The sequence below is a fragment of the Thermobia domestica genome, chromosome 11 (genome assembly GCF_964235325.1).
Source record: "Thermobia domestica chromosome 11, izTheDome1.hap1.1, whole genome shotgun sequence".
Taxonomy (NCBI): Eukaryota; Metazoa; Arthropoda; class Insecta; order Zygentoma; family Lepismatidae; genus Thermobia; species Thermobia domestica.
The window spans coordinates 232,072,489-232,144,577 of NC_137464.1; the positions used below are offsets into that span (position 1 = coordinate 232,072,489).

The 72,089-nt window shown below is 36.6% G+C and overlaps 3 protein-coding genes across 6 annotated transcripts in view; 2 read left to right on the forward strand and 1 right to left on the reverse strand.

Moving 5' to 3' along the window:
• Positions 1-441, forward strand: part of LOC145665490 (zinc finger MYM-type protein 1-like) — a 2,118-nt gene extending 1,677 nt beyond the window's left edge. The window contains exon 1 of the mRNA XM_081732798.1: positions 1-441. This exon is cut by the window's left edge and continues 1,677 nt beyond it. Coding sequence (XP_081588924.1) covers positions 1-441 — 441 coding nt within the window.
• Positions 442-709: 268 nt separating this feature from the next.
• Positions 710-2,644, forward strand: LOC145665491 (zinc finger protein 862-like). Its single transcript, XM_081732799.1, has one exon. It carries the CDS (start codon positions 710-712, stop codon positions 2,642-2,644), a length of 1,935 nt encoding a protein of 644 aa, XP_081588925.1.
• Positions 2,645-9,878: 7,234 nt separating this feature from the next.
• LOC145664813 (uncharacterized) lies at positions 9,879-59,137 on the reverse strand. Of its 4 annotated transcripts, none has more exons than XM_081731799.1 (4): positions 58,597-59,137; positions 53,521-53,730; positions 38,741-39,272; positions 9,879-28,203 (listed from the first exon to the last, which is right to left on the reverse strand). In XM_081731799.1, the coding sequence occupies exons 3-4, from the start codon at positions 39,208-39,210 to the stop codon at positions 27,258-27,260; spliced, it is 1,416 nt and encodes a 471-aa protein (XP_081587925.1). In that variant the 5' UTR covers positions 39,211-39,272; positions 53,521-53,730; positions 58,597-59,137; the 3' UTR covers positions 9,879-27,257. The 4 variants fall into 4 exon arrangements, with proteins under 4 accessions (XP_081587925.1, XP_081587926.1, XP_081587928.1 ...); XM_081731800.1 differs by having other exon boundaries at positions 59,029-59,133; XM_081731802.1 differs by lacking the exon at positions 58,597-59,137 and adding an exon at positions 56,433-57,743.
• Between the last annotated feature and the right edge of the window lie 12,952 nt (positions 59,138-72,089).

Genomic DNA, 72,089 nt, shown 5'->3' on the forward strand with positions numbered 1-72,089 from the left:
TATAAAGTTAACTTTCCTCTTAACAAACTGCAACAGTTAATGAAGACATATCCATTCTTCGACGAACAACAACTGAGAAACGAACTTGCTATTCTTTACAGTGACTCTGAAAAGTACCTGTCACCACACGCGTTATTAAAATATCTTCACGAGAATGAGCTACAAAGCATTTATGTGCAATTGACGAAGTTGTTACATTTGACTTTAAGTATTGCTGCTACAACGGCGTCAAGCGAAAGAAGCATGAGCGCTCTTAAACGCGTAAAAACATTTTTAAGGAATTCTATGTCTAATGAAAGACTTTCAGCTTTGAGTTTGATGGCCATTGAAAAATCTTTGCTTAAAGATGCTGCAAGTGATCCCTGTTTCAAACAAAAAGTTATTGATGTGTTCGCTGAGAAGAAGGATCGTCGCATCGAACTATCATACGAGAAAATGTAGGAATTACCAAGGTATGTTGCACGATATATATATATTATTTCTCGGTTTTCCATAGAATATTATGTACTAAGTAAGAATATGTTTCTTTACACTGAGCAGCTAATAATTGGTTTTTGTATATGTCGTAAAAATGCAAATAATAATAATAATAGCATAGGTTATTTTTAACAATTGATATTTTTCTGGTGTACATTTATAACTTATCAGCTACTGATAGGAATGCTAGTATCTGTTTGCGTCTATCTAGAGTGTTGAAAAAAATATTGAGATGTCTACCCACTTTGAAAACTTACGCTACGCTACTGGATATTATCAAAATGATTTAAATGTAGCACAGAAAACTAAAGGCGTATTCATTACAGTTCCGTTCACAAATTTCAGGAAAGCAACTGGTACTACAGGGAAACTCCACAAGCATGATTCCTCTGAATATCACAAAAGTGCAATGGTGAAAGAAAATCTTCGAATTTTACATGAAAATAAACCTATTCATTCAATTTTACAGCAACAAAGCAGCACTGAAATCGAAGAAAACAAACAGGCTGTAAAAATTCTCTTGCGTAGTTTATATTTTCTTGTGAAAGAAGAAGTGGCTCATACGAGTAAATATGAACATATTGTAAGAAATTTGATGGCTCCGTGTATTCAAAGTTTAAACGACTGGCTTCAGATAAAGAGTGAGCGTGCAACATACTACAGCAAAGACACAGCTTGTGAGATGTTGGAGTGCATGGGAGAAGTGTTAGATGAGGAATTTGCTGCTGAACTTAAAGGTAAACCTTTTGCGTTAATGGCTGACGAATCGACTAACACAGCGAATAAATCAGAGCTTTCTGTCTGTGTGAGATATGTTACTGACAGCTGCGTAGTGAGGGAGAGATTTCTATGCATAACTACGCTTCAGGACACTACCGCCGAAACTATTACAAATTGTATTGAAAATGAAATAACCAAACGAAATTTGTCATTTGATAATCTTGTGGCATGTGGATTCGATGGGGGTTCTAATTTCTCTGGTAGTGTTTCTGGGGTGCAGAAGAGAATTTCAGAAAAGGCAAAGAGAAATGTCCCGTACATACATTGTAGAGCGCATGTTTTGGCCCTTTCAGTGACAAGTGCAAAAAATTTGTTTCCATGTGTAAAAAGATTTTTTTACGTTGTGAGGGACATTTGCAAGATATTCCGCCAATCTCCGAAAAGAGAAGCTGCTCTTCACGATGTTCAAAAAATGTTACAGGACCCTACTTTGAAAATTCCAGAACCCATGGATGTACGTTGGCTCAGTCATCACAAAACCATTCAAACCATTAAAAAATGTTACGGATCAATAATGATGACGTTAGAGCACTTATATAAAGAAGGTGGAGATTTTTGTTCCTTGGCAGGTGGAATATTAATTGAAATGGAAAGCTCGACCTTTCTTCTAACATTGTGCTTGTTGGTAGAGATACTGGGATCCGTTTCAAATCTAAGTAAGTACCTGCAAAAGGAAGACTGTCAGTTAGCGAATTTACCCCAGCTGATTTCAAGTACTGAGGCTCACCTGAAGTCAATTTCTGAAGATGCAAATAAAGCAGCAAGACAAGAGTCTAGTACCATTTTTACTACTTACGACGAAATGAAAGTTAAACTTTCAGGAATCCGAAAAATCAAGTCAGATCCATCTGAAGAAAAGAAATGTTTGGGAATGCTTGCTAAATTCGCTGATGCTGTAGCCACTGAAATGGGCAGAAGGTTTAATAAGCAAGCTGTTGATTTGATTTCAGCGTGTTCATTTTTTCAATCATTTGATTCTATTCAACATATCAAAGAATCAGATGTGAAAAGTCTCTGTAGCATTCTGTCCGGCATAGATGAAGATCACTTATACGCAGATCTTCAATCTTTCAAATTTCTGGCACCAAATGTGAATGACAAGATATCGCCATTAAAATACATTTTAACATCTTCTTTTGGATACGATGAACTTAAAAAGGCCAGTGTAAAAATTCTAACAGTGCCAATATCAACAGCCACCGTTGAAAGATCTTTCAGTGCCATGAACAGAATAATGACACCGTTGAGGAATCGATTAGGGGAAACTTCCTTGGACCATTGCATGAGAATTTCCATTGAAGGAGAAGAAGTTCCTAGTGAAGAATTTCTCTGCAAAGTTATAGAACGTTATGCAACCAAAAAGCAAAGAAGAATGCGTTTACGTTAAGTGGAAAGTACTTTTAAAATAACTAATACCAATTGCCTTTTAATTTATTTATTTATTTATTTATTTTATTTTATTTTATTTTTTATTTTATTTTATTTTATTTTATTTATTTATTTATTTATTTTTTTTTACGTGAGAATGAAGTTATTTTGTGATGTGAGTGTGGATGCGTGTATTCGGGAGGAAGAATTGTTTTACAGTTTGACTTACGTGCTTCACGGTTCAGCTTTTTGTATTACATAATTATGTGGATATTATGAAGTATTAGTGATTGAACTGCAAACAATGGTGTCCATCTCAGCTTTGTCGGCAGGTTAGCTTTGAGGAACATAACAGGTAGGACTACAAATTCTTAATTTAAAAAAAAATCGCATGTTGTTATAATCATTAGTATCATAAATGTGCTATAAAGTAGATTTACGAGTACCAATCTAATTCTTCAATCAAGTACTGAGTATTCTATAGGTGTCTGTTATTTTCTTCATAGGAAAATTCTATCTTTAAATCGTCCATACGCGCCACCACTTCCCTATGATTATATTTTCAATTGAGAGTACTTTGCATTGTGAAATCATTGAACTTTTGATTTCCAACGTTACCCCCCCAGACCCTGAAAATACCCCCTCGGAGATTTTTTTCTGAAAGAAACACTGATCGAAGATAAAAGTCCATTGTGATTAAATCTTTTACATATAAATATGTATTTTATCACAAGGTATTTGGATCAAAAGATCTAATATATTTCAGGCAAAAAATTTCTTGTATGCATTATATTTGGAGAACTACAAAGTGTAGCCAAACCCAAACTATCACTTAACTCAGTATGATGTGCTTATTCCGTAAAAAATACGAAAACTCTATTTAGGGAACGTTCAAAAATTTGGTGGCCCCTTATTCAAAAACTAATTCTTGGCCAAGAACACAATCTTTTGATCCATTTTCCATTTATTTTATTTTTATTATTATTATTATTTTTTGATCATTCCTAAAATTCTTTTTATTTATATTCAGTTCAAAAAAATTCATGAGTTCTGCCGTTTTATCTTTATTTAGTTTTCAGTATTGATGAGTTGGTGGAACTCAATACTAGCTCTGCATCTAGTTCCGTGTTCTGCAGCTTAAATTTTACTCAACTACCGATGAAGACTATATTGTCCGCTGAAACAGTTTGGTCAATTGAACAACGCGACACTATACGTTTCTTAACGTACAATGTGCTAGACAGCTCTGTTCGTTTTCCATATACAAGGTGTTACACACGGGTGGACAGATACACAGATAGAAACAGGTCTAATATTGAAAACGACCCAGTAAATCGATGGTGCAGGCTCTAAATCTCAAGAGCGTTTATCGGTATTTCTTACCGTTATTGAGATACGAGCATTGCATACATGTTTGACCGAAACACAGAAAGACAAAGAATAAGTCATGATATTAAAGACTGCCTGATAAATTGCAAGTACTGATTCTGAACTTTAGTTTCTTTTTCGATACCTCCTTTTGTTTGCAGATACAGAGAGAGATAAACAGGTCACTGCACCAAAAATCGCCGTATAAACTGAGAGAGCAAGCCTAATGAAGACGGATGGATAAATCAAATATAAAACTGTCCCATTAAGGTTTCAAATGGATAAGAGTCTGTCAAGATAAAGAGTATTTAAAAAGTATTTACTGATATCAAACTCATATATCTTCACTTTGGAACTTCATTTAATTACTTTTTCATCACTATTAACTATCGAAAGTACTGAATGATCAAAAATGTATTAACTATAATTATGTGCAGTTAATTTTTTTTTTCATTACTAAATCTACTGAAAGTATTACATTATCAATTAGTATTATCCGTAATCATATGCAATTCCGTTATAGTCACTGAAGCAGCATACTTCATCACATACTAATACAATTACATACATTCACTTGCCTAAATCTCTAATTTATACTTTCAAAACAAAAAATGAAAATGAAATGAAATCTTTAAGTTTAACGTCCCACGGTTATGCCGGTTAGGCTAAAGGAGACAGTGATGATGAGAGATGAGTGAAATGGTGGAATGAAGAAAGTGGGAGGAAACGGGAGAACCCAGATAAAACCCGCGAGCACGACGTTTGTCCACCACAAAGTTCGCACGGCACGAGCTGGGATCGAACCAGGGACCCCAAGCACCGGAGGTAAACGCTCTACTACTGAGCCACCGCGCCCCCTACTTTCAAAACGTTTTCAATAATTATACACTTCATGCCGCCTCCCCTTTAAGGTTAAAATGTCTCCGGCAGTGCTCAATACAGAAGCAGAGCTCTTGTATCGAAGTGCTTGTAGACATAGGACTTAATTCAAGCAGCGAAAGTTGGGGAAAATACGCTAAATTATATTTATTCACTTAAAATAACGGAAAAAACACCACGTGTGTTGTTCAAAATTCTTTTTTTTTTTTTAAATCCATGGAATGCATTCCTTCTGAACACTGCTTCTTAAATGAAACCGTGTTTCACATGTAAACATATACCGCCTTATCAGGCACGTAGCCAAGGGGTGGGTCCGGGGGGTCCGGATCCCCCCCCCCTTTGGATCCAGAAATGAAAAATATTAAGGAAGGATAAAACAAAAAGAAACGAGAAAAAGTTGAATCAGTGTCAAAAATATAAAGTACACCAAGCGTTGGGTTACTCTTTCTTATGAGGAGCTTTGTGTGGCGGAAACGGGGGAGGAGGGTCAAGTTAAAAATGGATATTATTCTGACGAAGCATTCCGAATTCCGTCTAGCTCCATGCTAATCCTATGGACAACAAATGACGATCGATAAACCGGTTCGATTAGATAGACTCTCAGGTAGAACTTAAGAAATGCTCAGAATCACCAATAATATGAGCCATTTTGAATTTCGCGGCACCTCTAATCTATTTTATAGGATGTCTTTACCCCCGAAAGAGATCTCGTTGCTATCCTTGACGGCATTAAACGAAGATAAGAAAAAGAAGAAGAAAGAAGACAAGTAAAACCGAATTCAAATGACCTCGGAAGACTATCTTTTTCAATACTTTTTTTATATTCTTTTACTCAAGATTTCTTCATAGTTTTTTTTATTAAAATAATTACTTACATATCCTCATTTTATTGACGTAACAAACCAAAGTGGGTATGCTGTCAGTAAAATAGTTTAGATTGATTGATCTCCTGGTGTTTCATGTCACCCCCCCCCCCCCCATTACAAAATCCTGGCTAAACCAACGAATATATGTTGCTACTAAAATAGCTTAGAATGATCGAGCCCCTGGTATGACAACCACAGTATTCGTCACGGACCCCCCCTATTGCGAAATCCTGGCTACGTGCCTGGCCTTATGCAGAGTCGTTTTGACACATGATTAGTGTCATACTAAAAGCCTGACTACTGCAGGAAACATATGTTAGTCAAACTCTTTAGTATGGCACTAATCATGCGTCAAAACGACTCTGCATTAGGACCATAACGTTCTGCAGTTCGTTGCTTTTGCTAAACACGGTTTGGAACCATTCGCACTATGAAGAGTTTTAAAAGACACTTTTGAAAAGAATTTTTGTTACTTTTTCATAAAGAGATGACTTTTCCCTTCCTTGTTCTACACTTGCTGATAAAATTGTTCCGTAACTCGTCCCATCTACTTAAAAGAGCATTTTTTTTTCTCGTTTCACCCTTTTAAAAAACCAATGCGTTCTCTAAGAATGACAAAACTCATTCCATTTTACCGAACGTTCATCTACATATCTTTTTCAGGGCTATATGCACATAATATGTATATATGATTTATACAAAAGGATATGTGTAGATTCTCGATATTAAGTATTCAATCTTGCCGCATTCAAATTGAACTGGTTATTCAGTAGTAAATGTGCATAATGCATCAAGTGATGCGGGCGACTTTTTTTTTTTTTTTTTTTTTTAAAGAGAGAGAGAGAGAAAATTACAATAAGGCGAAAAAGAAATAATGGTTTCTTTAACTTTTAGTGGGCTAGCATTTAATCTCAAAACTCGATCATCTACAAGTAGATTCCAGTGTTAGAAACTGAAAACTTTTCAAGGAAATGGAAACGTGACATTTTGAGATGTCTGTCCACGCCACTGAATGTATAACTTTTAAAGATTATGCAACGATGAATGTCTCAACTGCTAACTTTTACCTCTTCTGGTACCCTTAATCATGTAATAATGTTAATAATACAAATAATACACACCAAGAGTGTCGTCGAATATTCAATGTGTTATCGATTGGACATTTCGAAATCCAATCACCGAAATGTAATGGTCATCCCAAATTGAATTCTACCAACTGGCAGATCAAGTTAAACGAACGTCTATGTGCCTTTTAAACAGAAAGGAGGAAAACTCCTACTACGATACTCGTCTACGCCCGATCAATGAACATATGTAGAGTTTTGAGTACTACCTAATGATGAGTCATCGTCCTCTCTCCAGATACAACAAGCAGTTGAGAAAATTCAAGAGAATTTCTTTGTGTGAGGGTAGAGTTTTTCTACATTATCCGAATATATCGATTTGGGAGTAATCCCACAGAGGAGAAATGGACTTTTTTTTCTACGGATTCCTCTAGGGGGGTTCTGATATATATATACCTTGTACAAAAATAAACATTCTTGATTTAAAAAAAAAAAAAAAATGGGGAAGATGATTAGGGGATACCGTTCAGCTAATGATCGAAAGTTCTATTTCGTCTAGTCAACACATTAGGAAGCTTAAAGAAAAAAGCGAATCCCAAATTCTCGACATGGAAAGGCCTTGAAGGTAACGCGCTCAATTAGAATCAATCAACCAGTAATAAATAAATAGAAACAAACAAACAAACAAAAAAAAGGGGGGGGGAATACAAGTTGCTTACGTTTCGACTGCATTCACGCATATATTATAGATTTGTAGGATTACCTGAAAATAAGCTCTTACAACCGAAGTGACTTTTCTAATCTTTAAGATTTACAAGTATCAACTAACACTAGAGTAGCAATAAGTAAAATTTAAGAAAAAAAAATGCTGGATATTCGGAATATTCGACTACTCATGTTGTTTCTAAGACTGTATATTTAGGATTCGGAATCAGATTTCTGGGCTCTCGGCATCTATGTCCATGTTAGCCCATCACGTATGAGGAATGACGTCTCTACCACACGTCCATCCAAGGAAAGGGAAGGAAGGAAGCGGCCTGGGATATATGTTAGGGACCATCTCGGTATTCGCCTGCTGCGACGGAGGAAAACCTCACTCAGGATTGCTGGCCTGAAAAAGCTTTTACGCTTTTTCGACCGTGTTCCCACCGGGAATCGAACCCGGGAATGCTCGCACCAAAGATAAAAGCGTTAGCGACTACGCTACACGGGGACTGTATACTTAATGGTGAGTTTCTTCCATAGAAAAATACACATATTGTCTTACCACAATTTTAAAAAAAATGCGAAATTATGTTTATGCTGTAACTAAATGCAAAAGAAACGCGATTTTTTTCGTCCACTTTCATTTATAGAACAAACGAACTTCTTACTTCGTTCCATCTGTGACAAATTTTAGTGTAGACCAGCGTTTCCCAACCGGTGTGCCGCGGCACACTGGTGTGCCGTGAATGGGTCGCTGGAGTGCCGCGAGGAATCGAAACAAAATTAATAATTTTATAGCAATCATATCGTAAAACGCAGGGAAAAATTACTATGAACCTCTACTATGAATCTACAATTTTAAGTTTCATACCGTGTTACTGTTCTATACTTTTCTAATGTTGAAAAAAGTATTTGCTGTCATTGTTATGGCCATTATTGCTTCTTTATTGTTGCAGACTATTTCGCAACTTGAAAATTTAAAATGTCATTTAATCCTTTCGATAAATTACCTATATTTATGTTTTAAAACTAAAATAGATTTGTTTGTTCGTTCGTTATTTAGTGATCTTCCTTTTTAGTAAAAGGTTATATACAGTTTTTAATAAGAAAAGGTATTTTTAAAACCTTGAGTCCAATATTTCATTACAATTGTTTTCTATTTTTAAATTAGAACGAAAAATATGCATAATGATTTACCGCGGGGAAAAACCAGTGTTCGAGCTTTCTTCTCTGTGAGAAGATCAATAATCACTGAAAAAATGCCACTGTGTTTTATATTTACAAATAATATTTATAAGTGTGCCGCGAGAATCCAAGTAACACCCGTAGTGTGCCGCAAGCTGAAAAAGGTTGGGAAACGATGGTGTAGACCAATATTTTCAATCTTATATATGTATATGAAGGGTAAGGAGGAAAAAGAAGGTATGTCAAAACTGTATTTTCGAGAAAACTACGTTTTAATATTTATAACCGCGTATCACACGAATAGGTTAGTAAAATCTTTTGCCCCTTTCCTGGGACATTTCTACATCTACGCATGCAAGGCATTCAAATAGAACCAATAGTCATTAGCAGATAGGGCAAAGCACCCGTTAAAGCACACACATGGACATTCCTTGTTTTTTCCCCTTACCCTTCAAATTCATTATTACAAATAGTATATGTTTCACCATTAGGAAAAGACAAAGCAATAGATTCAATCTCCTGGTTAACAGTGTATTTTGCTACATTCATACAGTACATAATAAATATTTTTTGCTACATACTTTTAATACGTAATAAATATAACGTTCTTTCAGGAAAATTAAAAGAAAAAAGTGTCAATTATTATTGGGAACGAACGACATACGTTTTAGTACAATAAAAATTCGTTTTTTTTTTTTTTTTCTCGAAAACTAGGCATAAGAATTTACCTTTAAGGATACAATTTTGTTAAGTTCGATGTGATCCAGTGAGTGATATGTCTTACATTTGTACAACAGATAAAAAAAATTAAAGTGTTAATGATAATTTTAAGCTATATCTCGTTAACCGTGTTGTGTACTGTCACCTTACTGTTGTCAGAATGAAGAGTTTAACCCTCGTACTAACAACAGGGGCTGCCATTGTGCACACCACCGTATGTTTTTTATAATTACTCTTCTAATTGTTTCTTTAAAATTGAAAAAAAAAAAAAGTTATTGCTCAATACGTTTATTTAAAGCGTATACCTTACGTTGGTATTTTAAGTTGGTGGGCACAAAATACCCCCCTCCCCCATTGGTACGAGATGTGACTGACATTTACAAGTGTCACTACTAGATGTCACTATAATACATAGCTGTTAGTCCGTGTTTTATTTTATATATATATACACAGTGGCGGATCCAAGGGGAGGACTATAGGGGCTATAGCCCCCCTTTACGCTCAGGTATACACTGGATAAAATGGGCTTCAATCCTGTTTTACATTGGATAAAACGGCAAAATATGGTTTAGCCCATCCCTTGATCCGCCCCTATATATATATATATATATATATGATTAAAGGTGGATACAAAATGATCCCAATTGACAGTCTGTGTTGACAGAAAATACCTAGGTAGTGTGGGGGTTAATGAGGGTATAACAGCATGGTTCTCGTACAGCCTCAATTCTTAAATCTAAAAATTACGTGTCTGTTCTCCATTTTCTCGAAGATTACGCAAATCATTTTGTTCAGCTTGATGTAAACTATCGGTTAATATATGTCTCATCTCTTCGCCGCTAAATGATTACAATATTGTATTCAATATCTCATATTCAGCAATTTTTTTAAGGCATTTAGTAACATCCTTCACAATGCTCTATCTACATCTTTAAGTTTCAGTTTACAAAAGTTTGGATGTACCAATTTTTGTAACAAGGTCAGCAGTTACACGTTAAGTTGAACTTGGCCTTTGTGCTTTTGTATCAGTTACAAATTATTTTTTTGTTGTATCTCATTTTGTTTATATGGAGGGTAATTATGAGACGCATGTTAGATTAATGTTTTCATTTCACTTATTCCACATAAGCTACTAAATCATCAATAAACCATGGAGAAATATGTGAAAAAGACAGTCCCATATACTGAGGAGAAATTAGGTGAAACATTGGAAGCTATAAGAAATAGAATGTCCTACAAACAGGCAGCTCGGACATATGGAATTAAAAAGGACGTCCTTCATCGACGTATCCATGGAAAAGGAACAAACAAAGCAGTCAGAAAACGAGTGTAGCACTCTGCTGAGAACAACAGCTGGGACATTGCCTTACTAGAAAGTGTAAATAGGGCTTCGGATTAAGTTTCAAGGAAGTTAAAAATCTTGTTCAAGAAACAAAGCGCATTCCGAATCCATTTAAGCATGGTGTTCCTGGTAAAGATTGGTTCAAGAGTTTTTGTAGCCGCTATAATTTGTCAGTCAAGAAAGCTGTGCCACTTGATATGAGTTGTCACATTGCTCTCAGCGACTCATTTATTATCTACAGTCTTTATGACCTGTGTAAAAACGAAATTGAAACTCCAAGACAGACCTCAATGTGCATAATAACTTGGATGAAACATGTTTATTCTTAGATCCCGCAGAAACTAAAGTTGTTTCAGTTCGAGGACAGAAAGCTCACAGAACAAATCAAGGTTCTAGCAGGGAGAACATTACTGTACTCGCATGTGTTAATGCTGCAGGAAAGGCATTGCCTCCGCTTATAGTGTTTCAGGCTAAACACTTGTGGAAATCCTGGAAAGGAATGAGGCACTATCTGGAACTTCCTATGCATCAAGCTCTAAAGGATGGATGACAGCTGCAATCTTCAATGACTGGATCTCTTTACTTGTGAAGCAAGTCAAGGAAGGATCAATTCTCTTGATCTTTGATGGACCCCATACTGATATCGCAACCATTGATCTAGCTAGGGCAAATGACATCACAATTCTCAAGCTCCCACTTCATACAAGAAGCTTTCTTCAGCCTTTGGACAAAACCTGCTTCCGTCCTTTGAAAATCAAGTGGGATGAAGAACTGGTTACGTGGGAACGCTCAACTCTTAATAAATTAGAAAAAGGTGATCTGTCAAATCTCTTCGGCAAGGTGTGGCACACTGCACTTTCTAAAGGAAACATATCAGGATTTGCATCTTCAGGTATTTTTCCATGTGATAGAGACAAATATCCAATGAAAAATTTGATAAAGAAAAACTTCTTCAGAATCCTCCACATCTGGACCAGATAAAGAAAAGACTTTTTCCCAGCGACCAGAACAACCAAAGATCCTTCACTCTTCGACATCAAGACTTCAATTCCCAGAAACTGAAGAGTGTATAACACCATCTGGCTCTGAGCAAGTAGAAGCTTTGGATTTATGTCTGCCTCACCAAAAGAGATCACCTGCAAACGTAGGCCTACTCCCCTCACAAAGAGTCCATCATTTGAAGACTTATTACTCCACAAGTTGGCAACACATAGTGAACAAAAGAAGACAGTAATGCGTAAAATCAACATGGATGCAAGTGTGATAACGTCAAAACAATATTCTTCTAAGATAAGAGAAAATGAAGAAGAACAGCAATTGAGGAAAGGCAAGGTGCAAGAAAGTAGTTTCGTCAAGTCGAGCACACACAGCTACCTGCAAGTAAAAGCAAACCGCCTAAACGACCTAAGGAAATAAAAGTCAAGTTCTTCAGAATATTCAGAGGACGTAGATGATCCAAGTAGCTCTATTCCACAATCAAGTTCTTCAAATCAATCCATTAGCGATCCAGAAGATGAACAAATTGAATATAAAGAGAATTATGTTGCTGAACTAGGAACATTTATTCTTGCCAGATTCAGAGAAGGAGCCAGAAAAACAACATACCGTTACGTGTGTATCATATAGACAGATTTTAATGATGACGCGAGGGAGATGTGCAAATGATGGCCTGTACCTGTGTGGATAACAATAGGCATTATTTTGTGTCAAGGAAAATGATCTCAGTTGTATAACTTTTGAAGACATTATAACAGTGCTTCCTCAGCCAATGATTTCAAATGATGAAAGACTTCCTGTTGGTTATCGCTTTTATAAGCCTGTTGATGTACTTGAAAAAATAACTGGTATCTGTCTCTGTACCCTAGCATGTTAAGTTTCAAAACAGCTGTGTTCTGTAGTTTAGGTAGTCCTATAATCGTGTTTCTTAACTTTCAAAGTTGGTGATCTACATTATTTTGTTGGAAATAGCCTAGACTCCATATCAATATACTAGAACAAAGAAATAAAAGTATCCTACGTTGTTTTGTAGTGAACAGCCTAGAACTTGGTCTAAATTTGTTTCATAAACCTGTAGCCTGTTTTGCAACCTTAAACTATCTAATATACTAGCCTATAGGCTTATTCTAGTCAACTCACAAAAATGTTAGAGTAACATCAATAGCTATTTCCACTTTCTTTCTTAATTATTTTCTTGGAACTCAAACAAATATTTGTATATCTTTACGTAATAAACATCAAATAACGAAGCTTCTGTCTCACAAGTGGACTCCTTTATACCATAATATCACCTACAGAAAGCTGGGGACAACATGTGTCTCATAAATACCCTTTTGAAGGGAAATTATGAGACAGCACAAACTTGACATTTACTCAACTTATTGAAATTACAGGAAATTTCTTGACAGCAAATTGATACTCTACTGGCATTATAAACTACTGCCTAGATTAACTGCTTTCAAAATTAATGTAAGCTGAGTAACGTGGAAAAGTTATGAAACCTGTCTCGTAATTATCCTCACTGATCCTATCCCTAATATTTAGATCTTTGTGGCGATTGCTTTCAATTCAATCTGATATTGTTAGTAAATGGAAGTTTAATATTGTCAATATGGAACAGTTTTTAGTAAAAATAGAAAAGCAAAATTCGTCAGATGAAGACGCTGAGCACAGAAGTGATGAAGGTAAGCACACTACTACTGAAGTCCAAACTCTCTTACATGCTTCCCCTACAAATTAATTTATCAATCAGGAAATGAATCCTCATGCAGGGTTCCTACTGATCTAGACAAATCTATTTCCCTAACTTCTCCCTGAACTTCCCTGACCTTTGACAGTAAATTCCCTGACTTTCACGACAGGTGTCGGATGACGTTGACATATAAATGAGGAATAAATAACGGTGAATATTTATATATGAAAACATTTATTCTATAGAGACAAATGATGATCAATTGCTCATATGTACATTCTACTTACCACCCAAAATCTGAGCAACGTTCCATACTTTGATCATTAATGGTTAAGCTGAAAAATGGTGTACAATTAACCTGGTACATAAAAATGGTGTTAGGAAACAAAAAACATAAAATTTCTCTGATTTCTAGTCTTTTTCCCTGAGTTTCCCTGATTTCCTTGGCTAGTAGGAACTCTGTCATGACGATTTTTCTGCATTCCCTGATTATCTAACTGAAGCACAATGGGAGGCCAAATTTAAAGAGCATACGTGACTGACATACAACAATGGTAGATTTGGTTGTTCTCTCCATATATTACAGGTGCAACTCGAACTTTGATGCATTCAAATCTAAAAGAGTTAGAATTTCAAATGAATAGTGTACGTCAATGGTAAAAGCATTTGGGAGCACAGGATGTTCAAAAGTGTCAGGCTATCCAAAAATAATAATAATAATAATAATAATAATAATAATAATAATAATAATAATAATAATAATAATAATAATAAAATAAAAAAAAACTTTAATCACAAAACATCTACAGCACAAATGTAATGTCTTAAAATTGTTCAAGAGTCCAGCAAAAATCGAATATTGCATGCCACTACACAAGAGTCTGTATATGAAGAAACCACGTGTAGGGTTTTTAGAACAGTATGTAATTTGATCAAACTACGTAGACCTTTTACAGACTTGCCTTCATAGATAGATACTCAAATGCGTTTGGGTTCGATCCCTTGTATATGTAATTTTAGCATATTTAGGTGCTGTAAATGATTAGAGATTTTTTCAATGCAACTTTCATTCAAGAAAGTGTAAGAGTTAGTAATTCATCAAATTCCTTTTTCCTTGAGTGTAAGGAAATTTAGTCAGAGCCATGGAGTAAAGGCTGACAACCTATCCTTAATATAACCCTATTATATATATATATATATATATATATATATATATATACACTTAGGCCGTGTCCAAAAGCGCATAGTGCACACTTCAAGGATGCACACTCGAAGTCTACAAATGGAGTGCACACTAAATAGTGTACACTTCGTCAAATTAGCTTTTGATCCACACTTGTTTACAGCGCCTCATCGTGGTGGAATGTTGAACATTGATAACAAAAGAAGGGGGAATTTCGAGTTCTAGAAAAAATTAACATGCTTTTTTTCTTAGATGAATGACTTTTTTAGATGAATAAATATATCGTACAGATTGACAATATGGGGTAACCATAAAATGACTTAAGAGTTTCATGTATGCCAAGAGCTTCAGCTTTGTCGTATCTGCAAATATTTATCAGCATAAAAACCACTAAACTATTGGCAATGTTCTGTTTTATTAGGCATGCTTGCGCGAGGGAATATTTATTAATCCCCCAGAAGAAAAGTAGCACTGGTGATTAGGGCGCTGATGACACGGTTGCGAAGTAGCTTAGAAATTTTATTGCAGGTGAAAGTAGGCAATTTGCAAGAGCGTTAGGACACCGAAGGTACCGAGGAGAGCGCTATTTACAATAATGTGTTTCAAAACTACTTTGGAAGAGAGTTCATATTGAGTATAATTCCTTTATGTACGGTAGATACATAACAATGACATTATAATTGTCGTCGTTCTACTGTATTGCTTGTTACAGGCATACTGATTAGACTATTTTTACCATATTGTGCTAATGTTGAAGTTCCTTATATGTTACTCTTTCTTTGTTAATATATAGATTTTACCCGTAAATCTTCAAAATAGTGCCTCCATATTTGTAATCTACACAAGGAAAGAAGTGGTGGATTTGAACATGAGGACCAAAATTTACAGGAAAAAGCTATTATGTCACTATGAAATACCAATTTATAAGGTGGATAACCCTAATTAAAATAATATGTTAAAAAATATAAGATTACTATCTTATAAGTCCGCTTAAATGAGTTCTGTACATTGTATACACTTCAACATTTGCGTGCATTTCACTATGCTTTCGGCGCCTTACATCTTTCTTGAAATATACCCGCTGTCTCTCCTATATGCTTCCCACTACGAAAATGGTTACTCAGTAACGAAACAAATCTCCTCGTCCAAATATAATCATAAAAAGCTACTGTCAATTTAATAAGAATTTTATGATAATTAAGAGACGGTTTTATGAAAAAATACAGTATGCAATGTAGTGGTTCTCATTGTTCAACTATACGGAAGGAATTATTTGTTCATAATCAATTCATAATGGGTACCGTAATGGGATTATATAAATTAAAAGGAAAGCAAGTCTTTACTTTGGCCATTTCATTCAATGAATCGTTCAATGAACCGATTCGTAACCAAGACTGAAAAGAACATCCCCTGCGAGCCTCTAACCTGCCTTCACTCGCTGACGCTCGCACGGCAATAATATGTGAATTAAGTATTAAACTTTGGTATAGAAAGGAACCTAGTTACTAACTTTCCATATCTATATCTATATATCTATATATATATGAGCTAACAGGCAAGTTCCCAAAACCGGAACCGAAAGATCAAATCGCTGAATCGAAGAATAAAAAAAAAATGAAATGGCCAAAGTAAAGACTTACCAAGAGGAATTTGTGAAATCTTTGATAAATGTGGAGAAAGAAATTTTTGATCTGTATTTCACTTTTTGGCAGCTGTCAAAAATGCAAAATGTATGGTAATTGGTATATTACAGTTTCTTAAGTGCAAGGACTTATGGTAGCTTTGAAAGGAATTTGTTTAGAATCAAAACTAGAAAATTAGGCCTATCTACCTACAAATTAATATTTGCAGCTGCAGCTCTAGCTGTAGGTATAGAGAAATGAATAATCTAGGTATTCATTATTCTATGATAGAGCTTAACATTTTAATTCATACGCCCTTAAAATGTCATTTACGTGCAAATAGCCGCTAGTACCGATAGTATAATCATTTCAATTAAGCTACATAAACCATGTAATATTTAAACATAAATGAATTTATAGCATTATTAAAGAAACTATTTGGTTGCTTTCCCTATACTTTTTAAAATTCCATTGCATACTCAAAGAACACAGGTAAATACGTTTGTTATTTGCGTAACATTTTTATATTCCACTTGTAAAATCACTAATTTGTATTTTTATCAAGTAAACTGTTATTAGATCAGCCCATAAAAATATTCACCTGAACAAAAATATTAAAACTATGTCTTTTAAAATTTTATTAAGTCACTTTGACATTATTGTTGTTCCTACGACGAAGAACTCCCATCTTAAGTACGCAAGTGTGCTAACGTAGTGTACATCCTCGCACACTACGTACTATGGACTCGCAGACTTGTGAACTTGGACCTTTTGACGCACACTAGGTGACGTCAGTTCCGGAAATAAGCGTACTTCGAATGCACACTTGTATCTTTTGGACACGGCCTTAGATAGATTCCTTTCGTGGACTTAACTTGGAGTCCCAGAGACAGGGTTAGGCCAGACAGTGACCTGTGAGTCAAGGTACAGTCTTTAAAAGGCAAGGATTACGGTCCAGGAGTAATTGACTACTGTAACCCGTATTTCCACAGGTCCCTACAAAATTAGAGAGAAATTTGATGATTAATGAATTAGGATACTTAGTGGGTAGATTGAATTCTTCCTTTCTCCATTGCTTATTGGGGAAAGGTAAGTAGGAAACTTGAGTGCATATAGGGGCGGAGAGGCGTCCTGAGTTAAAGTCATTACCCTACCTATTAATTAGAGTATTTATTTTTCTAAATAAACTATCAACCTCCAAATTTGTTATCTCGATCTTTCATTTAATATTCTTTGATATGATCCAAAAAAATCCTAGACGTAACGAATAGGTACTTATGAGAGGACGTATATAGGAAGATATATAAATATTTATAGAGCTGATAGTTATTATCACGAATTATACGAAAATAATATTCATACTTGGAAGAAAAATAAGATAAAGAGCGAAAAATAATAGAAATAATAATAATAATAAAAAATTTTCTTTCAAAAGTGGGGAATTCTCGTCCGGTATAGAAATTAAATGAAACCGAGAAACAGACGTAGGAGGAAAATGGAGAACGTAATTGAATTAGACTTGTTAAAATCCGCTTTAGGGATAGGTTCGGATTTTATCTTGGAATAGACCAAATCGTAGAGGAAATACGTAAGCTTAGAGAGGGGAATCAAGAAAATAATGAGCACGGAAATTGTAAATGTAGTAGTTTAGAGGAAATTAAACTACCGTTACCGAAGTTCTCAGGTCAAGTATCTGAGAATCCATTCGATTTCCTCGATGAATTGATTGATTTTGCCAAGAGTAAAAATATGACAATGAATGAAATGTTAGAGAGAGTTATTCCAAATGCTTTAGTTTCAGACGCCCGTAAATGGTTTAATTTCAAGTTGAAATTTACGGATTTTACTGCATTCAGGCATAGTAGTCTACTGCAGGAATATTTTAGCTTTAATTATGAAAGCGAAATAGAAGCTCAATTGGCGACACGAATTCAGAGACCAGATGTATCGTTCTCAAGATTTATTAGAGAAATGGCATTGCTTTTCTCTCGTATGAAAAACCCAATCGAGGAAGTAGATCAGATAGCTAAGATTGTAAGCAAAGCACACCCTAAGTATAAACAATTTCTTCATGAAAGGAAATTTGCTAACTTAAGGGAGTTGGAAGAATACGCCTTGAAAATTCAAGCGTATTCATTAGATGATTATAATTATGCCAAGCAACATAGCTCAGGGAAGGAAGAAACTATCCAAATGGCTGCAGTGAGTAGTAGAGAGATAGGCACTGAGTCAGTCCCCCCGATTAGGCCGCAAGCATTAAATCCAGTATATTTTAGTAGGCAAACAAATAAAAAGAGAGAAAGTAAAGTTGTTGGAAAAATAAAACATCCCACAGACGAAGTAATTTAAGCTCAAATTTCTTTGTGCTGTTATTTTATTTATTTATTTTTTTTTTCTTTCTTAGAGAAGTTTAGCTAGTTTAGGGAACAAGCCTGGCCAAGATCTCAGTTTCTCGACTCGTCGTTTACAGTAAACATGTTGTTTGTTGACTCAAACGCTCAAAAAGAGTCGGGCGGTTTTAAGAAACAACACGTAGTGTGTACGTTGCTGCTCGTCCTAAAGCAGATGCAAGTTTTGAACTCGAATTATTATGTTACGTAGACGCTCCACGAAACAATAAGCGTCGTTTGCGTTTTTCGGATTTAAATAGCAGTAATAGTAAGAAAGTTTGAGTAGCTGACCCAGGTTTGACTCTGAAGGACATTAGATCCCTTCAATTCCAAGAATCGGTGCAGAAGTATAATAGGGTAAAAGCAAACAATTCAGGACATTGAAGGGGAAAAACCATAATGCTTCCACCATAACATGCTTTACATCAATAGAAAGAGAATGAAGTGTAGTTACATGGTTTGCAGAATTTGTTATGAAATTGTTGTTTATTTTAAAGTAATCAGCTTCTTTGTAACAGAAAGTGTATTAATGTGCTGTTGTGAAATGAAAGGGAAGTGCATAGTTTAGTTATTGTTCCACTGAGCATCTTTGCAATACTTTCACCATTCTTCATAGAAATGTCGTCTATGGAACGTTACCTTCCAGGCCAAAACAGATATTTTCAGCTCTATGTGTTTAGGCATCGCTACTAGCAGTGAAATCGAGAAGACCCGTGGTGTTATGTTACGTACGTCACGGAAAAGGTGGTTAAGTTTATCCTGTACAATGAAAAGCGTGTGGACTACTTTCATTCGTTAAATTATTCAAATAGATCATACCTTCTAACAGTAGGAATTTACCGCAAACGTTTGTGGCATCTGGTTAGCCAATAAAGTACGTGACCAATGAACTGAATGCGTGACGTACGTAACATAACGGTATTTGTTACGTACGTCACGGCAAATAATGTCTAGTCATGCCTGATACTAGCCATCTTTAGCAGTGGAAACAATATATATTAATTGTTCCTGAATCGAGTAGTATTGTTAGTACAAATGGCAGCACTGCATCAACTGCTGCGTGTTCATTAGAGACAGGATTGTCTTAGAGTTGATTTCAGTTATGGTGTGTGTTGAAAGTGCACCATTGTCATTTCTTTTCTACAAATTCCATACATAAATATGGAACCAGTTAGCCCCAGAAGTCCACAACGGAAAACGCTAGAGAAGTTAAGTGCAGAAGAAAAAGCAGCAAATCGTGAGAAAGAAAAGCATAGAATGCAGCAGTACCGAAAGACAATGTCAGCATCGAAGGCAAAAAGTGCGTCGACAGACAAAAATACGGATGCAGAAGTCCACAGCGAAAGGAACCGAGAACAATCTGTCCTATCTGGATCTAGTATGGGCTATCAGAATGCTGCATCGTTAACATAGCCCTAGAAGAAAACTCAGAGTGGTTAAAAAATAGTGGAGCAGTTTGGCATGGCACAAAGGAAAACACAACAATATAAAAGTATCGTACTAAGAAGCAACACAAAAGCAACCGTAATTAATTTCTACAAGAGTGACAATATATTCCGAATGCTCCCTGGGAAAAGGATACCGTTTTCATGTACAGCAATGAAGGGATAAAGGAAAGATGCAAAAGAGACTCATGATGTTTTACATCAGCGAGACACATAAGCTCTTCATTACCAAATTTGCAAAAATATACCTATGAGTTAAACTAGTTTCCTAAACCTTCGCCCCAAAGAATGCATTACTGTATCTAAGTAGGATCACTTGTCTTGCTTGTCCATACTGTGAGAACATTCAAAAAATGATTGGCGCCAAAGTGAAATAAAACCAGCTACCAATGACAAAGAACGTGCTTCTTGAGGGAAGTGTATGCGATACAGAGAGTGAGATATGTATGAAGAATAAGTGCATGACATGTACGAACGTAAAACATACATCCAAGGTCTGTTGTGTGAACCGGAAGATCGTGAGGAATTGGTTGAAGTTTATCAGTGGAAGAAAGGCACCCTAGAAATTGTTCATTTTGACTTTCAATATGTGACAGAAATGGAGAAACAGTTACTAGTGTATCGGTTTCACATATACAACATAAGAAGACAAAACCAGGAGCTGAGCACCTTCAAAGAAATGAAAATATAGATGAAGTGGTTTTGAAGACAGACTTCGCAGAAAATTACGCAATTAAGCAGCACTACAAAGTTATGGCCGCCCACTGGTCAAATGCAGCCGATCCTACTGTCACTATTTACATCACAGTAGCATACTTCAGCAATGGAGAGCGAAGTTAGGGAGTAATATCTGACACGAAAAACCATGGTACTTTCCAAGTAGCCGTTTTCAACAATTTAAGATTTTGCTGGAATTGCCCATTAAAAAATACACCTGTGGACAGACAGAGAGCGAGCCAACATTTTAAGAATCGGAAATCCATTGTCTATTTAAAGCTACTAAATGAAATTGTATCAACAGAGTGGAAGTTTCACGAAAGCTATCATGGTAGATGGGCACATGATGGAGTTGGAGCAAAGATGAAAAGAGAAGTTTGGTTCCGTGCTCTTCAAGGTAAAATAATAATGAAAAACGCTAGTGATTTCCATTCCGTCGCTCTCAAAAATACCCAGCAAATTGAATACTTTTTTATATTGCATCAAGACACAGCCAACTGCAACTTTCCCTTTGTTATACACGTCATGGACGTGAACTTACAGCAACTAAAAACAATCAAGTCCGCAAGATACGTTGTTCCTGCTAAAAGGTTTGTTGCTGTGATATATGAAACATAAGTGTCGATCTTGAAAAACTCGTACCAATTGCACATTGCAATTTACAGCACCAGTGGAAGTGATACATATTCAGATCGAGATGAACTTGAGAAAAATATTTCGCAGTGTCAGAGACAAATTGCTTCCCTCCCAAAATGTTGACATCAAAATCGGAAGTTATGTTGCAGTGGTGTATGTAGTCGGACCGAGACATAAAACATGTGGGACACGTAACTGCTGTCGAAAGTGATGTAATGCACCGAGTGAAATACATGCGTGAAAGTGATCGGGGAAAAGACGCATTCTTTTGTCATCCACGTGTAGATGACTTTTATTCTGTGGAACGAAATCGCATCCAGAAAGTTCTTCCAAAACCCCGTGAGAAACGAGATCGCTACACTTTTGCCCACGAGTACCTGAAGGACTTGAACATTATTAATTAGAATGCACACTCTACATTTGTATGCACATTTTTATATTTTTCACACTATGTTGAATTTTACGATGTCTGCTACTTCCAAACGACTGTGCGTTATCATCAACAAATATCAGTAACTTATATTTGTTCTATGGCTTTCTAATCGATTTCTCTTCGACACTTTCAATTTTGAGTATCCACTGCACAATTGTTTCTTCTAGTCAAAGTGCACGCTGTTACGTACGTCACGCTAGTTATGATTTTTTTGCTAAGATACCGATGCATAGAAAACTCCGGTTACAATGCAGAAACAGCATACCAGTAGTCACCTATACACGCAATTTTCTTCGAGCATACACATGCAACAGCAGAGCAGAATTTATCGTTTTCTTTTCGATGTGTGACTTCAATGTCCATTTCATTGTGCGTACGTCACGACGTTTTGCACATTTATGTAATTTGTTTTTGGTAATTGGTTGATGTGTATTTTATACCACCTTAAAGCTGCATTTCCTATCTGTCCAATAAAAAGAGAAGTAAAGCGATATCTTCATTATGAAGGCCGCTACACTCAAAGAAAGTCAGAAAAGGAAGTCAACATGTTACGTACGTCACGTTGCTTTCACCCAATAGGCAGTTGTTCACGCAAACGGACTCAAATCTTGGTGGACCGAGTTCGAAGGATACTTCCAGTAATCCAGTTACTGATGGAGATGATGATTGTTTCTTGGATTTAATCACCGATGGTGAGGGATTAGATAACCTTCTCTTAACACCAGGTAAGGACTTAGTCGTATCAGGTTCTGTGGACGGAGTTGAGTTGGCTAAAAGGAAGTTGGACTTGTAGGGAATAGCAAACTACAAGTCGGTGGTGCAGAATAAATAGATAAATAATGGAAGTTTGAGTGAACTGTGAAGTGAATTTAGATATTGGATTAATTCGAGATTAATGTTTTTTTCTTTCTCATGTTTTTTAAAGACGTTTCCGAGACTGAAGGGCAATTCTCCCTAAAAAATTAAGTAGATACAAACCAAATATTCTTTTTTTTTGTTTGTTTGTTTGTTTGGTTTTTGTGTTTGTAATAGTGAATTTAAACAAGATTGTGTTGTGTTACAAATTTTGAAAGACGAGACTGTTCCGGACTATAAACTGAATGTTCAAAGATTCAAGTGAGAATAATATTCTTTTTTTCTTTTTTTGTGATGGGGATATATGCAAGGTACGTCTTGCGAACTTGCTGGTATAAAATTAAATATTGCTGAAATTTAATAAATTGTGTTTCTTTATAAGGTGGATATCCAGGCCTGGAGTATATTAACTTATGGGTACATATCTATTCATATATTTTATTATCAATAGTGTAAGGTAATATTTATTCTATTTATGTTGTATATTTATGTTTATATATTAGAGCAGTATTCCCCCATTACTTAAGAATTAATTATATTATTACTTACAGTTTAGCTAGTGCTAACGTTTATTTTCCATGCTAACTTTTTTCTTTCTGGAAACCTGTCGAGGAGGCTAGCACTGAAATCCATTGTACTTAGTCTCCCTTACTGGGAATTTTCCATTCGAAAAAAAAAAAAAAAAAAACCCTTCAAAAGAACTTTTTGTTGCTATTTTTTTTAGCAGGCCCAAAACATTTAAAAAGGCTGCCTCCCCCTTCTTCGGTGCTGTGCGTTTTAAGGAGTCCTGAGTGAGTCCAGTCCGCTGCACTGGAAGCGAATACTGCAGTTTGGAGAGAGACCCCTCTAGATAGTTACAGTATGTAGTCAGATTAGAGATTCTACTACACTACAGATGTCCGCTAAAGCAAATGGGCTTGGGCGTGAGATAGGTTAATCAAATGATAGGGAGTTAGGAATAAGTTGTTATTTTAGATGTTTGATCCTACGCCTATAACAGAGGCTACTTGGGTCACTATTGATTGATTAGAATGGAAGTATTTAAGCTTCCTAAGGGTCTATGGTGGATGTGAGTGACGCTCGTATAGACTCGAGGAATTGGTTTCGTCCTAGTGGTGAAGGAACATTTCAAATGCGTTTGGGTTCGATCCCTTCTATATGTAAATTTAGCATATTTAGGTGCTGTAAATGATTAGAGATTTTTTCACTGCAGCTTTCATTCAAGAAAGTGTAAGAGTAAGTAATTTACCAAATTCCTTTTTCCTTGAGTGTAAGGAAATTTAGTCAGAGCCATGGAGTAAAGGCTGACAACCTATCCTTAATACAAACCTATCCTATATATATATATATATACTTAAATTAGATAGATTCCTTTTGTAGACTTAACTTGGAGTCCCAGAGACAGGGTTAGGCCAGACAGTGACCTGTGAGTCAAGGTCCAGTCTTTAAAAGGCAAGGAGTACGGTCCAGGAGTAATTGACTACTGTAACCCGTATTTCCACAGGTCCCTACAAAATTAGAGAGAGATTTGATGATTAATGAATTAGGATACTTAGTGGTTAGATTGAATTCTTCCTTTCTCCATTGGTTATAGGGGAAAGGTAAGTAGGAAGCTTGAGTGCATATAGGGGCGGAGAGGCGTTTTGAGTTAAAGTCATTACCCTACCTATTAATTAGAGTATTTATTTTTCTAAATAAACTATCAACCTCCAAATTTGTTATCTCGATCTTTCATTTAATATTCTTTGATATGATCCAAAAAAATCCTAGACGTAACGAATAGGTACTTATGAGAGGACGTATATAGGAAGATATATAAATATTTATAGAGCTGATAGTTGTTATCACGAATTATACGAAAATAATATTCATACTTGGAAGAAAAATAAGATAAAGAGCGAAAAATAATAGAAATAATAAATAGAACAGAATTTTTTTTTCTTCCACGTTGTAGCCACCTATCGGAAAACGGCGGAAGCCAAGTTGTACACCTTGTAGAAGAAAATATTGGGAATTAAAAGAGGAAGCTGAAGATCGAGGAACATAGAAGGAACATTTCCAGGTCCAAACTTAAAATCAAAAGCACTTCATTAGTCTCAACACCTGCCAAAAAGTAGAATACTTAATAATAACAATCTGCTGCCGGGGAGAAATTCAGTTATATGTATGTGTGTGACGCGAAATTCTGGATACTGATAAGCATCAAACATCAGAAAAGAAAGGAATGCGCTCCATGCCTATTTTATTATAAAATGAAAGAATTGCACGAAACGAGTTCCCTCCGAACACTAGCAATAATTGAACTTACTTCGTACATCTAATAGCTTCACTTCATGTACGATAGTAATGCAAAAAAAAAAAAAAAAAAAAAAAAATGTTCGTAGCTTTTTTGTCGTTCTCTGACAGATTGAATAAGACTATTCGGTCTCCTCAGAAAGTCTTCACACGGACTTCTTTGAGGAATAATGATGTTTCCTTTACATATGCCACTATTTCATTCGACATTTGTGATTTGCAACTTGTATGGATATCCAAATTTCCTATTTAAAAAAAAATGAAGTTTGACATTAGTTAAGCGAATGTCTCTTAGTAACTGCAATCAACGAATCCACTCTTCTAATTACCTGGTCTTAAGCCGATTGACTGACTGCTCCCAATTGCGCCCCGCGCTAAAGTGATATATATTCTCGGATTGGTCAAATGAAAACAACACCACATTGCAAGTTGGCTATTGAATCCGACCAAAACTGTTTCCAGTAGGGGCTCGACAACTCCTAAAGCCGATCCTGCGCACACACTAAGCAAAAATTAACGGATTTTACCCACTAACCTCCTCAGACCTGAAGGCAATTTAGGTAGCTGCAGCTATCGTTGTCTATGAATTCAACATTAATGCTAAGAAACATCCCCAAGTCCGAATGACATCTCACCTGAATGTCACTTCTAGTAACCATCTAAGAAATGTTAGTAATACTTTGTCTTTCAAAAGAAATTAACAAACACATCTATCATTGACAACTTGCCTCGACTTGCACGAGCACGTTTTTCAAACTGGTGTTCTGCTATATCGATAGCGTGCTGCCACCTTCAAGTATTTTGTTGAAATTTTTCAAGCTGCCTACAATTAGTTCAAAGTTAGGTGAGATGACAGTCAGACCCGGGGAGGTTTCTTGGCATCAGTGTTGAGCAACGAATTCATAGGCAACGGTAGCTTCAGCTACCAAAATTCGAGTTCAGGTCTGAGGAGGCTAAGAAATCTCTAAGCCAGTAACGGCGTTCTATACTCTACTCCACAGAACACTACAACACCATAGCAAGAGCAACTACAACGGGAAGAAGATAAACTTAAAAGGCAACAACATCACAAGTCATTACCATGTCCTAACGATGCTACACTGTTATTAACTGTTTTGACAATGCACCGTTACTCACTCTCAGTTAACTTCATTACTTTTATTTCCATAGTACGTTTTCAACAAGCTACGATACTAGGAAATGCTACGATCTTGTAGCAAGACTTACCCTGTGTTAGAAAATGTGACCTTGGAAACATAACACGCAATAGCAACCCAAACAAACTGAGTTACTAATACCACCATCAGAAATATAAAACTTATAAAAAATGTAATGTACCTGCCATGGGATATTTTTCCCTAAGTAAGAATCCAGGTACGTCCTAGCACAAACCTTGAGTTTTTGAGATAATGGATAATCTATTAAGCATTATGGATCTCGATAAGTATGGAAATTGTGCATGAAGATCACGAATAATGACAGACGATTGTGTTGCATGATGTCATCCCGAATAACTGTTCATTTATTGACGTTTAGCATCCTTTTGCAGCACCGAGGGTATATGAGGCAAGGACCTACAGTCTAAGGTGAAATCTGAACCATCGTAATGTTCAATGCTCTATCACCAAAACTCAAATTCGAGTTCACGTGCACCAAGGGCGCGTGTGCTACCCAATAGACTAGCGGGGAGGACTTCATCCAGATTACGATTCACCTAGTAACGAGGCCTGCCACCCAAGGGGTTCTTCACTACAGCCACTGTCTCTTTCTGCCTCAAACCTCCGACACTATTGTCGCATTGTGGGCTCATCCGTTGCACAATCACCATAAATTTCTGTGATTTAAGCGTCATATGGTCGAGTGTTTTTGCTGTGCAAAAACCATATGAAACCACTTAATTCATATTCGAGATTCTCGATTTTTCGATGCATTTTGTCTGCCCATAATCCCTCGTAAACCACTAGCCCTATACAACTTGCACAGAAATGTGCATAAAATAACTAATACCGGAAGTTCCTGTGTGCCACCTGCTTGTCGCTGCCCGGAGTATACTTTTGACAATAGACTGGAGGCAGAATTTTATGACGAGTACACAAAACGTGTCTCCTGGTACGATAAGGATCTTAATACCATGCAAGCCTACTTAAAATAGGAAATGGCTACTACTTTCTGGGAGTACCTCAATATTAACAACGTCTTGTTTAAAATACTTTCTAACCTTTCATAGTAGAGAGAAGGTTATAAAGAACGACGTGCAATATTGAATCGTTTTGTTCTAACGTATTTTCTAACCCCTTCTCTCACAAAATGTGTCATCTCATGTTTCTTAAGATTACTTGTCACAGCAAACGATGCATCGCACAATTTACATCGAAATGGTTTTTCACCCGTATGACATCGTATATGTCTATCAAGGTTTCCTTTTTGAGCGAAAGTTTTGCTACAGTATTCACAAATAAAAGGTTTATCACCTGTATGAATTCGAACATGCCGCTCAAGACATACTTTAAGATAAAAAGCCTTACTACAATGTGGACAAATAAACTCTGCCTTTTTTGTATGAATTATAATGTGTCTTTGTAACATCAGTTTCGTGCCAAAAGCCTTGCTACAATACACACAAAAAAATGACCGAACTTCCATGTGAACACCCATATGTCGAATTAAGCAGCCTTTGTAAGAAAAACTTTTGTTACAGATATGACACACAAATGATGCACTATTTGCATGTGTTCTCACATGGTTAAGTAAATTAAGCCTTTCTTTAAATCTTTTATTGCACATTTCACACGAATAATATTTAACATCAACACCATCAGACACTTCAGTCTTATTTACATGTATTTTATTATAGTGCTCAGTAAGACTTCTTTTGTTAGCATACACTCTCCCACACTGATCACACTTGTTCAGTCCCTCTCCTGAATGTGTTTTCAAGTGCAAACGGAAAGCCTTCTTATCCCTGAAGGTTTGAGAACAACACAAACACGTATAAATTAACTCTTTCGTACCGTGTTCTTCTCCTTGACACTCTAATGCTTCTTCATCCCTAAAAGCACTCTCATATTGTAGACATGTAAATCTTTGTTCAAACTCTGACTCATGATATGTTTGTGATGTTGAAGACAATGAACAATTAACTTCGTTTGGAAGAACACTCTCTTCACTAGATTCATGTTTAATCCTGAAAAGTAAATGAAATACTGAGTAAGAGACCTGTGAAAAAAAAGAAGTACTTCTCGTTATTAATATACAACAATTATATGAATATACCATATTTGTATACCTTACCTAATTTTATTATATTTTAACAATAATTGTGCACAATTTGTAAACAAATAAGATTTTCTCCCTTTACATCCATAATGGAGTTAGAAAGCTCAATAACTTCAACAATATTCACTTCTACTGATATACCTAGTCTAAGCTCAATAACTTCAACAATATTCACTTCTATTGATATACCCAGTCTAGACACAAGACTGATGCTCGAACAGGCAGGTAGTACTCATAAGCGTGAGCATAGGTATGTTCTATACATTTATTGGCTATAGTCCAGTACACAAATGACTGGTACAGGTTATTCATAATCTCCGACTGTGGTTAGCAAGATAGAAATGTAAACGCATTGGCGAGTGGTCAATGACAGCACACATCACTTCCAAACGACATCGTACAGAAGCACATTTCAGGGATGCAATATAGGGATGCCACCTTAAGCCGATCTTGGTCTCCGATTTGGACCACAGATCATAGTCCAACGGGTTGAGGTCGGGGATGCGAGCCGACTATTTGTCCGCTGTGATAAAGCTGTGAACATGTTGCTGGAGCTATGTCTGGGTTGACTTTACCTTATGGGCTGCAGCTAAATCCTATTGGAAGACTCAGTGAATATTGCTGAATGATTCAACTACAGGTCTCAGAACATTAGCTCTCGTTTTCATTCGTTCACAGAAGCGGAGCTTTGTGACCCTTACCATACCATTACCGCGAGGGAAGTTGGAAGTTGCGTTTGCTGTAGTCTGAGAGCGATTGCAGCAATTTCCTTGGATAATGTTGGATACATCCAGTCATTTTAGGCATTCAAGAAGTCGTTAGTGCTGAAAAGATCTTTTCGATCGTAAACAAGATGTGGTATGAATCACTTAGGAACCGCTAAAGGAGATGTTGTGCTCTGATGAATGCTAGCATTCCTTCGTCTTAATAATATAAATTTTTTTCTTGACAGATGTATGTCAATTTAGTTGCAAAGCGCTCAAGCACTCACCACACAGTATGGACTGGGTCCCTTAAGACTTCCATTTCTGGTTACCCGAAGGATTACATGCAGTAATGATCTCACATTCTCTCTGGGTAGAGGAGGGATTTCAAAACAGTAGGGGTGAAAACTAGTATTACGAAAATATTGAGAATCCACATTCAGTACGATAGAATATCTGGTCCCGGAGCTGGAGTGGAGAGAATTCCTCCCGGGCCACTCCCTGAAATGATCACTGGTTACAAGATCACCCAACTATTCGATTTGGCTAAGGAAGTTCTACCCATTGTTCAACGTGATCAGATAACGTATTTTTATAAACGAGGTATATTAATACTTAAAAAAAAATATATATATATTCAAGAAAATACACAACTTTTTAAAAATAAAAACTACACTTACGTGATAGATTTGATACTGCACAGAGACTAAACGCTTTTGTTGAAGATACTAATACAGTGTGGAAACCTCTAAACAACTTGGTTCCAACGTCTTCCTCCCCTTCAGTTGACCTTTCACCTTCAATCTGACCTTTTTTTCGGAACATGTTTACTTTTGCCCTGGCTTTTCTTTCATTTACATATATACAGTCACTATTTTTTTTTCGTTTTTTAATAAGACTCCACAATTGTATAGAAACAAAAATGAAATGAAATGAAATCTCTAAGTTTAACGTCCCGCGATTATGCCGGTTAGGCTAAAGGAGACGGTGATAATGAGAAATGAGTGAAAAGGTGGAATGAAAGAAAGTGGGAGAACCCCTAGAAAACCCACGAGCACGGTGTTTGTCCACCACAAAGTCTACACGGCGCGAGTGGGGATTGAACCAGGAACCCCAAGCACCGGGGGTGAACGCTCTACCACTGAGCCACCGCGCCCCCTGTATATAAACAAGATTACATGTCTATACATAATATACTTCCAAATACAACCAAAACTTTCAAATAGAAAAACAGCTGTTTATTTGAATTAAAACTACTAAGCTATAATTAAAAAGAAAATAACAAAAAATCGTGACCCTTGCGCCAAAGAGTTACTTAAATTTTCGTCAATGAAACCCTTTTCTTCTTGATATTCTCAGTTTGGTTATCAATAGCTAGTTCTTTTTCGTCACTTTACCGTTTCAGACACATCTTGTTACTCCAAGTCCCCCAATTGTGCGTCATATTTTTCTTCTTAGCTTTCTTTTTGTTGCGCTCGCTTCTGTCTTTCTTCTACTGGTGAAGATATTCCTCGTGGTATCTCTAGAGCCTTTCATGTAATACATATCTGGTGATTTGCAAGTGTTTAACACTTCGTGTCCCTTGTATCAGGTTATGAATACGCATTTCTGCTACAATAGAAATTTCATTCATCCATTAAGAGTGTTTTATTGACAGGCAAGAATGACAGCCCAATTTTTACTATCTTCCAAAATTTTTATATTTTTTAATGCCAGCAAGAAACTTGCTGTAAAACAGCGTCAAGTCTTGGTTCGTTAGAACTCTGGAAGACTTTCTGAAGTTTTACTGAGTTTAGACTCGAGAAACAGATGTATTCTTTCTCAGAGTTTTCAGCAAGCACACCATCTATGATGTTAGACGTATAAAAGTTTGTCAAGAAGAAGTGAGAACCTATATTGACCTACATGGGGTGAATGTTGAACTATGTTAGGATCTACCGAAGACAGATCTTTAGCTGCTTTGTACTTTAAAGGCCTGCTCTCTTGAAGTTCGACAATCATAAATGCTGAAACCCAACGGCAGTCATAAAAAAATACAGTTTCTGTTGTTTTCCAGTCTTTGTTTCTATTTGTGCGAGAAAACGTCAGGCAGTAAATCCAATGTCGACATTCTTGCTCGCAATACGATTTTCTGCTTTAATAGCCCTGTACATGTACATTTAAGCAGTTCTGGTTTCATAAATCGAGCCATAAGATCTCGTAAAGATTTCCTTACAGCATCAAAGACGAATGGGACCATTAGTCTTGAAATCTAAAATTTACGCAAGAAGGGCTGGTATTCAATGGCTACCATCCTGCAGAAAACCAGTTTGCACTTTATAAATAGATCACTTGCTGTCTTGTTCAGGCGCAAGCTTTGTTTGTTGTAGGAATTTATCGTAGTCCCAAATTTCCAATGCTCTTTGAAAACAATGGCCTTTTCCAACCAGTGGGCGCCGCACAACTTCATAGAAAATGTTGTACATCCTATGATCTCAGTAAATTTTCCTTGACGAGCTGGAGTCATTGACTAAATAGTACAAGTGACGTAGTAGGTTACACACATTTCAGTCCACCAATTCATTGCGACATCAATGATTCACAATGGCTTTACGTTCAAGATATTTCTGTCATTTTTAAGTGTTTTTCATTTATGAAAACAAAAAATCCCCCAAAAATTTCGAATTTTCCCCTGAATTTCCAGTTTATATGAACCCTGAATAACTGTCCCACATATTGTCCGTTCCTTTCTCAGTGTTTTTTTTTTATTATTTATTTATTTATTTATTTATTTATATGTATAAATTCATGAACACAGTAAAATGTATTTACTAATACGCTGGGGGAAATTATTTTGTGCGTTCCAGTTATGTTGAAGAAATGATGTATGGGCTTTGATGTTATCACGGCGTCACTTTGCATGCTTCGTAACTAATCGTTTCTCAAAGATATCTTGTCAATTGTTCCCCTTGCTTTTGATGACTTTTTTTTTTTTTTTTTTTCGAAAGCTTTACTTAATCAGTATTTCTGAAACAATTCTGTTATTTCTGGTATGTAGATCTTCTACGCCTCCTTAAGAGATTTTTTTGATATAGCTTGCATCAACGTCATCGCGAGCGTGAACCTATCTGTCACTGAACCACTGAGAATAATGGAAAAGCATGTTTTGATCTAGCATGCAAACCTACTTAAAGATTAAAGCCTGTGTGTTAAATATTAACACATGCAAAAGAATGAAACTACGAGAAAATTCCCATCTCAGTTTTTAAAAGTAATACTGATTCAGTTTACCACAATATCTTCCATAATCCCGAGAAATTTTATGTAACTTTTTTTTTTTAACGTTTTCCAGACAAATTACTTGAATATGGAAAAGTTGGATCAAGATATGTAACTATGTAACTTGTGTTTCCTTTAAACTGCTGAAGAATGATGAATATGTTCACTTCTTTGAATTATGTTCTACCGAAAAGTGAAAGCACAATACAAATTTTATGAGGTTGGTGCAATTAAAATGACTGTGATCCATGTCAATTTCAAAGGGTGAAAAATACAATAGCAATCGCTCACTCAACAATTGAATTGGATGACAAAAGACGTTTCGTCTCTGCTATGCCGGAAGAGCTAGCAAACGGTGACAGAGATCCGGAGAAAACGTTTGCTGATAAAGGGTTTTATACTACAACTCATAAACAGTCTTTGGTGATAAAGGATTTGACACGGCAACTCATAGGGAGTCTTTGGTGATAAAGGGTTTCATATTGCAACTCACAGTCTTTGGTGATAAAGGGTTTCATATTGCAACTCATAGAGAGTCTTTGGTGATAAAGGGTTTCATACTGCAACTCATAAAGAGTCTTTGGTGATAAAGGATTTGACACGGAAACTCATAGGGAGTCTGTGATGATAAAGGGTTTTATACTGCAACTCATAGAGAGTCTTTGGTGATAAAGGATTTGACACGGAAACTCATAGGGAGTCTGTGATGATAAAGGGTTTTATACTGCAACTCATAGAGAGTCTTTGGTGATAAAGGATTTGACACGGAAACTCATAGGGAGTCTGTGATGATAAAGGGTTTTATACTGCAACTCATAGAGAGTCTTTGGTGATAAAGGATTTGACACGGAAACTCATAGGGAGTCTGTGATGATAAAGGGTTTTATACTGCAACTCATAGAGAGTCTTTGGTGATAAAGGATTTGACACGGAAACTCATAGGGAGTCTGTGATGATAAAGGGTTTTATACTGCAACTCATAGAGAGTCTTTGGTGATAAAGGATTTGACACGGAAACTCATAGGGAGTCTGTGATGATAAAGGGTTTTATACTGCAACTCATAGAGAGTCTTTGGTGATAAAGGATTTGACACGGAAACTCATAGGGAGTCTGTGATGATAAAGGGTTTTATACTGCAACTCATAAAGAGTCTTTGGTGATAAAGGATTTGACACGGAAACTCATAGGGAGTCTGTGATGATAAAGGGTTTTATACTGCAACTCATAGAGAGTCTTTGGTGATAAAGGATTTGACACGGAAACTCATAGGGAATCTGTGGTGATAAAGGGTTTCATATTGCAACTCATAGAGAGTCTTTGGTGATAAAGGATTTGACACGGAAACTCATAGGGAGTCTGTGATGATAAAGGGTTTTATACTGCAACTCATAGAGAGTCTTTGGTGATAAAGGATTTGACACGGAAACTCATAGGGAGTCTGTGATGATAAAGGGTTTTATACTGCAACTCATAGAGAGTCTTTGGTGATAAAGGATTTGACACGGAAACTCATAGGGAGTCTGTGATGATAAAGGGTTTTATACTGCAACTCATAGAGAGTCTTTGGTGATAAAGGATTTGACACGGAAACTCATAGGGAGTCTGTGATGATAAAGGGTTTTATACTGCAACTCATAGAGAGTCTTTGGTGATAAAGGATTTGACACGGAAACTCATAGGGAATCTGTGGTGATAAAGGGTTTCATATTGCAACTCATAGAGAGTCTTTGGTGATAAAGGATTTGACACGGCAACTCATAGGGAATCTGTGGTGATAAAGGGTTTCATATTGCAACTCATAGAGAGTCTTTGGTGATAAAGGATTTGACACGGCAACTCATAGGGAATCTGTGGTGATAAAGGGTTTCATATTGCAACTCATAGAGAGTCTTTGGTGATAAAGGATTTGACACGGCAACTCATAGGGAATCTGTGGTGATAAAGGGTTTCATATTGCAACTCATAGAGAGTCTTTGGTGATAAAGGATTTGACACGGCAACTCATAGGGAATCTGTGGTGATAAAGGGTTTCATATTGCAACTCATAGAGAGTCTTTGGTGATAAAGGATTTGACACGGAAACTCATAGGGAGTCTGTGATGATAAAGGGTTTTATACTGCAACTCATAGAGAGTCTTTGGTGATAAAGGATTTGACACGGCAACTCATAGGGAGTCTGTGATGATAAAGGGTTTCATAATGCAACTCATAAAGAGTCTTTGGTGATAAAGGGTTTCATAATGCAACTCATAGAGAGTCTTTGGTGATAACGAGTTTCATACTACAATTCATAAAGTGTCCGCGCGATCCTCTGAAAAACATGCAGACGGTGCAGTCTGCATGTCTCTGGGCCTGCAGCGTCGTGAGGCATGAAGACTATTTCTGGATGCTTGCGGATAAGTTTGCAGTTTGTTGTATGTAGTTTAGCACTGTAATGATCCGCAGTATAGGAGAAAGACCTGATAGATAAATATTGGGTCTCTCAGAATAACCAAATAAACGGCTGAAATACAATTAAGAAGACCGTACGGGCGGAATGCAGTATAACTTACTAAATGTAACTGAATGGCTCGTCTATGTATTACACGCATACTAAAAATACTTAGAAATACCCTAAGATTAACATGAATTATAAACAGTTATCTTCGTTAGCTCAAAATGAAAATGAAATAAAACCTCTCAGTTTAATGTCCCACGATTATGCCCTTTACAGGGCTCATAGTGGTCTGGTTTCTTGTAAATAGTTGAAAAGTGACCAAAAACAGAAAAAAGTGACCAAAATCTCATTATGCCCCTTTTTTCCTTTGTCAATTTCTCCATCACGTCTTTCTTTGCTTGTTGTTTTGTTTCTTCTTTACTTCTTTTTTAGCTTCCTCCTTTCTTAGGTTTTCTAAGTATGTTTTGTAGTTATAGTATGCAGACCTAGTAGATGTAAGAAGTTTCTGAGTAAGTGGAAGCAGTTCTGGCCTATTTCCGAATTTCTTCATCCCAGGCATTATAGTTAACTTAGCATTGAGAGTTCTCAAAGCCATGAAATATTCAAATTCATCACCTACTCTTAAGAAGAACTTACAAGAAGCATAACACAAGACGAACATGAACCACACAAACACACAGACAATGTTGAGATAGCGTTAACTATTACGAGAGAAAACTAAAAGACTATTATGATAGAAGAAAGAATAGACACAGAAGGGTTCCCAACCCCACCGTCAGAGCTTAAGCATCCACCAACCATCCACTGTGCTTTAGAAAGAATAAAAGCTGAAGTGAGAATAAAGCTGACTGGTTCACACGTGGCAGCAAGTACTGAAGCTTTTAGAAGAGTAATGAGTAACAAGTTTATGCCTTTTTCCATTTATTTTTATATTTTTCTTAAAAAACTACCAATGCAAAACATAAATCACACCAAAAAGTTCTTTACCTCCCAAAAAAGTAACTTTTAGTGACAAATTTGAAAAAAAAAAAGTAACTTTTAGTGACCAACTTGAAAAAAAGTAACTTTTAGTTTTAAAAAAAGTAAGTAGCCCTGCCTTTAGGCTAATGGAGAGGATGATTAAAGCACATGAATGATGCTGGAAGAGTTGGTGGAATGAGAATGTAGAAGGAACGGGGGTATCCCAAAAAAAACTCACAGACATGATGTTGTCCACCACAAATTACTTGGGCGGGGATCGAACTAGAAACCCCATGCACTAGGGGTAAGCGCTCTGCCACTGAGCCACTGTACCCTATCTTCGTCAGCTCAAATTACAACATTTATAAAAAAATTTAATATAATAATTACCTTGTTACAACTAAGAACTATTTCTATAGTATGTTTTGAGATGTGGTGATGTAGCTACATCGCCTTTTCCCTCCCAAAATTGCATACTACTCCATTTCATAAAATTTCTTCGTTCCCTCTACTTCTCTTTCAAATGGATTTTCAGCGCATCTAAATGAGTTATCCCAGGGTTGGCAAAAACCATGGTTTTCATTAAAAAAAACAAAAAAAAAAAACGTTTTTTTGGTTTAAACCAGGTTTTTATGGTTTAAATAATATGCTCTATATATTCATATCATATATGGACAGAAATAAGTTTGTTTCGCCTTGATCTTATTATGCAACAACCGGGTTATGCTGGAAGGGGTCACATAAGCTTAAAGCGGAATAAAAAACCGCTTCTCGAGTTACATCCTAGAGAAATTGTCCTCCATTTGAACTCGGAACCAGGACTAATTGGCCACAAATGCGGTACGTCTGCCGACTCACTCACGAAGGAATCCTGATAAAAAAAAATACGTTGTACTGATCTTTACATGCTTCTTAATATAACTGTCAAGAGTCATTTCAGAAGGACAAAAAGATAAACAGTTGCACAAGTGAAACCATTACACAGAATTACATATGAACAATTTCAAAGTACTACAGAGTACAGAAGAACTAATTTAGTTCAAGTTAGTTAACAACGACTTTTATTGGTCCAAATTAAAGAAATACGTCGACTTAATCTGCATATCAATAAGAAAAGTGAATAAAGATACGAATTATTTGAGTCCACTTTGGCTCCGACTCATTTATACATAAATAGATACCAAAGATACTTATTTCACTAAATGCCTCTCGTGGGGTCTGTATGACCCCCCCCCACGCACACACACAAAAAGTACGGCATTTTCGATGTATTTTATCAATACTAAACATTGAAACGAAACAATATTTAGAATTTTTCTTCGATTGCAATTACATAACAATAATAACAACTACAAAAAATCACAAAATAAACATTTATAAAGTTATAAAAAAAAAGTTGCTTTTGTAGTATAATCTTTTTGAGTAATGAATGGGGAATTTAGGTCTGAATATAATACGAATAATATACGGGAGTGAAACGTGATAACCCACAAATCTGTGTTCATCAAGATTTTCCACACACTTACACTTTTACGAACATTTTTTTGTTTTTTGGTTTAAACCAGTTGGTTTTTTGAAAAAACCAGCTGGTTTAAACCTTGGTTTAAACCATGGTTTAAACCACCTTGGTTTAAACCAGCCAACCCTGAGTTATTCCAAAGTCGATTGCTAATTATTCGCTTCCTCGCACCCTAAAACGATAGATTCACTTCGTTTTATAAAATCTACGGGCTAAAAACTGTAAATTTACTATATTTTATGACACCCGTTTTAGTAGAGGCTTAATGAATTAAGAGTTTCCACAGCTCGCTCCCGAAGATAAGTCCAAGCTAAATCACTTTCTCACACTAAGAGAAGTAAATCATCGAATTTGGTGAAGCATGGCATCTTAGATCACCGTGGTGGCTCAGTGGTAGAGCGTTCATCTCTGGTGCGTGGGGTCCCTGATTCGATCCCAGCTCGCGACAAGTGAATTTTGAGTGGACAAACACCGTGTGGTGAGTTTTCTCGGGGTTCTCTCGTTTCCTCCCACTTTATGCATTCCACCACTGCACTCATTTCTGATCATCACCGTCTCCTTTAACCTACCCGGAATAACCATGGGACGTACAAACTGAAAGATTTCATTTTTCATTACAAAAATATCTTAACTGCTCACTTTAAGAGTATGAATTTTGCCATTACCTTTATCTCCATCTGAAAGGTTTATCGTACAGTAGTTCTAGCTTCAACTGGTAACTCTATAACAAGAGATAAAAAAATGCAGCGAGCTCTATAACTCAGGTTTCATACGAATTCTTTGACAGTTCGAAAAATAACCAGCACCAGTACTAAATTCTCTGCAACATGGCTTATGGTAATCTGTTATGTACCTTGTAGTTCTGACAGGAAATTAAATTGAAGCACAGTCATTTTCAAAATAAAGAATAGCTGGCTATTGTGATGCCAAAATGTCTTGAGCCGTGGCAAAAATGCGAACACTCACACCCTCACACGCCCACGCGTTGAGCCAATAAGGGTTCAGCTGTTGCTAAGCGAGAGAAAGCGAGTGGAATACCTTCAGCCGATAGCAGCGCTTGCAACGGAAGACTAGAGATCAAATCAATCTAGCATATCTATACTTGTTTTTTCTTGAAAAGGCGTAAACTTAGACGGATTCTATAAAACAAAATTATCATCACTGCTTTTAAAACTATTTTGAACCCTTCTTTTATTTTGTAGCAATGCACTTATTATTATTATTATTATTATTATTATTATTATTATTATTATTATTATTATTATTATTATTATTATTATTATAATCTACCTGATGAAGCCTTGGCGGAAGTTAAGTGTAGTTCTTCTCAACACAGGCTACATATAACTTAACCATATCAGCTTAAAGCAGGGTTCAACTTTTACTGGGAACGGAACCAAGTCTGCTGCATCAAAGACAGGAATATTAGCGCTCCAACAGAAAGATTTTTAGGACAGAAAAGGGGTTTTAAGATGGAAGAGGGATTTTACAAAGGAAATGGTGGTGAATCTATGTACAGCATATCTGGAGAAGTTATGTGTGTATTAAAAAAAAGAACATATTTACCTTGTTAATACACTGTTATTTTCACTTATTGATATAAAAGAACTTTCATCGTCTTCGTTGTTAGGTGATCCTTCGTTGGTATTTGCAAACGATATATTTTCCTCCTTTGCCTGACATTCATTAAAATTACTTCCAGTGATATCTGTACCTCTTTCATTTTCCTCTGAAAATTCTTCACTTTGCAAAATAAGGTTTTGGTCCACTGGTTCTTCCTTAATAAGCACAGTATTCAAAGGAATAGTATCAACCGTGTCGTCACTGTTTTCTGAAGAAGCTTGAGCAACGCTTTGAGCGTTACATGTATTTGTTTCGCTTATATTTGATGATTCAGAACTTTCCGATACATCATCGTCTATTGGTTCTTCTTTAATGTTTATAGTATTTGAAGCAAAATTATCATGATCATTTTCTGGGGAAATACATTCTTCAAACCCCTTTCGCTTGTCATTGAAGGCAACTGCGAGACTCATGTCGGAATTAACTTTGATATCTCTTCCTTCCTCACATTGCACTCCTGGTTTAAATACACAAGCTGAAAAGTACAATTGAAAATAACAGAACTGTAAACTATGTATTAGTAACAATTTCAAATGGACATCAAGTCAATGAAAACATAAATCACCAAATTTCAAAAAGGGAGTCCTTATATCAAATGAAAGAAAGTTGATGCAATAAACACATCTTTTCAAATTTATAATTAAATGATTGATTAGTGTCTGACGTCCCTTTCTTCAAATTTGAAAGAAGTCTAAAATGGAAAAAGAAAGGTCCATATGTAAAGTATCCTATGGGACAAAAAAAAAAAAAAAAAAAAAAAAAAAAACACTTCAAAGAAAATAACCTGAGTAACTACTATAACCTCTAGTTAACTACTTATTCTTACGAGTTATCCGATGTTTGCGCATCGGACTTTACAAAAGAAGTCTTAGTATGGGAAAGAATTTATTACGATTATAAGATTTCTGGGCGTTTGACATCTATGGCCATGTATGAGGAATGACGTCCTTCGGTGATCATACTACCCGGGGAATTGAGGAAGGGAAGAAGCGGCTTAGGACCAATATGTTAGCTACCATTCCAGCATTTGCCTGGTGCGCGTAAGGAAAACCCAGAAAAACCTCATTGAGGATGGTTGGCCTGAACAAGTTTTTACAATTTTACGACCGAGCGTCCCCACCAGGAATGAAAAGAATTTGAAATAGTACCTCAAACACATTAGATTATCGATAAAGTTTATTTCTGACATTGTTATTGAATTTTATTTCTATTTTATTATTATTATTATTATTATTATTATTATACGACATTACCACAAAACGGGAGATATGAAAGTTGGGGTGGTACATCTTCTCTCTGGTTCGAAGAACTTTGACTCGGCCTCAGACTAGAGATGGCCACAAAGTTCCGGTTCCGGCGGAACCGGTTCTCGGAGATCCGGTTTTCAGAACCGGTTCCGGACCTGGATCCGAAAACCCGGTTCCAGAACCGGATCTTAGGAACCGGTTCCAGACCTGGATCCGAAAACTCGGTTCCGGAACCGGTTCCTGACCTGGATCCGAAAGCCCCCAAAGACCCATAAAGGAGGCACAAAGTTCACCTTCAAAAAAATGCAAAGAGAACCATGCGCTTGTGCCTTCCCCGCCCAGACCCGCTTGTGCCCCCAGAAAAAAAATTTGGTCCAGCAGTGGGTGTTTAGCCAAATGAGTTGGTCAGTTTGTTTGTTTAGCCAATGACTTTGCCAGTTACTCAGTTTATTTAGCTAAATGAGACAAGTTGCCGCCGCATGGGCGCCTGCCTGCCGTTTCCACCATTTCATCTAGCATACTGTTCATAGCCTGCCAGCAGCTCGGGTTTAGCGTAGGGATGGTCATAAAGTTTCGGTTCCAGCGGAACCGGTTCCACGAGGAACCAGTTCTTGGAGATCCGGTTTTCAGAACCGGTTCTGGATCCGGTTCCAAACCTGGATCCGAAGAACTGGTTCTAGACCTGGATCCGAAAAACCGGTTCCACCAGGAACCGGTTCTGGCCATCCCTACCACAGACCATGTAAGCCTGTGATGGGTAACATATATATACAGGGTTTTCATAAAGTCTGGACGGATTTAATTTGCTTATAATTTTCATTAAAATGCTCATAATGAAATCAAATAAAGTGCAAACGGTAGCGGAAGGATTAAATTTTTAGTTGGCAACACTGTTAGATAAGCGGCAACTCTGAACACGTTGAGAGAGGGAGAGGTAGTGCAAGGATCAGTTTCCTACCAAATTCCATCCATTGTTGTTTTCATTGTTGTTTCAATGTTGACTGTTAAAAGTAAGTTGTAAGCTGTATTGGTGTGTGTGTCTTTTAAAGAAATAAATAAATGAAAAACTTCTCTGAGAAGACTATTTTTTTTTTTACCGTATCAAAGATGGCGTCGGTGAAAGAGAAAGCGCAATGTGTTCTGTGGTACGCAGAGCTAAAATCACCAATTTTGGTGTGTCGAAAGTTCACCAAAGAGTTCAAAAAGCCGGCACCGACTGAGAGTGCAATCCGAAAGTGGCATGCTAAGTTCTTGGAGACAGGAAGCGTCCTGGACCGTCCTCGAAGTGGGAGGCCGCCAACATCGCCTGCAACAGTGAGCAGGGTAAGGGAAAGCATCATCGACAGCCCACAGAAGTCGATTCCTAGACGGTCCATGGAACTCGGAATGCACTGAGTTGGAGGTGTGGTGGTGAATGAACTGAGCTGGTGCAGATTACAGGTAAAAATGTAATCCTTCCGCTACCGTTTGCACTTTATTTGATTTCAATATGAGCATTTTTATGTAAATTATAAGAGAATTAAATCCGTCCATACTTTATGAAAACCCTGTATATATATATATTTGCAAGTCTCTCGATATTTGCAAATTTTCCTCTTTAACTTATTCCATCTCTTTTCATCTTTATCCATCAGTATATTTTATTGAAGTATTTAACTGCTTCTATCTATTGTGAAGTTTTAAAGCTTTATTTCTATTATAACGTTATCATTAAGTTTTTAAGAGGCAAATCTTGCAACTTAAATTTGAAGCAATTCCAAAAAAACTAGAGCTCTAAAATTGTATACTCGATGACAATAGAATGCTTTCACATAACTTTCGCTGTCCTGTTGTTTTAGTTAATTATTTAAAAATAATTATGGAGCACTGCTTATACAACCCAAATGTTCACAGAAATTCGGTTGGTTGAAGCCGAATAGACACTTTATTCACTTCATATCAACAACTTTGAACATTTTTCTTTTCGTAAAGTTTATAAAAAACTGCGGGGTAAAATAAAGAACTAGAATTACAACTAAAAACAATGGGCACAAGCGAACCAATTCCGTAATTATCCATAAAAACTATATGACTCAACTTTACGAAGAGGACCCCAATGTCTTAGTCTTAGCCCCAATTTTCATTTTATCCCTAAAAGAATACATTTTTTTCTAAAACTGTTGTTAATAAGGCAAGAATACTGAATTATCCCGCCAAAAATTACCCTTCTAGTGCATTATATAAGAACACGCTTTTCGGTTATTGTTACATTTTAACTTAACAGTTCTTTCATAAGGGGCAAGTTCCCAAATTATCATTCATTTGAATTTGTCTTTCTTCTGCTTCAGCTATAGAGGACAATTACAAACTTTAATTTATTATTATTATTATTCATTCACTAAGTTTCATACAGCACAAGGCCATTTGCCTGAAACTGAAGAGCATAAGAAAAGAAAAAAAAAGGGAAAAAAATACAAAAAGAAAAAAAAACCTCTTAATTTACTATATTCTCGTCAAAAGTTAAAACCTGCCGAAACTTTATTGTAGTCATGTGCTAATCTGTGAAACAAGGAGAGCTTAACGGCTGATAACCTAAGTGTATCGTAAATTAGCAAATTAAAAGAGGAAGTTCGCCGCAGAGGAACATAAATGTTAATCTGCGATAGTACAAATCCAGAATCAAATTTACCATTGATAATATTATATAGGTAAAGTAAACTGGCAGCGCGGCGTCGTTTGCCAGGGGCACATAAATTCATTAAAGATCTTGAGTGATCTCGCAACTTCGCTTCTAGATCTAAATATGGCAAGAAAGAATTTTAAAACCGAGTCAATGCGAGATAAATTAGTAGGTACGGCCATGTTTCATACAGGTGAACAATATTCAATGATCGGGGGAAATAAAATCCTTATAAAACATAGTAAGGGCAGGGAGACTTTGTATTTCAGGAAATCACAAAAGTGGACCAAGTAATTTTACAGCTCTGGATGAGGTCGATATGATGTGATTCGCAAAGTAGTTTTTTGTCAAAGTGTAATAATAACGTCTCTTTTTACAACAAAGTCTATATAAAATAACACCTACTGTTTATAAATCGGGATCCGAACCACTATTCAGTTTTCTATCCGTGACACTGGGGGAATCGAACTAACAGCCACATGCACAGAAAGCATATATGTTAGCCACGTGCTCACAAAGGTCATCATAATCGCATAGTACTACAACCATTGCATACATAGGTTTCCAGGTGACACGATTATATGTTAAGATTATACCGTATACACACACACAGACACATAAAATTGTGCGAAGTGCCACATTGTTCGTTCGTGTAAGAACTTGTAACGAATGCTCAAAAACCTAGGCAAGTGTTGGAAATAAAAAAGTGCACGAAAGTACTACGCTGACATAAAGCTTTCATCCCCTGTCATATATTACACAAATGCATTAAATCTCTCATTTAGTCCTTGTTTATATTACAACTATTCTTTTCTCATGCAATTACTGCAATGTATGTATGGAGGTACTTTCTTTTACATAAATTTTCAGATATCTTTTGGGATGGAAGCTCAAATGACAATAATTTTAAAGAAACGGGATTTTCGGATTCTTTTTAAAAAAAGAAGAAAAAAAGATCTCAGCTTTGAGGCACTGTTTTGACATTTGCATCATGTGAAAATGGGTGTTATTACAAACAAAACAAGAATATCATTTACTTTTCGTAGTACGTAGCTTGTCCAGACTTACTATAACTGTAAACATAATTCTTCCGCTTTAAAATGTCAAAGAATTACCAGATTTTAAATGTAGTTTTTTTCTTCTTTTCCTATTGCTATATTATTCAAATTCAATATACACACAGAGGTTTCGTGCAAATTTCTTCCCTGATGGGTGCGGTGGTAAAGAAGTTATATAAAAACACCCCTCGAATTTTAAAAATTTCCCTCAGTTCTGCGGTATTGTTCCGACACTATAAGAAAATATGTCTTATTAAAAGAAAAAGAGAAAGTTATATTTACATCAACAACAGATTTACTTAGATGCACGCTTTAAGTTAAAAAAAAAAAAAAAAAAAAGTATCAACCTGAATAAAACCAGTGATTAACTGCATGACTTTTTTTTCACATTGACATGATTTTTTGCCTTGCAGTTTCACACATAATACGACTACTTTTGATATGTCGTTTGTCTTTGTCTCTCTCTGAAGGGATAAAGGATGTAAGGTTTTGCAAATTACCTATCAGGAAGATTTACAAGGAAATTTCTTGCAAAAGCATTCTCTTATCTCCGACAAAAATGTGATACCAACATTCAAACAATGGCACATAAAAACGTGGTAAATAATACTTATGAAAGAATATATTAACTCATTATTCTCATAATAATAATTAGACTAGAGCGTCTCAAATAAAACTGAAAAAGATCTCAAAGAATCTCGAATTACACACAGGGCTATCAGGTATAAACAGGTATGCGAATAATAAATACACCATAAGTGCTATAATTCTAGTTTGAAAGACTGCAATTATATACTATAACAGGGCTCAAAATTTCAAAGTCAGACGCACTCGCCAATCCAAAAATGATGGTCGCCAGTACCTCTCACATACAAATTATGAGAGATCCCTATCGCCCCCCCTCCCCCCACACACATGGCCTTTGGTTTGACAAAGAAAGACAGCATATTCCTTGTTTTCTCTCACTCACTGACAATTACTTTTGTACGAAACAGAAACTGCGCAGCCCTGTGAGTTTAGCCAGAAACCATTCCTACTGAACACTAGTCGCCAGCACTATCGCCAACGGTGACCGGAAATTTTGCGCTCTGTACTATAACACTAAAATCCCTGAACTTGGAAGCTGTGTAAGTTTGTCTCATTTTTAAAGAATCTCCATTTTAAGGTAAGACAAGTATTACTTATAGCAGTAAAACGTAATTTAGGGAACTTCTATCTCCGGTAATGCAATACTGAATTTTTCGCTATTTTCCTACTTTCAGAAGTATTTTTTCTTTCATTTTATATATATATATTCACAATGCTTTACAAACAAAAGATACAGAATAAACCCGTAATGAGACATGAATACACGAAATGGTAAAACAAAGATATGAAGTCCTAAGTTCGTTGTTTGATTGATAAACTTTGCACTTCTAATTAGCCAAGCGGATTATTAGCTAATAGTGTTACAATCTTGCACTGGAAGATGAGCAAAGCTTATTTAATGCCATTCATTTGAGTGAGTAAATAATGCACATGAAAAAAATACAACACAGGATTTATTTCAGTTATATTCTGAAAAAGTAAGTATACTCAAACACTAAAAATCATTCGTTATACTATAAGTTTGAAAACAGTAAAACTGAAATGTCATAACGCATAAATGGGCAAAAGGGAATAGGTCTAAACATAATTTTACAAGTTTGAACATTTCGTGAAAGTGCTGATCGTTACAGCGACATTTCACTGTACTATGTAATTGGCCACCTGTATTCTCTGAATTGTATTCTTTGTGTATTCTTTGCTGTATTGAAGCACTGTTAATGATGGATTCATTTACACCTACGAGACACTATTTCAAAACAACTTTTACTGTTGTATGTTTCCGGATATCAATAAAACCAAAGAAGAAAAATAAAAACTTGTAAATTGAAAGTAACTTTAAAAAAACCCAGGAGGTCGAGGTTCTCTTAACTTTTATTGTTTTAATATTTGTTGTTGAGGGAATGGATAATGATCAGGACAGCACCGTTAAGAATTCCCATTCATATTTCTCACTGCATATTTGGTAATTCCGTTCACACGGATTTGTTGAGCAAATAATGTATTTTATTTTTGTCACAAATGAAATGAAATGAAATCTTTAAGTTTACGTCCCATGGTTATGCCGGTTAGGCTAAAGGAGACGGTGATAATGAGAAATGGATGAAATGGTGGAATGAAGAAAGTAGGAGGAAACGGGAGAACCCCGAGAAAACCCACGAACACGGTGTCTGTCCACCACAAAGTCCACACGGCGCGAGTTGGGATCGAACCAGGGACGACCCCACCGGAGGTGAACGCTCTATCACTGAGCCACCGCAGCCCCATTATTTTTGTCACGTTTCCAAATCGTTTCCTCCTCTAGTATGCACGAAGTTTATAACAACTGATGATCGGATTTCTATTAAAAAGTGCGGAAAGGAAATAAAAAAAAAAATGCAAAGAATAACTTGATTCCCCCCTTCCCCCCGTTCTGCTGTTTACTAGTCAACACTTATTAGCAATACTAAAAAGCACAACAGGGAGCCTTTTGTATTTCAAAACATAAGAGGTGTGAAACAGCATGGACGTTCTGAGTATTTCCTGATACTAACGATCTTATCCACTATCATAAATAAACGAAAGAAAAGAATCGCTGTAGAGCTTTATACACAAAAAATGCAGTGTTACAGCAAGTGTTAAAAAGAACACACTTTAATAAGTTATTGCAACACCAAGGGCATTTCCTTCAAATTATAGTAACTGATAGTGAAAATTTGATTTTTTTTTTTTTTTTTTTTTTTGATCTGTTGTATTTGACATTTATACGAACTACGGAACAACGTGTTATTTTTCCTGTAATCCGTCACGAAATTAGCCTTGTGAGCATACGAACTTTCTGACAACATTTACATAAGTAGAAAAGCTGCCATCTGTTTTTCTTATATGTACTAGAAACAATGCACATAGGAACAAGAGATGGTAGCACCGCTATTCATGAAAATGTCAGAAAATTCATACGCTCATGAGGCAATTTTCGTGAAAGATTACAGGAAAAATAACACGTTGTTCCTTACTTGGTATTAATATCAAATATTCTGCATAAAGCTTTCTCTCAGCAAAAAATAGAAACCAATACAAATTCTCATTCTCAGTTAAAAACTGATATAAATTCTCACTATCAGTTAAAAATCAATACAAATTATCAGTGTCAGTTAAAAATCAACACAAATTATCACTCTCAGTTAAAACTAACACAAATTATCACTGTTATTAAAACTAATACACATTCTCACTGTCAGTTATAAATCAATATAAATTCTTACTGACAGTTGTTTAAAACTAATACAAATTTTCTCTGTCAGTTACTAGGTATTTATGACAGGATGAGAAGGTGTTCAAATACCATTCCCAAGTTGTAACTTTAGTGAGCTGTTTTAACTTTTTTTTCTGTGTAAGCAATTTCAACATTTAAATCGCAGTGCGCGAATGACAAACTACGATAGATATTTATTAGATATGATAACTTTTATACTGCAGAAATACTTTCTACTCGTACTATATATTATTTATAAAATACACTTAATATCTAGACAATTAGTTACAACATTAAAAGTGCTTATATTTTGATCTCTAAGAGTTTCTACATTAAAGCACATTTATTTTTGTAAGTTGGCAAACAGAACCGATAAAGGCCAACATAACTTTCACTCCTTCTTTATATAATGATAGATAAACTAGAACTTTCTGTACGATTAGAGGCTGAAAGTGCTAAGAATTAAGCACATGCATTGCGAGAATTGGAAAAGAAAAGGAATTGATTTTGTTTGCTAATTCTTTGCTTTTCTTGTTGATGTTTAATATTGGCTGTATTGCACCTATCGAAATAAAAGTATAGGAATGAGTCAAAGCATGTCCGCAACATTTATTGTAGGTAGAATTTGCTGGCTGTTGTGTAGGGTAATGTGGGTTATTATTAACCTAGCAAATATGGAGCTATTGATATTTATACTTGATTGTGTTATGATAGGGTTACGGAGCATATCCATGATAAGGTGTATGCGAAGTCGTTACAACTGGCGACGAGTTTTAGTAAGACCACGCAGTAATAATGATCAGTTATTTAATTTAACTAAATTGGTGTCTCCACAGTCAGTACCTAGAAATGAACTATGTTGGCTCAAGTTGTTATGTAATAAGATATACATTCCTTTTGAACTGGATACAGGAGCAGCAGCTACAGTCCTGCCAATTAAATTATACGAACAATATTTCTATAATTGTTCTATTGACATCACAAGCACTGTGTTACGAGCAGCGGAAGGTACGCCTTTAAAAATTCTGGGTGAAATAAAGGTTTGGGTTGAGTTCAAACCATTTGCTGGATGGTTGAAGATGGTACTAGTAGACAATAAATTATCACATGCTATACTAGGGCGTCCGTGGATAGATGTTTTGTTTCCAGCGTGGAAACAATTATTTCAAGGTAATAAATTGTTGGAAGGTCGAACTATTAATAGCGTTAAATTAAATATAAGCGAAGTTTTGAAACAAAAATATCCTAAAGTATTTTCCGAGGAAGTTAACAAGTCTATAACAGGATATGCTTGTCACATTCCTGTCAGAGCGGATGCTATTCCAATTTTTAGGAAGCATTATCAAATACCATATAGTATAGTCGATCAAGTCAAACGTGATGTGGATAAATTAGTAGCACAGAAGATATGGAAACCGGTATCTTGCTCTGATTGGTTATCGTGCGGAAGAAAAACGGTGAATTATGCTTGTGCGTGGATTATAAGGTGACACTAAACAAGGTTCTTGAAAAGATGGTATATCCACTTCCTACACCGGAAGACATTTTTAATCAATTACAAGGCATGGCAGTCTTTACTGTTCTGGATCTAAGAATGGCGTATCAACAAATTTTAGTTGATGAGCGATCCAAACCTTGGTAACGGTAACCACGCCATGGGGACTTTATCAGCCTCAACGATTACCATTTGGGCTAACGTGCAGTCCACATGCTAACGTGCAGTCCACATATATTTCAGAAGGTTATAGATCAGGTACTGCAGAATGTGCCATTTGTTTGCGCTTTCCTAGATGATATTTTGATAGCTAGTAAAGATAAGGAGGATTGTTTGCAACGCACTACTTACGTTTTAGAAAGATTACAATCATATAATGTTAAAGTGAGGTTTGACAAATGCCAATTTTTGCAATCGACAATTGAGTATCTGGGTTACACAATCTCTGCAGAAGGAATACGTCCACTACAGAAGCACGAAGAAGGAATTTTGAAATGCCAGACTCCTAAGGATGTAAAACAGTTGAAGTCCTACCTTGGAATGCTCAATTTTTTTCATAAGAACGTACCTAACATGTCTTTACAATTGCCTAATTTGTTTCAGTTGTTAAATAGAAAGGTAAAATGGTCGTGGACAGATAAGCATGAAAGAGAATTTACTTTGTCCAAACGATTGATACAAGAAGCGAAATGCATTCATCCCTTTGACAGTAAGGCTGAAGTAGTTTTGATTACTGATAGCAGTGCTTATGGAGTAGGTGCGCAGCTGTGCAATAGGAAGAAAGACAAAATCATTACTGTCGCTTGTGCTTCAGCTACATTAAATGACGCAGAAAAGAATTATAGTCAATTTGAGAAAAAAACGCTAGCTATAATTTTTGCCTTACGGAAGTTTCATAAATATGTCTTTGGGCGTCTATTTGAGATACGCACGGATTCCTTGCCTGCAAAATTAATCTTCGATGAGAAAACTAATATAGCTACTTTAGCATCTCCACGATTACAGAGATGGGCACTAATGTTACTAAATCATGACTATAAAATTTCCTATAGCAAACATGTGGAAGTTGCTGACTGCTTATCACGTTTGCCAGTAGAAGAACAAAGCGGTGATTGGCAAGTATCCCAGGAATATCTAGATAGTCTTGCCATGGAACCCCCTTATATGAAGCAATTACGAGGGAAACAGCTAAGGATAGAGTGATGTCGCAAGTCATGAACTGGATATTACATGGATGGCCTAAACAACTTGAAAATGGTGACATAAGATGTGAATTGCAAGCGTACAGTAGTCGACGGCATGAACTACATATCGAACAAAACTGTCTTTTTTGGGAAAACAAGCTAGTTGTTCCAAGTTCATTAAGGAAAGTAATTTTAACTATGCTCCACGACCAACATTTAGGCTTAAATAGGACTAAGGCTGAAGCCCGAGCTCACTATTGGTGGCGAACCATGGAAAAGAATATTGCGAATCTGTTGCAACAATGCAATCCATGTCAAGCGATGCATAATCGAGTTCCTCAAAATCGTTATCAGGCATGGATAACTCCGAGCTAACCATGGCAACGAGTACATATCGACTTCTTCGAAATAGCAGGACGTAAATTTCTTCTATTAGTAGATGCTTTTACCCTGTGGGTTGAGATTTGGCAAATGGGCCAAACATCTGCTTGGAACACTATCGAAAAGTTAAATATTTGTTTCGCAAGATTTGGCTGGCCACAAGTGATAGTTTCAGATAATGGGCCACCCTTTGTTAGTCAACAATTTACAGAATATTGGAAGAAAAGAGGAGTGAAAATAATGCACGCACCGCCCAGGCATCCGCAAAGCAACGGATTGGCGGAAAGAGCTGTTCAATTAGTCAAAGGTATGATAAAAAAGAAACTATTGGAGCTGGGTTCCTGGGCATGCACTAACCGACAACTTAATCAATTGATCGATGAAATATTGTATGGTTTACGATTTACACGACCAAGCAAATTGAAGAATTCACCAGCTGGTCTCATGTTTGCATTCGAGCCAAGACATAAGTATAATATCAGTAACAAATCCTGTCACAGGGACTCGGTCGAACATTCATTACCAGAATATTGTGATAACAAATTTCAAGAAGGTCAAGCTGTCTGGGTATTAAATCTACCACACCACTTTCCTAAATTTTTGCAGGGTACGATTAATCGTTGTTTGGGAAGATGTATGTATGAGGTGACAGTACAGAACAGAATTAGAAGAGTTCATAGACATCAATTAAGATTTATGGATTGCCAACTGGAAGCTTCTGATAATGTACCAAAGACAATTAGGAACCCCTTAGCGGACGAGAAGAAATCAACCATTATCAACACAAGATTTAGAAACATACCTTCGACGAAGAGATCAGACAGAGTAACTGAAAATCGACCCACTGCTGATAATTGGTGGATTATTCTCAACGACAGAAACATTCCAAGTAACAAGTTAGGAAATGGGTCTCAGGAAGGAAACATAGAACCGGTATTAAGACGTTCTACTCGAGAACGAAGGCAGCCTGAACGTTATTCGCCTGTGTAATATATATATATCTAGATACTTAAAATAAAAAAAAAATAAAAAAAAAAAGAGAGAGAGAGAGAGAGAAGAATGTTGTACGGTTACAGGCTGAAAGTGCTAAGAATTAAGCACATGCATTGCGAGAATTGGAAAAGAAAAGGAACTGATTTTGTTTGCTATTCTTTGCTTTTCTTGTTGATGTTGAATATTGGCTGTATTGCACCTATCAAAATAAAAGTATAGGAATGAATCAAAGAATGTCCGCAACATTTATTCTAGGTAGAATTTGCTGGCTGTTGTGTTGGGTAATGTGGATTATTATTTACCTTGCAAATATGGAGCTATTGATATTTATACTTGATTGTGTTATGATAGGGTTACGGAGCATATCCATGATAAAGTGTATGCGAAGTCGTTACACTTTCTAGTTCAACGAAATTTCTTGGTGTAAACATTAGTTCCAAATCAAATTTGAATGAGTGTATGTTTGAATTTAACAAAAGGAATTAAGTAGTATTTATTATCGTCTACGTAGAATAAGAGGTAATATCACAACACAAGCCATACTTTCAGTCTATTATGCAAAATTGCAATCATTAATAAGTGCTGGTATTGTTTCCTGGGGCCACTCAAGTGAATATATCAGTGCTTTTCGGTTGCAAAAACAGACACTAAGGGTCATGTTTCGATTCTTGCCAAAGACTTCTTTTGTACTAAGGGTTGTTTGGATTACGCCAAAGACTTCTTTTGCTCTAAGGATTACGTTTAGCTTGTCGCGAAAGACTTCTTTTGGGAACCTATCTTTGTAAGAAAAAAATATTTTACCTCTTACATGTGTAAATTTATATACAATTATCTTATTTCCTTTAAGTAACACACACTTGTTTATAGCAAAGAGTAATGTTCGTATGTACAATACTCCACATTTTAAGATTTTACATGTGTTTTCGCAAAATCACTTGTTTCTTTTAGGAAAGCTTATATTTAAACTCTACGATAGTTTTTAATAAGTTACCTGAATTTCCAAAGTAAAATAAAACATATTGTGTACAAATAACTTTTTAATAAATAAATGCTTAAGGTCATTCAGTTTCTTAAGATCATTCATAATTTTTTCTCCTTTATCAGGGTTGGCTGGTTTAAACCAGCTGTTAAAAAAAAAAAAAAAAAAAAAAAAAAAAAAAAAAAAAAAAAACTGGTTTAAACCAAAAAACGTAAAATGTTCGTAAAAGTGTAAGTGTTTGTAAAATCTTGATGAACACACATTTGTGGGTTATCAATTTCACTCCCGTATATTATTCGTATTATATTCAGACCTAAATTCCCCATTCAGTACTCAAAAAGATTATACTACAAAAACAACTTTTTTTGATAAGTTTATAAATGTTTGTTTTGTGATTTTTTTTTTTTTTTTTTTTAGTTGTTATTGTTATGTAATTCCAATCAAAGAAAAATTCTAAATATTGTTTTGTTTCAATGTTTACTATTGATAAAATACATCGAAATGCCGTACTTTTTTGTGTGAGTGGGGGGGGGGGCATACAGACCCCACGAGAGGCATTTAGTGAAATGAGAAGTATCGTTGGTATCTATTTATGTATAAATGAGTCTGAGCCAAAGTGGACTCAAACAATTCGTATCTTTATTCACTTTTCTTACTGATATGCAAATTAAGTCGTTGTATTTCTTTAATTTGGACCAATAAAAGTCGTTGTTAACTAACTTGAACTAAATTAGTTCTTCTGTACTGCATAGTACTTTGAAATTGCCCATATGTAATTCTGTATAATGGTTTCACTTGTGCAACTGTTTATCTTTTTGTCCTTCTGAAATGACTCTTGACAGTTATATTAAGAAGCATGTAAAGATCAGTACAACGTATTTTTATCAGGATTCCTTCGTGAGTGAGTCGGCAGACGTATCGCATATGATATGAATATATAGAGCAAATTATTTAAACCAAAAAACCTGGTTTAAATCAAAAAAACCTGGTTTAAACCAAAAACAAAGTTATTATTTTTTTTGTTTTTTCAATAAAAACCAGGTTTTTGCCAACCCTGTCCTGTATTAATTATGATATCGATCTATGTGAGTGTGTGTGTGTATAAAAAGTCATTTTATTTCTGTACTTTTAAGGTTTTGTTCAACCATTTATATCATTATTTTGTAAATTTGACACTTGCATGTGTACTCGGAAAAAATCTCAATTCCATGCAGAGCAAATTAATTAATTAACTAATGTCCAGTAATATTATTCTGTATTCACTTATATTCCTTTGTATCCAAATCTCCCTTTGTGTTTTAATACTTTTCCTAAGTATTTATTGCAAGAATGATTAAAAGGGCCAAAAATACTTGATTTACTGAAGTCTACTATATAATAATGAGAATGAATGATATTTCAGCCTTACCTCTCTGGATCTTTAGGGAAGTTAAATAAATAAATAAATCAGGACTTCTTCCTCGGTTATTACTGCAGTTAACAGCAGGTCAATCAGGTCCTTTCGAAACTCTCATTTCACTTCATAATTTCTTCTTTGGTAGCTTACGTTGCTTGCTATTAAGATCGCTAGTGGTATGCGTTCACATGTTCAGCAGGCAAAAATACCCAGCAAAGTTTCCTGTATAAATAGATAAATATATACAAAATTTAAAGTATATGTATAATATATATATATATATATATATATATATATATATATATATATATATATATATACTTTCTTATTAATTGTACCGTATATGCGTATAATTAAAGAGTCATTCAAAAAGCGTGCCGGTTTTGGACCATCTGGCAAATTTTTGTTTCTCAGTTCCCGATACTATTTTGTATTGTTGGTCTACCCACGAACATTCTGACTGTCGCCTTAGCCTGAATTTCTCGCATTTCTTCAGTTTGTGTCTAGCCATGGAGCAGTTTACTATAGCGCAACGGGTGCTAATTGTGAAAACAACTTTTTAGCAGAACAGAGAAAGTTATGCAGCAACTGTGAGGCGCGGCTCTAGGGCGAAATGAGGTACCGAATGAACCAAGAGAGTTCGCAGACTTACGAAAAAGTTCATCGAAACGGATTCAACAGTGGACATTAAAAGTTCTGGGCGTCGTCGTAGTGGTCGTTCGAGAAAAACTTTGCGTGGTTCGTGACAGTGTGGCTGTTACTCAAGCAGTCATAGCGAATTTCACGAACAGAGTTAATGCAGGCCAGCGCAGTAGAGGTCGTCATATGCTCGACGTCATTCACCATACCTGAAATCGGAATGTGTGATGAACATGTTTATGAATTTTGTTAGTGTGTTTTGAATAAACAAAGTTCATAATTTGATGTATCAAAACCTGCGCGCTTTTTGTATAACCCTATATATTGTGAGATAACAACATATGAAACACGCTACTTTCCCAACATTCGTAACTACCTACCTACTAAATTCATGACGGGGACAAATACCTTCGATGCTGAGTCCCAATTAAACCTCACTTGATCAATTAAACTACTACATAACAAATAAAATCTGTGTAATGCTGCAATCTCCAACATGTTTCCCAACTCCGCTTAAGCACCCGTATTATTTTAACACAATACTGATCTCTGTGTGTTTCTGTAATAATGACGAGAAACCACTTATTTTTATTTATTTTCGGCATATTACTCTCCAAAGTCTTTCCTCACGACGTTTCCTACACATTTGAAGCACTTACTTGATGCCGTGACATATGATATTTTGCTTGGACATGTGAAGTCATTAGTAGTGCGTTATGTACAATGAGAAACTGTTTGTTTCAGGAATGTGGTGACTGCACTGGAAAGGGAGAACTCGCCTTACAGACACTCGATCTGGAAAATATAGCAGATTCCTCTTCTGTGGTTACATATGCAACATGGGAAGAAAATAAACTCATTAAGAAAACTGTTGCCATTGATACCTTCATTGAGGAAAATGCGAAATTGGCAGTGAAAGCAATAACATATCAATATCTGAAGAATTTGCAACAACAATACATTGCAGACGTGAAGGGGCGTGAAGAGAGGCTGAACAGCTATGTTTAGTGCTTCACTGTCATCTTGCTGAGAACTGGTCAGTGATTCTGACACAAGAAATACACGGGTTTCACTGGAATGGCCAAGTTTTAATTTTTACAAGAGTCACACAATTTCATAGCTAGATTATAAGTATTGCAGTTATAAATAATGATAGAGGATATGACTCAGCACATGTATTGTTGGCATTATGTAAAATTCTTCAACAGCTGCAGTCACAGGCAGAAAACAATCATTACTGCTGATGGTGAACTTGAAAAATCGTTACCAACTGCCTAAATTGACAAAGTCGCTTGTGCCAAAGGAGTAGGTATACAGTGCTGCTGGTCATGGGAAGGAGTTTTGCAATAGTGTAGGGCGCCTCCTGAAGCACCACACTACAAAACTTAATCTTTTCAGTCTAAGTACAGCTGCAATTCAGAATGTCGACGATTTCACAAGTCATACCTATCAACAGGCCTCATCCTGTTGCCCAAAAAGGAAGCTGAAGAATTCCGCCAACAGAAAATAGAGGAATTGTTCAACTAAACTACTCCTGTGAAAGGAACTCAAAAGTCACATGCCTGGACTCACAGTGATGGGTGAACTTATATTGCACGAACTTTAAATAAAAGGAAATTTCATTTGTCTAACCAAGATCACAGAAACGGGACGATAATATTTGGATTTACAACCTACATAGAGGATATTTGTGGCCTATGTATATGATTGTGACTGGTGGCTTGCAGACATTTTAGGTATCAGTTGTGAGCGTCGTATACTTTATGCTACCAGATGGGCTGGCTGCTGGATAATAGATTGCAAGACAGCAACCACCTAACCAGTGCTCATTTCCTATTCGCGATGTTTTAAAGGTTGTGGATGCCTCAGTTGCTATTGGTTCAACAATAAAGATAGGCACACTGATGCAGTTGAAAACATTTTTAGTTCATTGAATTCCTAATTTCAGTTCCAAGCAGAGTGCACAGAAGTGGTGTGCTTTGGAACTTGTTTAGAAGCTTTAATATGTTTGAAGGTGTGTCTGTTACTTATCTTTAAGCAGAACTCAAATGTCATGTGAAATAAGGCAAGATTTTGATTTGCGAGAATGTGACAACGAAACTAGTTTAGTGTGTGGCAAAATTTTCAATTGTTTATAAATAATGTTCAACTCAGAAGCTGAAGTTCTCCTTTTCAGAGCATGTACAAAATGGTCATGGAAATATCGCAAAGTTCCACGAGAAGCACGTGTAGTTTATTCATATATAAAGTGTTTTCCCACTATTCTCGTTTATGAGTATACCTACCGTCGCTGACGTGCCTACTCTCTACGTACGCAACCCTCGCTGTTGCACTCCTATCCTGCAACACCACCATTATCCTGACATGGTAAGACAGCATTCGTGCTTTTTAGTGGCCACCTAGCACAAGTCGGTTTATCTTTTAAAGTTAATTCGTGTTTTATGCACTGCAGTTTTTGTTATATGTGCATACACTACAGTTATAGCGAACCTTCCTCTAGCCATGCAACTCTTCCTTTAAAAAACACTTTCTAAGGGAGTGGAAATAAAATTTCCTGCCAAGTGAAGTTCATATTTTATGAATATAAGGAATCCCTTGTGTAGCAATCTTGTATACGAAAGAAATATTTTCCCATGCGCTTTAGAATTTTTGACGTTCCAGGAAAATGTAGTAGATAAGTGGCTACGCCTTCAACTTCCTGTCTGAAAATTTATTTATACAATATTAGTAGGGTTGTGTTATAGTGCTTGTTAGAAACACGAAAATTATTCATTGTTTTAATTATTTCTGAATAGTCCGTAGTCTGCAACAGTAAACAGCTGGAAGGCATTAATTTTGCAAAGTCATATAATACAAATGTACAGGTATCTAGTGGAGAGCAAAGAAAGCATGAAATAAGAAATATCTCTGATTAACAGTTAAGGAGTAAACGATGGAAATGAAGTAGGAGTAATTCTAGATAACGTATATTAAAGTGACAGCAAATAAACAGAAATACGATCCTGGTGTAGATTTATCACACCACATTTTGGAAAATTAACGGGTAAATTTGAATACTTTGCATGAAAAGATATATTTATAAAGGAAGAAATTTCTGCAAGCAACATAATTAAATACAAAGTAATACAGCTGTATTTTAGATTCACAAGTGTAGAGTTACTTGTATAAAATCATTAGAAGTGCTTTACGATGGATAAAATAAGAGAGCGCATATGGAATAATACTTTATTAAATGCTATTTTCCACCGGCGGTATATCTATGCACAGGAATGTACAGAAGCTATATTTTATGGTTACAAGTCGAGCGTTACTAGTATGAAACCACGATAGATGCTGTTGAAACTCGTATCATTGCCAAAACCCACTTCTTTTCACTACCCTTGCTTATGTGTATACCCACCACCGCCTGCCCCTTTCGGACACAGCCCCGCGGGCCCACCAGCTTCGCCCTGCCCTCACTCGGTTACATAGCATTCGTACTATTTAGAGTTTATCTAACACAACTTTTGCACTGTAGTTTTTATGAATATATTCGGAAGCCATATTTATACGCAAATCATTAAAAGAATTGTCATTTTTTTAACAATTACGGGTTAAGTTCCAAAGTTGGTCGTCCGTTTCTAGCAAAATTTTGAAAATTTACCGGGAAGTAAATAATTTGCTTGTACGTGTGCTTGGCAATGTATAAGGAGAGCGAAAGTTTTGTTTATTTTCGTATATAAACGGTTCTAAATATGAAACTATTTGGCAGGCGGAGGGAATTACTTGGCGCACGGTTACTTCATAGTAAAATTGTGGGAATGTAACGAGCATTTATTTTGTAAACAAGGCTGGCGACAATCAGGAAACTATTAAAAGTAAGTAAAAGTCATGGCTTAATAAATCTAAAAATAAATTGTAGATAATAACTGTAAAGAAACGTGGAGTAAGTTATACTTGTTAATGTATCCAACATCGTGGCAAGGTTCTAGAACACAGATCCCCCTTCCCATTTAGCTGTAATAAAGACAGAAAAAAAGTGTCTGGTGGAGCTCTAACTCGCCTTCACTCGCTAACGCTATATCGGCAATACAATTTGAATTAAATATTGAACCTTGGTACACAAAGGAACCAATTATCACGTTTTTAGCCAAAGACTAGGCGGACGGCGAACTTCAGAATAAATACCGTAAATCTTTTAGGGGACAATAAGAAAGAAATTAGTGAAACAAATATTGTATATTTTTTCAACAATTATTTCAAGTGGTGCACCTAAAGTAAACGTACACGAGGTTCTTTTGGGTCTACTCCGGAGCCCCGGGGTTCAGCGTTTAAACTGTCCCCTTGAATGGATAGGTCAGTATGCTTCTAGAAAATGATTATAATATTAAGGGGAGTGCATCAGCGAGCAAAGGCAGGCGACTAGCCAGAGAGTTAGGACCTATGATAAAGTAACTGATCATTAATTACCTTATGATGTTACGTGGTGGTCTTATGGATCTTTGATGGCAGTATTATTTGCATGATTCATGTTATTTATTTTTACGCCTTAATGGCTGAGTTTATGTTTTCATTAAAATACAGAAAATATTTAAAAACGGCACTTTAATAAAGGTAACACACATGAACACATTTAAATAATAGAGAACATTTCTAGGGTTAATAAATGCAGATGTGTCACACATAAACTCAGAAATCGTTCTTTCTATCTGAAATATCATATTTCAATTTCATACTGTTTTTTTCTCAATCCCGAGAATTTAATTTCGAAAATATTCGTTCCGCTGTTCCTAAATTAAATACTCGACTTGCACGAGCATGCTCATTGGAAGTTTTACCATCTTAAACCTTAATTTAACAATTCGTATTAAAAAAATCAGATTATTTTAAATGTATTCTAACCGTAACGTTACATGTATTATCCAAAATTTAAGATAAACAATCATTCGTATATTCGCCACAAACAAGCCCGAATATAATTGATCTGTGCTTTCCAGTCAGAAACAGTGTTGTCAGGTTTGTAATAGAGAATTACCCGTCCGTAGTCATTAAATTTCCCGATTATAAGCAAAATATCCTCACAAGAAATAAATACACATCGTAATTATTTGCGTCAACTTAACGCAAAATTTGCAATACAGCTTCAGAAATTCGGCATAGAAGTTACAGCATTGTGAATTTTTATCTCTTCTTTGGACATTGTGTTACTGTATGCAGAATGTGAATTTAAGCTTATCATCCCGCACCAATCTTCGAAAAATTATATCTACAACCATAGAAGGCAAAATATTTAAAAAGACATTATAACTGCTATGCCAAAATATTGATTTTAGTTTAGCGTCCCTTTCAGCAGCGAGGCTATATGAGACGTGGACCTGCTGATTAACGTGGAATATATAAAACGTTACGGACTAGAGGTGGACTTTGCTCAGTACGAAGTTTTAGTTGCTCACGGAACCGTACTGGTGTGGGGCAAGGGGGACCGGGCTCAAGAAGACTTCTTTCGGAAAGGTACTTGCAATCTCGAAACTTCGACTAAGGCCTTCAGGTCTTGCGCCTCGTAATCCCTGCAGGGCCCCTCGGGCTCTTGGCGATCACCAACTAGCCAACGTGGCCAGTCCGGCACTGGGCGTATCTCGTTACATTTTGTGTTAATGAAATATAAAAACTACTTTCAATCTGCGGTATTAAGCATTGCAGTTATCGATTTTTAATACGTGAACAGGTCTTGATGAGTTTTAACACCTACCTTTTAGCACGATATTATCGGAAAACCAACATTTTTTATGTGAATTCTTGATTCAAAATGAAATCTTTGAGTTTTACGTCCCACAGTTATGCCGGTTAGGCTAAAGGAGACGGTGATTATGAGAAATGAATGAAATGGTGGAATGAATAAAGTGGGAGGAAACGGGAGAACCCCGAGAAAACCCACGCACACGGTGTTTGTCCACCACAAAGTTCACTTGGCGGGAGCAGGGTTTGAACCCGAGACCCCATGCACCAGAGGTGAACGCTCTACCACTGAGCCACCGCGGCCCCCAATTCGTGATTCAAGATCCAGCTGAAAATTATTGTTGTGAGTGGTGGACTCTGCGTACACACCTGAAATGCCTTCGCTATCTGTCAATAAGAATCAGTAAAATTCCCAAAACAAGGGAAACTCTTTTGTCTCATTGTCACAGTATTCCGAGCGGTGATAATAATTAGAAATAACGTAAGTAAAAGACTAATGGTCACTGCAAGATCTTATGGTGAATATTAGCCTTTTACTTACGTTATTTCTATTGTCTCATATTCAGGGTGACCAGAAATATTTTGACCAAAAGAAGTTTGAGAAGAGTATATAGCAAGAGCTCACCCAGTTATACCGTGTATGGTAAAGAAGGCGATGATGATGAGAAATGAATGAAATGGTGGAATGAAGAAAGTGGGAGGAAACGCGAGACAATTTGTAGCATCATTTCAGAGTTTGTCAGCGGGAGAAGGAAAATGCTCCACTGACAAGAATTTCATGTATATTAGAATAAATCGATTAACAAGTATGCATCTCTCAAACTCAAAGAAGGGAAATTACCCAACCTACTCTTCCAAAATGACGCCGTGGAGGAGAACTTCGACAAGACCCATGTACACGGTGTTTATCCACCACAAAACCCACTTACAGCGAGCTGGAATTAAACCAGGAAACCTAAACACCAAGATGAATGCTCCAAACTGAGAAAATGAAATGCAGAAGTTGGAACTGACTGCTCTGTTGCATTACAATATTTTGATTAGTGATGATTTCAGGGAGTGGTACGGAAGGATAATTTCCCCGGAGTCATATCATGTCAGGAGTGTACCCAGAAAGTTTTTCTTGGAAAGGTCCAAATTTTTAAAGAGGGATCATACTAAAAGCGAACCGAAAGTGATGTTTTAGAATGTAAAACCATTAATAACTCATCATTCATAGACTACATATTAATATACATTACATATGTTATTGTTATTATTATTTGTAGCTAACACATGGGTTTCGATACTGTGGAAAATTAGACTCACAGGTTGTAGGAAATGTATCAATAAACTATTCATAGGGGAAAGAATAGGCAACCGATTTGTTTGATTTTTCTTTTATATGTGTAAATAAAAGATACGGTTCACTACAATGAGCTTTTAAGGTTGTTATAGGCCTAAAATAGAGGATCTGCCTTTACAACAAAATATTGAAGCCATACCAGAGCACAGTGGTCCAGAAACCCCCAAAACCTGGCCAAAAACCAACTCCTTAAAAATAGCAAACAACCAAATGTGTTTGAAAGTCAATGACCTGGGGTATTCAAACCTACCTGGGTCTTAAAGAAATTGTCACCCCTTAGTCAGAAATTGACTTCCGAAGTGAGAGGTTGACCTTGTGCATTAATTACTGAAGATTTCTAAGTTAGCACCAACAAAGTGTGAGAATGTTTTCTACCTAGTCTTCCTGTAGCCAGGCGGAATGAAATACTTTTGTCACATCTATAAATATTATTATTTATGATGATGAGGTTAGATTAGTGTGTAGCTATTAAATTTATCGATTTACCGGGGATGAAATGCAAGTAAATTGGAGCAAGAAATGTTATCTGTATTTTTTTGTTCTCGTAGAGTTATCTTTTGACTTCCACGTACTTCCACTTTGGTATCGCACTCTGGAAGTAGTTCAACACTTCCTCTTTCAGAAACCGTAAACCAAACTTGCTCATTTTTGCTCGTCTGTGAAATATTTTTGTTGTAGATAAGACTCATCGTACAAAGTGCAAAATTTATTGTACTGTATTTTTTTCTTCCATTTTTCAGCCATGTCCTATAAAACATCAAGAAGACAGCTATTGGAGGTCCTTTTGAGGGTAAAAGGAGACAGAGCAGTGAAAAAGAATCACCTGTTCACGTATCTCAAAGATAAAGCATCTGCTGAATTGTCAAAGGAAGGCAAGCAGAGTGTACACGTGCTCGAAATTGTTTCACATGCTTGACAAGTGCAACAGTAATTACCAAAAATTGGAAGAGGAGAATGTGGATTGGCTAAACGGTGGGTTATTAATGATGACTGAACCTGTCAGTGAAGACGACTGGGGGCCATGGACTTCAGCAGGTGTAGCTGGACCGGGACGACCAGAGGTGGCTTTCTCTGTGAGCAGGGAGCGCTCGAAGAGGAGAAAAACAGGAACATTGCGCTCCTCATTCAGCTGTACTACTCTTGCTTATGCTATTCAAATGAAATATAGAGAGGAGAGAGAATTGGAAAAAACGAAACTTCTTCAGGAAATGGAAGAATCGCCTACCAGAGCTGGCAAGAATCGAAAGTCATGGGCACATACCCAAAAAAAGAATCCAAAATTTTACAACCCAGAGGAGGCTTTAGCACTGATACTCGAAGGGGATCTGACACACACCACCGCCACGCACTGACACGTCACCAGTATCAGCCGCTAAGATACGGGGCAAAGGACTTGGATCACAATATATATCTTGCTTACAACCATGTTCTGGACGCAAAGAAAGACTGCTATCCTGAAATCATTAACGTCACAGAATCTGTAGCTGAAGTAGCTCTACAACCTCTCCTCGACCATACAACTGTACAGGAACCTGTGCTCGAAACCATCCCAGAAAAGTATCAGAAATCTCTGCAGCTGATTACCAAATGGGGATATGACTGAACCTCCGGTCAAGCCCAAAGAAACAGACAGCTCGAGAGGTGGGCTTTCAAGACAGCGACTTCTTTTTCACGTCAGCTGTGCCTCTGCAACTTTATTATGAGAAAAAAAGGGTTAGAGTTGTAGTGTGGCAAAATCAACGTCCCTCATCGACAAGATATTGTCGGCCGATAAAGTTACAATTCAGGAAAGAAACTGAAGAACTTTCAAGGCAAGAAGCTAGCCTAATGGAAGAGCAAATTAGGTGCCTGACTCCAAGTTGCATCAGTATTCCGCTGTTAGGAGATTGCAGTATAGAAACTACTGAATTCGAGGTTACACACAATCTGCAGTTCACAATGGTGGATGGCAAAATATGTAACGCCGTGACAGAAACAAGATCGGCACAAACTTGCTACTTATGCGGCGCTAATCCAAAATAAATGAATTCCTTCCAGAAGGGATCCAGAACTGAAATACCGGAAACTTTCCGATTCGGATTGTCCACGCTACATGCCTGGATTAGATTTATAGAGAGCTCCTCCGTGGCTAAGCGGTTAGCGTACGAGCCTTTGGCGTGGGAGACCCGGGTTCGATTCCCGGCGGGAGCTCATGTGGTTCGGATTCCACGTTAATCAGTAGGTCCACGTCTCATATAGCCTCGTTGCTTAACGGGACGTTAAACTCAAAATCAACTCAACTCAACTCATAGATTTATGGAGTGGTTGCTGCATGTGCCATACCGTTTGGAATTAAGAAATAGCAGATGCGGAAAGGGGACCAACCGACCATGGTGAAGGAGAAAAAAAGATCCAAGAGGCCATGAAAGCTGAGTTAGGCCTCAATATTGACGAACCGAGGCAAGACGGCAATGGTACTCCCAACGATGGCAATACAGCCAGACGATTTTTTGGAAACTATTAACAAGTTGCAGCAATAACAAGTCTGAATGAAATGATTGTTGAGCAGTGTGGCGTTTTGCTGCAATCCTTGTCTTGTGGACTGGCTATGGATTCAAACAATTTGAAGCTTGGGCAAACGATATCAGGGACCTCTACATTAAGCATTATTCGTGGTTCTACATGCCCGCCTCCATTCACAAAATTCTCGCTAATATGTCCTCAATAATCTCGCATGGCCTATTACCCATTGGGCAGATGTCGGAGGAGGCCTAAGAAGTCCGACGTAAGCATATTAAACATTATCGGGAGCATCATTCCCAAAAGTGCTCAAGCAAAGAAACAATGAAGGATGTGTTGTTGCGGCTCCTCGTAACAAGCGACCCGAAGATATCCACGCTTCGGAATCCCATGGCACAGAAGCACAAGAAAAGAAACTTATCTTCAGCCGTACTGAACCTTTTGAAAGAGATGGAGGTTCAAAAGCAGCTGTCATCTGAGGATGAATCAGAATAGGGTTAATGTGTAAAAATCATAAACGGTTAACTTATTATTTATTTCATGTGCAAAAATATTATTCTCATTGTGCAAATATGTGCAAATATATTATTAAAATTGTTAGTAAAACATTTTGTCTTCTTGTTTCGCATTCATTAACAGCTGTCATCTTAGGATGAATCAGAATAGCCTTTATGTGTAAAAATCATAAGCTATTGTTAATAAAATGTTACGCTGTATTTTATGTGGAAAATATTATTCTCGTTGTACAAATATGTGCAAATATATTATTATACATGTTCTTCCATCATTTTGTCTTATATTTAGCATAACATAACATTTCTGCAACGAAAAACACAAGATTTCAACTTTTCGCACGAAAAGGTAATTTTGACCAGGTTTTGAGGGTTTCTGGACCACTGTGCAGAGGCGTAAATAAGGGCCCCGCAGAACCCACATTCCGGGGGTCCTCAAGCCATCAGGGGGCCCCTAAATCGTGAAGTAGGACGTAGAAAAGGGGCTTCACTCCACGCTTTCCGCGAGGAGACCACCAAACCTTTAGTTACGCCACTGAACCATACGTCACAGTTTCGCCACTCCCACTCAACCCACTCTGCCCAATAACATCACAAGGTTTTGAGCGGATATATTCATGGCGGAAACGAAAGTAACCAATCAGACGTGCAGATACTCGTTTTTTGTTTTTCTTTATTAAGAGAATGAAGATACATATGGACAGATCCTCTATTTTATAACATCCTTGGAGCTTTCTCACTCTAATTTCTTAAACTAAATTGAGTTATATTGCAGGTATTAATGATTTTATGAAATTTATTTATAATCATAGCCCTATATTTATTTATAAAGCATGAACAAAATTATGTTTTCGGAAATCTCCGTTCGAAAAAAAAAACAGGTCAAAACTAATAGGGATGCGCTCGAGTCGAGACATGTCTCGAATCTCGACTCGACTCGACTCGAATTCGAGTCGAGATTCGAGTCGAGACACACTTTGTAAAATTCGAGACGAGTCGAGACAAACGTATTTCTCGACTCGAATTTTCGAGTCGAGACACGAGTCGAGTCGAGACGGCTCTTAAAAATCTCGACTCGACTCGAATGTCTCGAAAATCTTTCTATAATTTTAAATATTATTTTGAAGAAAGTATTCACTCAGAAACAGCCTTGAAACCAATTTCAGCTTTTATTCCTTCAGAAAGGTACAGAACGCATAAAATTAATAGTTAATCTTTAAAGATCAAAATTTAATTTTCAGCTCAATTCAGTTAATTAGAACTAATAGTTAATGTCGTTGTATTTGGTTGTACTGCAAATATAATGATGATAATAATAATAATTGATTATCTAGTTTGTATAAACTATTATCCGTAGTCTAAATCTAGTTTGTATAAAACTATTGCGATAAAGTGAACTTCGTAAATTCTCTGAATGAGCAGTTGGTAGTCTATAGTAATTTAGCATAGTTATAATTATTGTGTTTTCGTTCCCATGAACGCAATAGGGTTACGTAACTTCTGGATTATTCGCTTGCCCAACTATTCTGAGGCTTTAATATGTTGCAGCATATCACGAGCTACGGATAATATATAATGTAACATTTGTTGTAAATCACATATTATGATACCATACTATTTTACATAGTATATCTTATCTAATATAAATAAAATAAAGAGTTTGTTTATGTGTTTGTCTGTCTGTCTGTGTGCGACCTGGGGACCAGACGAGTGGACCGAAAGTTCCCAAAATTTGGTCACGGGTACCTTAGTCCAGGCCCCAGATCAAGACGAAGCGTTTTTTTAAACTTCGAACCAGGGGGTCTCGGGGGGGGGACGTTTACTGGGACCGACCTGGGGACCAGACAAGTTGACCGAGAGTTACCAAATTTTGGTCACGGATACCTTGGTCCAGGTCCCAGTCTAAGGCGAAGCGTTTTTGTCAAAATTGGAACCAGGGGGTCTCAGGGGGGCCTTTAGCGAGACATGTAGTAAAAGTAATCCAAATTGATCGACATTAGTGTCAAATCCATAGTTTTCACGGTCGCTGAGATCAATGGTGACACTTCCATCAGCGATGACTTGCAAATTCAGCTACTACTGTATGCGGGCCGGGTGTCAGCGGGTGAGGAATACCGAGACATGTATAAATAGCCCATATTGATTGATACTAGTGTCAAATCCATAGTTTTCGCGGTCACTGAAATGAATGGTGATACTTCCACAGGTGTTGACTTCCAAATACAGCCCCATGCGAAGAATGGGTATATTAAGCTAGTATTACAATAAATGGACTGCTTGGATGCCAAGAACTAGTACAGATAAGTACCATTCACTTCTATGAATAGGTATTTTTTAAAAGGATTTTTGTAAACACTAAGTTATAAAACAATGAACTACATACAGTAGTTATGGTTTTGGTTCCCAACATAAAAGAAATATGGATTGTTCATGAGATATTGAACTTCAACTTTCACTCCTGGAAAATTTCAATTTTGGAGTTAGGCCACTTGGCATCAAAGCAGTTCACTGTAAGATAAATACATTCCGCACATTAGTAACATAGTTGTTCAGGGGCCTTCGATTTCCATCCTCTCAAATGAAAGCTGAACGATTGCTTGATACATGCTGACTATATAGGAGAAATAGTGTATTAAGTTTTCGAGCTTTGGTGCGTATCCGTATTTACACTCTGATATAACTTGGGTAAGTTCACACTCAAATCGAGCTAATTGTTTAATGCATTTCGAAAGCTTTTGTTTTTATGCAGCTCATTAAGGAAAATCTATTTCATAATCGTAACATTTATGTACTAAGAAATATGAACGTAAAGTGGACTCGACCTAGCCCCGTGGCCGCTGTGACTCAGTGGCACAGCTCTCACCCTTGATGTGTGAGGACTCTGATTCTGTGTGTGTGTGTGAACTCCGCGGCTAGTGTACGCGTCTTTGCCGTGGAAGACTCGGGTTCAATTCCCGGCGCGAGCTCATGTAGTTCGGATTCCACGTTAATCAGTAGGTCTACATTTCATATATCCTCGCTGCTGAAAGAGACGGTAAAGTCAAAATCAACTCAACAATATATATGTGTGTGTGCTTATGTGAATTTCCTCGTGGCTGTATGGTTAACACATACGCCTTGATCGCGGGAGACTCTGGTTCGATTTACGGTGGAAGCTCATGAAGTTGTTACCGGTATCCCACTTTAAACTGTAGATCCATGCCTCATATAACCATAGATATAATATATATGTCTTTGATACACTTATTTTCCGACTTGGAAGCCATCGAAAATTTCGGGACACAGAGTCCCGTAGACCGAAAATGAGAAACATGGGTACAGAGTAAAACAGCCATAGAAATTTAAGCTTTTTAGGCTAACTTAATCCTTATATATAATGCAACTAGCTTCGACAAGTTATAATGGAGGAAATGCTATCATTGCTCTGAGAATAACACTCTGAGAATAGAAAATGTTCGTCAGGTATTACTATCCCCCCTCTCCTGCAGAATGAAAACCCTGACTAAAACTCAATATATATATATATATATATATATATATATATATATATATAAACTATTTTGTGTAATGTAACAAACAGTGGCGGATAGTATTCATGTTTCCTTGCAGAGGTCCTTACGAGGGTTCGCTTCCATCTTCCTCTCCCCAAGAACTAAAATAAATTAAAAAATTGCTATTACTTGTTAATCTTGTACAAAGGACGCAATTAAAGTCCCAGTGTAACACCCCTTCACATTTAGATTTTTCCCCTGGTAGAAAACCAGTTATTATTTTTTCTTGATTTCTCAGTCTCACCTACATAAACATACGAATAGAATTACAGGGTAGGACATGTTTAGATTGCTTGCACGTGACATCTAACTATATTTCTCATCAAATGTGTCACAGATGAAAATTTCCGTTTGTACTGCCTCTATTTTCTGGTACATATGTTTCATTTATGTTATGTTGTGAAATTCGTTAGGAAACAAGTACAGACTGCGCCTGTGTGCCTGACAAAACGTAAATGTACTGGATAATTGTTTCTTCACTTTCTTCCAGAAAAAAAAGTAACCCATCTCATGTCGGCTAACAAAAGGAGGTAGCGGACCAAAGATAGCCGTTGTTGACCTAAGGTCGTTACACAGCAGGGGTTTCATTCAGTCAGAGGGAAAAGAAAAAATAATTTAAGGTTTCTACATTTGTTTTGAACTGCAATATACTTCTTCCTTTTATTTTAAGAACCATTTCCTTCTCATTTGTCTGCATCAGAAAAAAAATGCAAAAAAATCACTAGAATGTGCCTATTTACCCAAAGTACGTACTAGATCACTAGTTCAATAGTAAAATCACTAAATCTAGTACGAAATCATAAATGTGGCATCCCTGGGTTGGAGCGAAAGTAATGGTTGGAGTAAAAACTAGTCCGTATTTCTACTGCGTTCTGTTGTTGAATTCACAGAAATGTTCAAAAATAAATTCAAGAAGTAAAACACGATCCTACAAAAGACTGTTTACTTGCTCACTGGTTTTCGTATTGTGAACTGAAACTAAAGTGCGCAGTCATGTTGAATACTTCTGTCCCTTTCTACTTTACAACTTGAGGTGGGATGAGGGTCGGGATAGATCTAGTGATATACCGCTAAAGGAAGTGCTTCAGTACAGAGTCGGAAGCGGTATGTATTGTTTATACTACTTACAACGTTATCCCCCACATAAAATATAAATTCACCCTTTTCTCCCTTCCCTTTTTCGAATACAATGAACCGACTCTTTTGCTGAAGAAAGATGCTGAAAGAAAATTGAAACGTCTGTGTCTAAACTTTCTTTGAAGCGCAGTCTTTTGTATTTGTAAGGTTTTGCGAGTGTTTTCGACATAGCCAAATCTTTTACCAAGGACTCCTGCTGCGAACTGACCGTGAGTAAACACCCGATCTCGCTGTGCTCAATTTCTCTCGCACACGTGAAATGGGTTTGTTGTTTCCAAAACAAATAGGAAGTTACCTTGTGCTTTTGCATTTCTGCACGCACACAGGTACCATTGTTGTTTTAATGATCAGAAGAAATATCAAAACCATCCGATATATATGATACGAAACAGCTAACAGAGGGAGGCAAAGATAAAAGTAGGCTTATACCAAGTTTTCCGCGTGGTACCATTACGGAGAATAAATATTTGATAAAGTCACGTAGATGCGCTTAAACCTATTCCATCTGTCCTTATAACTTTTCTGGTCTCATCAATTTCTCAGGAGAATACGTACAACATATGTCCAAATTCCATATATACTCTTTCTAAACTAATGAGTAAACTCATTAAGAACACCAACTGATATCAATAAACAGGAAAGAAAACAATACTTTATACTTCTATCATTTGGTACACATCTCTATGAAGTACAGCTTGTTTCTTTTCGAAATAGCTCCTTCGTGTCACAGCTGTGGTTAGTTTTGTTTTGTGTTAGGATGAAAGAGAGAAATGCAACATTTGCTTCGCGGTGAAGTTATATATATTATTAAGATGAGCGGTGATAAGCGAGGTTTAACAAAGAGTGCCTTTCGGATGCACAATTTAACGGGTAGTTGCAGTCCGTGTTGAGAATCGAACCAAAGCTATGTAAGACATGTTATGACAAATCCAAAAGGTGTGTTGTATCGGTGCAGTACCAGTTTTTTACGTTTTTCAAAATGTTCCAAAACCCAAAGAATAATCTTTAATTTCTGATATTTTAGTCGTCACAAATTACAATTTTATAATGTAGTCAATGTTTATAATTACTGGGCAGTTGGGCGTTTAAACTAATGACATCATAATAAAGTCAAAACCATAATTTTGAGTTGAATTGATTCTGAGTTTAAAGTCTCGTTCAGCAGGGAGGCTATGTGAGACGTGGACCTACTGATTAACGTGGAATCCGAACCACATGAACTCCCACCGGGAATCAAGCCCAGGTTTCCCACGCCAAAGGCAAGTATGCTAACCGTTAGCCACGAAGGAGCTCCACCATAAATTTAGTGGGCGTTAAGAAATATCTTACCAGTGCTTTTACAATAAATAAAATTTTATAAGTATTAAAGAATAGTGGTAAGAGATTTTATAATAGCTCTTTTATTTATGAAATATGAGTATTTTGAAAAAAAACAACAACTAAAGAATAGGTTGGCGGAACCACAAAAGACTTTCTTATAAATACATACGCACCTTACTCACCTTTTATAATTGCCATGCTTACGTTCTCCATAAAAACAGAAATTCTCTTTTAGTGATACTTTACGCAAGATGATGAAGTGGGTTCAAATTTAATTAAAGGCAAAATACAATACAATAATCCACAAATATTGCCTCAAGTGAGTTTAAAGATTCCTAAACACTAGTGCGAAACCGGGCTCTGCCGTTGCGATCGATTTACAGGTCTTGAGACGAAAGTAAGAAGGGACTTACGCACACAGTAAGTAAAAACAATTAATATGCCTGTAACTTTCCCACAAATGGGTGTATCTTAAAACTAACCTCACCGTTATTTTTCTAATTAAATTCTAGCCCGAAATTATGTATCATATTACCCTATTCCCATTTTGAAAACTTGACCTTAATTCAAAATGATGGATTTCAAGATGGCTGCCATCAAGGTCATATCTATCATACGACTTCCCCCCAGGACTTATATGTATCCACATGGTTTTTCTTCACTTTTCTTCATTAACGCTCCGTTTACAAAGGGTAGTAAGGGACTTCTGTAGTAATCTCTAATAACCACATCACAACTCTTAAAAGTTATTTAAAAAAATAGAAAACATGCACCATGGCAAAAATTTGTCATCACAAGTAATAATGCATACATGCCTTCTATCAGCAAAAAAAAGTTTCATTGAAATTGGAGCCGGACATTTGAGTGATGTCCCTTGTGGGATGTGATTGAACGTGACGTCAGAGCACATCGCCCCCCTTCCCGGAATTTACGGGAATTAGGTGACCTGAGTGAGCACATGTGGTGCCAGCTCTCTCCAGCGACCTATCAAGGATCATTGCGTGTATGCCAAGACGTGTCGCGTTTTTATCTATGCCAAAAGTCGACATACTGACAATTAGGTAGGTAGTCATGATGGTCTGGCTGATGTGTGCGTATATTTTAACTCCTACATTTTGTCTCGACTCGAATTTCGAGACGTCTCGACTCGAATTCGAGTCGAGTCGAGACAGAGACTATCGAGTCGAGACACGAGTCGAGACAGAAACATATTTTCGAGTCGAGACACGAGTCGAGACAACATTTTCTCGAGACGAGTCGAGACAGGTTTAAATCTCGACTCGACTCGACTCGAATGCATCCCTAAAAACTAAACTACCGTTTGTGGACTTTTTAATGACCAATGAGTATCATGTATTAGGCAAGGATGTTATAAAATAGAGGATATGCCCATACTACAAATTCATGAAGCCATACGTCACAGCTTCGCCACGCCATCTTTGTTGGTCCAACTTAGAATCTAAGTACCGCAAGTTAAAGTTGGAAACTGCATTATTGCACGTGCTATTTCTTGAAAATTAAGCAAGCAATTGGAAGTGACCTTGATTACGAAACCAACTGAGGTTAGTGAGCCTGAGCCTGAGCTCAAATGAGAGTCTCACAGAAAGTAATGTGTCGAGCTGCATTAAAAGTAATGATTCCAAGCTTGAACGAATTTATTGCGCACAAGCCCAGTGAGAGCAAGTCTGAGGAAAGTAAGTGCGAATCACGTTGAACTGGGAACCCGAACATCCTTTTATCTTTTAAGATAAATTTAAATATATTTCGGACTCTTGTGGACACCAAATTACGTTTTTTATTCTTCATACAAATCCATATTTGAAGCATATTTTAGCTATAGATTATGGAATCGCAGCGACACTC

Bases quoted from the DNA above. Each gene is read 5' to 3' on its own strand.
- LOC145665491 (XM_081732799.1), top strand. From the start codon at position 710: ATGTCTACCCACTTTGAAAACTTACGCTACGCTACTGGATATTATCAA.
- LOC145664813 (XM_081731799.1), bottom strand. From the start codon at position 39,210: ATGAGTCTCGCAGTTGCCTTCAATGACAAGCGAAAGGGGTTTGAAGAA. The intron at 28,204-38,740 runs GTAAATATGTTC...TTTACTTTTCAG, and splicing joins AATAACAGTGTATTAACAAG to GATTAAACATGAATCTAGTG.